The sequence below is a fragment of the Castor canadensis genome, chromosome 14, assembly GCF_047511655.1.
Source record: "Castor canadensis chromosome 14, mCasCan1.hap1v2, whole genome shotgun sequence".
Taxonomy (NCBI): domain Eukaryota; kingdom Metazoa; phylum Chordata; class Mammalia; order Rodentia; family Castoridae; genus Castor; species Castor canadensis.
This window is the reverse complement of record NC_133399.1, coordinates 32,780,626-32,852,714: the sequence shown is the minus strand read 5'-3', so window position 1 is coordinate 32,852,714 and position 72,089 is coordinate 32,780,626. Positions and strand designations below refer to the sequence as shown.

Below are 72,089 nucleotides of genomic sequence, written 5' to 3'. Positions count from 1 at the left end.
CTTACTTCTTTGAAGGTTTGATTGTGTGTACCTAAGTTGAGGTTACTCTCTACTTTCTTCCTTTTTTTTCCTATGGTTTGGTGCTGCCTGTCTTCCCATGGTTAAGTTGGGTTTCCCATTTTGTGTGGAGAATCCCTTGAAGAATCCTTAGTAGTGGTGGCTTTGAGGTCACATATTGTTTTAGTTTCTGCTTATCATGGAAGGCTTTTATTGCTCCATGTATTTTGAATGATAGTTTTGCTGGGTAGAGTATCCTGAGGTTGAAGTTATTTTGATTCAGTGCCCAGAAGATCTCACCCAATGCTCTTCTTGCTTTTAATGTTTCTGTTGAGAAGTCTGCTGTGATTTTGATGGGTTTACCTTTGTGTGTTACTTGTTTTTTCTCTCTTACAGCCTTCAATATTCTTTCCTTAGTTTCTGAACTTGTTGTTTTAATGATGATATGTCATGGGGTAGTTCTATTTTGATCTGGTCTGTTTGGTGTCCTGGAGTTCTCTTGCATATGGATGGGTTTATCATTCTCTGGATTTGGGAAATTTTCCGTTATTATTTTGTTAAATATATTACACATTCCTTTCGCTTGCACCTCTTCTCCTTCATCAATGCCCATGATTCTCAAGTTTGGTCTTTAGATGGAGTCGGTGAGTTCTTGCATTTTCTTTTCACAAGTCTTGAGTTTTTTAATTAATAGTTCTTCAGTTTTTTTCTTTAATTACCATTTCATCTTCAAGTTCTGAGATTCTTTCTTCTGTTTGTTTTACTCTGCTGGATTGGCCTTCTGTTTTGTTTTGCAGTTCTGTTTCATTCTTTTTTCTGAGGTTTTCCATATCCTGGCTGGTTTCCTCTTTAATGTTGTCTATTTTTGTCCTGAGTTCATTTATCTGTTTATTCATCATGTTCACTCTTTCACTTTGTTGTGTATACAGTGCTTCTATGGTTTCCTTGATTTCTTCTTTTGTTTTTTCAAATTCTCTATTTTTGTTGTCTTGGAATTTCTTGAGTGTCTCCTGTGCATTTTTGTTGACCCTATCCAGTATAATCTCTATAAAATTCTCATTGAGTACCTGTAGAATGTCTTCTTTTAAATTATTCTTGTAAAAATCATTAGCATTTCTATACACTACTAATGAGCAAACTGAAAAAGAATACATGAAAATAATTCCATTTACAATATCGTCAAAAAAAATTAAATACCTAGGTGTAAACCTAACAAAAGATGTGAAAGACCTCTACAAGGAAAACTATACACTTCTGAAGAAAGAGATTGAGGAAGACTATAGAAAGTGGAGAGATCTCCCATGCTCATGGATTGGTAAAATCAACATAATAAAAATGTTGATACTCCCTAAAGTAATCTACCTGTTTAATGCAATTCCCATCAAAATTCCAATGACTTCCATTAAAGAGATCAAAAAGTCTACCGTGAAATTTATATGGAAACACAGGAAGCCACGAATAACCAAGGCAATACTCAGTCAAAAGAGCAATGCAGGAGGTATCACAATACCTGACTTCAAACTATATTACAAAGCAGTAGCAATAAACACAGCATGGTACTGGCACAAAAACAGACATGAAGACCAGTGGAACAGAATAGAGGACCCAGATATGAAGCCACACAACTATAACCAACTTGTCTTTGACAAAGGGGCTAAAAGTATACGATGGAGAAATAGCAGCCTCTTCAACAAAAACTGCTGGGAAAACTGGTTAGCAGTCTGCAAAAAACTGAAGCTAGATCCATGTATATCACCCTATACCAAGATTAACTCAAAATGGATCAAGGATGTAATATCAGACCACAATCTCTAAAGTTGATACAGGAAAGAGTAGGAAATACTCTGGAATTAGAAGGTATAGGTAAGAACTTTCTCAACGAAACCCCAGCAGCACAGCAACTAAGAGATAGCATAGATAAATGGGACCTCATAAAACTAAAAAGCTTCTGTTCATCAAAAGAAATGGTCTCTAAACTGAAGAGAACACCCACAGAGTGGGAGAAAATATTTTCCAGCTACACGTCAGACAAAGGACTGATGACCAGAATATATAGGGAACTTAAAAAACTAAATTCTCCCAAAACTAATGAACCAATAAAGAAATGGGCAAGTGAACTAAACAGAACTTTCTCAAAAGAAGAAATTCAAATGGCCAAAAAACACATGAAAAAATGCTCACCATCTCTAGCAAAAAGGAAATGCAAATTAAAACCGCGCTAATATTCCACCTCACCCCTGTTAGAATAGCCATCATCAGCAACACCACCAATGACAGGTGTTGGCGAGGATGTGGGGAAAATGGAACCCTCTTACACTGTTGCTGGGAATGTAAACTAGTACAACCACTCTGGAAAAAAATTTCGAGGCTACTTAAAAAGCTAGACATTGATCTACCATTTGATCCAGCAATACCACTCTTGGGGATATACCCAAAAACTGTGGCACAGGTTACTCCAGAGCCACCTGCACACCCATGTTTATTGTGGCACTATTCACAATAGCCAAGTTATGGAAACAGCCAAGATGCCCCACCACTGACGAATGGATTAAGAAAATGTATCTATACACAATGGAATTTTATGCAGCCATGAAGAAGAACGAAATGTTATCATTCACTGGTAAATGGATGGAATTGGAGAACTTCATTCTGAGTGAGGTTAGCCTGGCCCAAAAGACCAAAAATCATATGTTCTCCCTCATATGTGAACATTAGATTTAGGGCAAACACAACAGTGGGATTGGAAATTGAGCACATGAAAAAAACGAGAGCACACAACGGAGGGGTGAGGATAGGTAAGACACCTATAAAACTAGTTAGCCTTTATTGCCCTTAACGCAGAGATCTAAAGCAGATACCTTAACAGCAACTGAGGCCAATAGGAAAAGGGGACCAGGAACTAGAGAAAAGGTTAGATCAAAAAGAATTAACCTAGGAGGTAACACACACTCACAGGAAATCAATGTGAGTCAATGCCCTGTATTGCTATCCTCATCTCAACCAGCAAAAACCCTTGTTCCTTCCTATTATTGTTTATACTCTCTCTACAACAAAATTAGAAATAAGGGCAAAATAGTTTCTGCTGGTTATTGAGGGGGTGGGGGAAGAGGGAGGGGGCGGAGTGGGTGGTAAAGGAGGGGGTGGGGGTGGGGGGGAGAAATGACCCAAGCCTTGTATGCACATATGAGTAATAAAGGAAAGAAAAATAACTTAGCTGATCAATCGGGGATGCCACAGGAGAAGAAAGGGAACAAAAAGTCTTTTACAATATAAAATACTACACTGACTACCCCAAAACCTGAATAATTTTAAGAGGATGACTTTTAGACAAAGTACACTAAGAAAACTTTATTAAAAAGATAAAACTGCAATGCAAAAACCCAGAGGTATAAAATAGGCCCTGCTTTTTCCTTCTGAAAAAGCAGTCAAGAGAAATAGATAGGTAAATTAGGTAGTTTTTTTCCTGAGAGATTTTCAGTATGAAGACATACAATCCTCCTGCCTCAGCCTTCTGAGTGCGGGGTTATAAAAGTGCTCCACTCATGGCTATATTAAATTCTTAATGGAACCAATTTTTCAAGGACATAAATCCTCCATCTATACCAAGAATAAATTCATTACTTGGGTTGGACATTGACTCTGTCTGAGCTTCATTTAGAATGCAAAAGTCAGGTTACAGATACAAATGTTTTATCAATAAGTATTGTCCAGTTTCATATTATTAATTCAAAAAATGTGGTTATTGATCAATTCATTGTACCTTTTCTCCATTCTTGGATTCAGATAGAACAACCAGCCAGGCCATAGACCCACAACTTGAAAGAGAGAAAGCAGCACCTGCCAAGAATATCAGCTCTGACCTCCTCCCTTACCACACTCCAAACTGTTATCCCCTTTCTTTTTAACAGGGATTGGATATGATCCAAGTCCTTGCATATCACTATCTATTCATCTATAAAACCTTGCCTTTCTACTTTTATCATAAGTTTTTGTCCAATGTTACTTTTTCCAAAGCATTCCTTCATATTTCAAAAAATGAGAAATAAGAATTTATATCACTGGAGAAACACTCTAAATTATAGAAATGTGAGGTAAATATAAACTCCCTAATGTTTTCTTCATTAGAAGAAACTGTAATGTAACAATCAAGATATTAACTGTGGAATCCCATTGCCTGAGTAAGCTCATCAGCTTAGTAGTGCTATGATTTTAGTCTTATGTCATACTCTTTCTGTGCTTGAATTTCCTCATCTGAAAACTCAGAAATAATATCTGCCTTGCTTTACTGCTAAAACTCTAAAGCTTTCAAGATATTGCCTGTCACATATTTAGCACCTTAGAGATGTTTTGTTGAGTATTGTTTTATACTCTTCAAAAGTTTTCACCACTTTACCTTAACTTTTTATCTTATCATTTCCTTTAATGTTTGTTTGCTTATTTATTTTGGTGATTCTGGGGCTTGAACTCAGGGCCTCATGCTAGTTAGGCATGTACTCTACCACTTGAGCAATACTTCCAGCCTTTTAATGTCCATTTTAATGCTGAAGACAATAACTAGTCATTGATAATAATTGCAATGCAAAGAGTAAAAATGAATTCACAGTAGGTCTGAAGGGAGAACTTAGCTTTTGGTTCTGAGTAGCTTGGACACCTTGGAAAGATTATGCTCGAGAATCTGACTCCTACCCTGACAGACCAGCAAAGAAATAATCTCATTGTGTGTGAAGAAAAATACCAGCTTTCAATAAACAATATAACTCGCATTTTAATTAGTTTGAACAACTTTAAAATAAATAAGTAGCTTGCCTCCAAATATTTATTTTACTGGCTGCAGGAAGATATAATTTCTCATAAAACCTAATATTTTGATGTATTTTCATTATAAGATAAGAAACCAATTAATCCATTTAATTCAGTAACATTCATTACAATAAAAATAGGAAATAGTATTCATGTAGTATCATCAAAAATCTTTGCTAAAAAGAAGTTATTATGACAATCTCAACTGGGAGTCAAAACAGTGAGACAAATGTTTCCAAAGTTAGAGATTATGTTCAGGGCATTATTTTAGGGAATTTTTTATTATGAGTGAAGAAGAATATAGAATTTTTAACACAAAGGAATGACCACTCTGACACTTAGGACAAAAACGGCTAAAGAGAAATATCCTTATATTAAATGAACATGTTGACCTCATTATGCCTTTAGTCAGTATAATCCTTAGCCATTAGCTGAGATATAGGTTTTTATACATGAGAGTATTGTTCTCCCTGTAAAAGAAATGCCTTTAGAAACATTTCAGAAAATTTATTATAAAAACTTTTGAGTGGAGCTGTGGGGTAGTTGTAAGAATGTGGAGGTACAGAGAATGCTATTTTTAAGACTGTAAAATGACTTTTTGATGCTCAGTATAAAATAGCCTGATTTGAACTTGAGATTTCCTGATGGAATTTTGTTGAATTCCTCTCTTGAGGAATTCTATATTTAAATTAAAAGATGTAAGGAGTTGTTAAGTGAGGTCAAGGTGCTGTGACATACAGCAGTAATGTTATTGTAGTGTGTGTGCATACATATGTACATGAGTATGTATTTATATCATGTGTGTACATGGACCATGGCAGTGTAGACATGTTGGAGGGAGCCATCCAGAGACACTTTTAATGACCCAGGTATACATTTTTGGTTGAACTGGGGTTTGAACTCAAGTTCTTGCACTTCCTAGGCTCTTGTTCTATGACCTGAATCTTGCCCAGCCCTTTTTGGCTTTAGTTATTTTTTGGATAGAGTCTCATATTTTTGTTGAGGGCCAGTCCTGCTACCTATGCCTCTAGCATATCTAGGATTACAGGTGTATGCCAGCACACCTGGCTAGTTTGTTGAGATGGGCTGTCACTAAATTTTTGCCAAGGCTAGCCTTAATCCATGATCTTCCCTATTTGTGCCTCCCAAGCTTCTGGGACTACAGGAATGAAACACCACACTTGGCTCAGTTACACATTTTGCCATATTTGAGAGATATAGTTTGCAGACTGCTTACTGCTCAGGTCTTTTTAGCAGGTGCCCCCAGGGAAAAATGATTCAGAAAAGTTTGTAGGCATTGTTGGGACAGCCTACACCAAGGACAAATCAAAGTGTCGGTGGAATGGCCAGATCCTTTTGTCCCAGCTCAGAACTCCAAAGGATGATATTAGCTCCAGAGCCCTGTGTTATGAGCTGAGGTCTTTCTTGCATCTATGCTGCTTTCTTGTTTTAGTAACTCTGGGGTTTTAACTCAGGGCCTCATGCTTAGGCAGGCACTCTTGATGCTTGAGCTACTCTGCCAGCCCTTTTCTTGTGATTTTTTTCTGAGATAGGGTCTCACTGTACTATTTGCCCAGTAATGGGACTGACTTCAAACCCATGATCCTCCTGCTGTCTGCTCCCTAAGTAGCTAGAATTACTGGGATGAGGCACTGGCACCAGCACAAGTTTATTATAATTTCTTCCTGTTCTGCTGGTGTCATTCTCAACAAAAGGCCCCAAGAAACTTCTTGAACACAAATTACCATCTCAGTCTGTTTCCTAATGAACCCAAATTAAGACATTACGCATTCTTATTATTGTCACTTTTAGCAAATGTTAATTTCTGGATGTATAATTGTTGAAGGGAGATGAAGATCAGACGGATTCCTGAATTTACTCAAACTAACCATGAGTAAGAACTAGGATGGTAAGATGATGGTTTATTATTTTGCTAGCCTGATACCTTGTGTGTCTTCTCAGTGCAGATTTCCAGACAATTGTTTAAAATAAACCTTTTCAATCCAATTATGCCAATTACCCTTCCAACCACCTACATTATCACTACCATTGCTTTTTAAAGACAGCAGTGAGGAAGCTGAATGATCCTCTGAGAGTGAAAGGGCTTCCATTTGGACCAGGAAGAAAATGCTTCATGGAGGGATAGTTGAGGTGACAAAAACTGTATCTTTCCAACATAGCATTAGAAAATTTGTGGTACTTTAGATAAACAGGATACAACAAAGAAATCCAGTAAGATGTCATTGGGACATGTCAACCTTTAAGTCCAAGCTAAGAACATGCATGACATACATATCAAAGCACATAGACAGTTGATACTAGACACATCTAGAAGCCACAGAACTGAGGGTCAGAGTTAAGCTCTGACATGGTGCACATGGGGACAACTTGCAGTCAAGCTTGGTGGAAGAATTAAGTATCTCAAAGGGAGTGACCACTTGGCTCTTTTCCAAGTTTCTCAGTGTTTTGAATTTCCACTATTTTCTCAATGTATTTTATATTAATAATTGCCTTTTTTTAAAAATGTTGACAAGTTATAATTTTTGCAGAATGTTCTTATGGGGAGAAATCTGCTTCTATAGATCCAGCTTCTCAGAAACTAAAATTTGGCCATAGTTTCACAGCTTGAAACTAAAATGGCCTTAAATTAAATTAAATTAAACTTAAATTAAAATGGCCTGGTTGCAAAACATAGGTGCAGATTTAAATGATGAAAACGAATAGCTCTTTAATCAAGTTATTTTGTGCAAAAACAGGGCTATTTGATTGCTTTCAGAACCTGGGGAAGGACTGAATCCACAGATGAGATCAGGAAATCCCAATTTTGGAAAAAGAAAGTATCTGAGAATGAACCAGGAAGAATAGCACATTAAGACAGGGGCAAGACCTAGGATAGTAAGAAACTGTCAAATATTTAGAGGTGCTATGGTCTGAATGGTTATGTCCACTTCAAATTCATATACTGAATCCAATTGCCAATCTGAATCTATTAGAAAGTGGACCTTCAGATATGATTAGAAATGGAATTAAAAGAGACCCAGAAAGCTACCTTCCTCCATCCCACCATGTGAGTACACAGTGAAAAAAGCTCTACATCTGTGAGCCAGAGAATAGGCCCTAACTCCACACTATATCTGTGAGAACCTTGATCTTGTACTTCTCAAACTCAGAAATGTAGAAAATAATTTTTTTGTTTATAACTACCCAGGCTATGGGGCTTTGTTAAAGCAGTTCAAATGAGTGAAGACAGAGGAAGAAAGGAAAGGAAGAAAAGCATCATTGCAAAATAATTTTGGAAAACCTCAGAAAAAAAGAAACCATGCATATAGGAGGAAATCAGAATGTATATATTCCACTTAATATTTGTGAAAAAGAAGTTTGCTCCTAAGCAAACATACTTAGGTATGCTCTCTTACACACAAACATTAAGATTTTCACTAAGATTTAGAGTATGTTCTCTACATTTATTCACAAGTCTAAAGGTATTTAAACTCAGTTTCTCCTCACTGTGGTTCTTATAAGACAAAAAAGTTCTATCCAATTTAATCTACTTTAGTCTACATATATTTAAAAAGTTGAAACTCAGAAGATGATGATGATAAAGCTTGATCATTTATAAATCACTATGGTAGGTACTGCTGTCATTATTTTATACACATGAAGATTTAAGGTGTAAGTAATATTATAAGTAGACACCTTGCCAGGATCTTTCAGAGTCAGGACAGAAACACTGGCTTCTAGACACCTAGATTAATTCTCATTACACAATTCCATGGAACTTTTCTAAATCTATAACAACACCAAGCCAGAATCAGATACCCTGTACCTACTTCATATATGTTACTTTAAGGAACATTCTGTGATTATCATATGTTTAACTGTGTCATGACATTTTCTGACACCTAGTGGTTTGCTAGACCTAAACATGTGTGGTTATTTTTTGAGGTTCCAAATCACAAAACACTGAACTCAGAACTCAGACTAGATATTTTCTAATATTCTTTCCAGGTAAAACATCTAACTGGTTTGCTCTCTAGTAAATGATGCATAAGCCTTTTCCATCTGTTAGCCTGTGGAGGTGTACAGGTGTGTGTGTGTGTGTGTGTGTGTGTGTGTGTGTGTGTGTTGGCATGAAAGATTTTCCATATTGATTACATCCAAAAATTTACTGTTCACATGAACTTTTCATCTTTTGAAGATGGTAAGATTTCCAGTAGGTTAAACAATGTCTATATTGTATTAATTCAATAGGACATATCTGTTGTTCATTAGGGAATATTTAATGATTCAAAAGTTACCTACATTGGAAGGTGTAGTTCTGCTTGCCTATAATCCCAACTACACAGGAGGCATAGGTAAGAGAATCATGGTCTCATAATCTAAATCCAGCCTTTGACCAAAAACACAACAGCATATCCAAAATATAACTAAAGCAAAAAAGAGCAAGGTATGTGATTCAAGCAGTAGAGCACAGATATTTCCCCCTCTATGAATTCTACTGTAAAGCTTAGGGACACACCTGTTAATATGATTTTCCAGTCCTTGTTAATTAAAGCTTATCTTATATGATTGTTAGCAGCACCCACTGATCAGTCGCCCACTGATACAAAGTATGAAACAGTTTAAGACAACTTTAATTAAAGCATATCTAGGTTTGTACTTACAAGTCAATTGTGTCATAAATGCAATTACTCAATTACAGTGATATATGTATAAACATAAATAAATGAAATATATTTGGATCATTTGCCTTTATACTTTTCAGCATTCACATACAACCACAGAACATTGAAGTGACCTTTAAGTCAAAACCACTTATTTATAAAACATTGATGTGACCTTTAAGTCAAACCCACTTATTTCTTTGCCTAGGCAATTGAGTGGCTCTGTCATAAATTCTTTCCTGTGTGTGTTACTAATACTGTTCATGAATTTTAGAAATACATCTACTACCGAAAAGTACAGCATTATGTTTTATAAAATCTAAAATTAGAGACCAATAAATGACCTTACTTATATGAAGTATTTAACATTCCAAATTAATTCAGCTCTATTTTCAGAGGAGACAATTTGTCCTCATTAAGAAGCAGATGTTCAGTGGGATTCATTTGGTCTTGTTACCTTTGGAGTATTTTGGTTGGCAATCATGAAATATTAGCTTTAGAGGAGATTTCAGAAAATACAGATTATGACAAACTAGATTGTGACAAACTAGCAACAATAGTTGCTGTTTCTTCTAATAAAAGTTTGTCCATCCCAAGAATACACTTAATGAAGTGAAGGATGAAAATGCTTCATGTGAGGAGGTAGTGGTAATTGTATGTGGGACTGAGTTCCAACTTAGTTGGAAATTAGTATTGACTATCAATCTACAAATTATTGCATATATGAGATGCAATCTACTAACATTCAAACTAACTTTTTAAAGTCATCATATTGTAACTAGGTGCCAAAAGCTCACTCCTGTAATTCTAGTTATCTGGCAAGCTGAAATTGGGAGGATTGAGGTTCAAGGCCAACCAAGGGGAACAGATCACAAGACCCCACTTCCAAAAATAACCAGAGCAAAATGGAGAGGAGGTGTGGCTCAAGCAGTAGAGTACCTGCTTTGCAAGTACAAAATCCTGAGTTCAAACTCCAGTCCCACCAAAAACCACGTTATTTTTATAGATTCCTTGATCTAATATGTTTACTTCTGAAGTCTTGGATATTTACAAAGAAAGTTTTTACTAAAAAGCAATGCCTTTATTCATGTTTAAATTTTGTACATTATATTTCTTTGATCATTTGAGTTTGCCAGTGAATTACTAGAATTCTACTTTAATTTGTGGTAATGCTGTTTAATCTGCTTCTATTACACTTTCCTCACTTCTATTGACTTTTCTTATGTTTATGTAATTGACATAGACAAAGGATATACAGTCCTCTCCCTGAAGTTTATCTAATTATATATAACAACAGGTAAAAAACATTCATTTATAAGCCCAAATGAAATTTTCCTATGGTCCATTTTATTAGGTATTAAAAATATGAAGAGAAATCTTTTAATAGCTTTCTGAAAACTAAAATTAATATACAATTTAATCATTCATTTATATAGACATCTGAACAAACCTAAAAATCTCATGAAATAATGAGACAGAAATGAATGTCTTAGGGGGGAAGAGGGAGGGACCAGGGTAGGTAAGGGAGGGGGTGGGGGGAAGGGAGGAGAAATGACCCAAACATTGTATGCACATATGAATAAAAGAAAAAAAAGAAATGAATGTCTTTTTTTGGAGTCACAAAGGTAGAATTATTTTACTGATTTATTTAGTCATCACTAGGATGAAATTCTCTATTATGTCATAAACTGGGACAAGTCACCATAATGGTATATCTATATAAGGATGAGTTGCCATCTCAAATTAATTCTCTTATAAAAAATGTCTCAGAAATTTATGGAAACCCTTGAAGAATCCAAACATTTAAAAAATAAAGAACAATTGAATAGAAATTTATTAATGCAAGCAATATAGAAGTTATAGATACTGATGTCAAGGTTTTCTATGAACTAAAATAGTTCAAAAGACTTTTTGGTTTCAGAAATCATGGCATTAGAACTCATAGCATTTATTTTTAAGTAGATAGTAGAATCGAGATTATGAGGAAGAAAATATGCTTTCCATATATTTTTTGAAAATGAACTGACAGATGGTTTCTGGGCAAATGAAGTTCCTAAGAATCTACAAGGCAAAGTTTTCTTCCTGTTCCAAAATTAATGCTTCTGAAAAATGTTTCACCATAAATCATATTTCTTGTCTATGTCAAAGTTGAGCAAACACAACAATATGTGATTTAAGCCAAATTAAGCCTTTAATTAAGTTTCCATGAACATATGAACACTAGAGCCTGTTAAAGAAAAGGAGTCACTGCTCCTTCTCAGCCATCAACCCTCTTCCCCATTTAATCTGGTTAGCTGGCAATGTGTATGTTTTCTTGATCAACTTCAGATCTCTAAGAGCTAGTACCTGATAATCAGAGTAGATGGGCCTAACTTTACATGGTAAAATGGCTCTTGACAGAATCATGGATTTGTAAGATGCTGTGGCTTATGCAAAGAACAAGGATATAATTTCTCATCAAGGATATTTTTGAGAGTGTAAATTGCTGAATATACATAATTACTGTATTAGTTAACTATTGCTACTGTAACAAGTTATGACAAACTTAGGTAAAACACAAATTTATTATCTTAATTTTCTAGGGACCAAAATCCAAAATCAGTCTCTCTGGGCTGAAGTCAACATGTCTGCTAGGCTGGCTCTTTCTGGAGGGGCTGAGTTAAGACTGTTCTCTTGCTTTTTTTACCTGCTAGTGACCATATACACATCTTGGCATATGGCCTCTTGTCATATCATTCCAGTCTCCTGTTTCCATTATCACATCTCTTAAAACTAACTCTGATCTTCTTGCCTTTTTTCATAAATATTCTGATTATATTCATAAATGTTGTGATTACACTGGACCCACTCAGATAATCCTGGATAATCTCAGTAGCTCAAGAACCTTAATTAATCACATCTGAAAACTCCCTTTTTACCATGTAAGGTAACAAATTTACAAGTTCCTAGGATTAAGATATAGATATCTTTAGGGGAAATTATTCAGCCTAACATAGCTTAGTATATATAAACTGGACAATCCCAAGAAGACCAGGGTATGGATCACTTTTTTTTTATTGTTGTGCTGGGTAGGAGTACATTGTGGTATTTACAAAAGTTTTTACAATGTACAAAACATATCATACTTGCATTCACTTCCTCCACTTCTCTCCTTTATCACCTTCCTCCATTCCTGGAATAGTTTCAATAGTATCATTTATGCATTTACATACATATGCACACAGTATTTGCACTATATTCACACTCTTACCCCCTTTCTCCACCATCTCCCCCCTCCCACTGGTACCAACTCTCCCCCTCTTGGCAGGACCTGTTCTGTCTTTCTATTCTCTGACTTTGTAGAAGAAAAAAAAAGAGATAATATCATTTTTGCTTATTTAAAATAAAGATAGCTACACAGGAAGTTTCCTTATGATATTTCCATGTATATATATGTATTAGAATCACAATTGGTTCATCTCTTCCACTTTTCTTCATTCAACCTTAGTTGCTTTCTTCACTCTTTCTATGACAGAAGTACATTGGCAAGAAGTTGAAATTGGATATCTCAGTTTTTGTTTCTCCTTACAAAAGGAACAATTAGACAGATAATCAAGAAGGACAATAGCTCTGGAAATACTCCAAGTTTATTTAAGAAGTGTAAGCAACACACTGAAGCCAAAAGCACAAGACAATATGGCACAAAATAAGTAAGAAAAAGGTTCATTTTACTTGTATCACACTATTCCCAGGCCCAACAATACTGCTGAGGGGACTCCCAGCCCATAAGTTCCCTTTGTAGGAAAAAGAGAAAAAAGGATGAACAACCAATTTCCCCAAACTTTCCGGGCAGTTTCTGAAGGACTAACTTGGGTTTTACTCCACTGAAATCATGAGTGAGTGTCACATAACTGAGATATCTGGAGATGGTTAGGAACAAAGAACAGTGGCTTCTATCAGTGTTAGCCCAGCCTTGGATGGCACTGCTATCCGCACCCTGATGATGACCCTGGTAATCAAAGAAGCTGTTGCAGACTCTTGTAGCTGGGACCACTGAGGACCAACAGTATTTCCTATCACAGACTTTAGCAGTCTGCTCCAAAGTGTACCCCAGTAACCTGTGTGGTGAGAGCAGTCATTTGCCTTCACATACTCCAGCTTCAGTCATGCATGTTCATTATGCCAGCCCCAGTCCAGAAGCCATATTTACACATGCAGCTTGCCCCTACTCCCATACATGTGACTGTAGTTGGCCCTGGTCCCTGTCTTGACTCTAGCCTTTGACATCCTGTAGTTGCCTGAAGTCAACCCTATTATCATGCACATATTTGTAGCTATCCCTTGCACCCAAATGTATGCAACAATGCTCTCCCTAGTCCCCACTGCTACATGTCCTGCTCCTTTACTATTAGATCTGGAGGTGCTGCTGAGGCTTCAAACAGCCTTTACAACCACTATGAATACTACACGGCTTTCCCTAAAAAAGACCACACAGTTGTTTATGTAATGAACCCCAGCTATCCAAACACACAAGAAAGCGTACACTCTGAACCTAGGGCTACCACATTCATTCACACATAGTGCCTGGAACACAAGATCAAATGCCAAAACATATTTCAGTGTTATCTTACCTCATAGGTGAAAGCCTTCCTTTACCGAAGACAGTCCATAAAGTCTAGAAGAAGTGACTGTTTCTTTAACAATTCAGACAACCATGAAAAGCTGTACAAGGATCATGGATGATCAGGAAAACATGACACCATCCAAGGAACTCAATAAAATTCCAGTAACCAATCTCAGAGAAATAGATGTCCAAAAACTTTATGATAAAAATTCACTTATTCTGTTTTGTCTGTAGAAAGTATGTGAAATAGTAAGGGCAATAGTGGAAGTCACAAAAAATTGTGTTTTTTGATGAACAACTAAACAAGGAAGTTTATATTGTAATAAAGAAAAATAGTACAGAGGATTCCAAGATGCCAGCTAGAGGGAGGAAGCAGAAAGTGAGCCTCCTATAGTGAAATCCTGGAGAGATGCCAGAGACACACATTGCAGGCATAATCACTGAGAAAAGGCATAATTTGACCCCTCAACCCCTCCAGCTGGTGCAAAGAATCTCCACTTCACTTTAAACGGAGAAACAAGGAGGGCCCCCGGGCCACCAGTGGTTGGTGCCCAGACAGCTTGGGAAGATGAGGACTAGGTGAGCTTCGCAGTACCGCGGTACTCCCACAGACAAGCCTGGGCCAGAGCAGCATAGCCCCCTGGACAGACTGACCTCCACCCAGGGAAAAAATAAAGAGAAACTGAGTAATAAGCAATAAGAACAAATAAGACACGCAGGAAAGAGGGTGGAGCGCACTGAGTGCTGACTATTCGGGGAAGTGAATCCTTCCCTGGACTGTAAATAAACAAGCCAGCCTGGCCAGAGAGCGAGTGGCAGGAGCAGGGGCATGCCCAGCAGCCAGGAGAGGGAAAGCTTGTGAGAGTGGTGGAGAGAGGAAAACTCCACAGGAGAGGAGGGAACACCCACTTCCCATGTGAGCTGTAAACAAACATGGTGGCTGGCAGGAGCAGCAGCACTGCCCAGTAATCAGGAGCAGGAAAGCTTGTGAAAGCAGAGGTGGGAGGAGAACTGCACAGGAGAGGGGGGGATGACCCACCTCCCACATGAACTGTAAATAAACAAGCAGGCCTGAAAACGCGGTTGCAGTGTCACCTTTCCCAGTGCTTGGAAAGGGGAAAGCTTGTAACAGAGGCTCATGCACAGGAGAAATCTGAGCAAACAAAGCCTGCAGAGCCAGGTGAGTGATAAGCTCACTCCAGAGATCTGCATAAATAATGCCTCCAGCAACAGCAGGCTGACAGCAGCAGGCAGGCAAGCCACAGTTGCAGATACCATTCTCAGAACTGTCTCCAGACTATTTTTTTTCTTTGTCTCCCTACTTTGATGAGAGAATAACCGAATTACACCTGCAAGCTGAAAAACTTACTGAAACTGTATTGCATTTGAACTTGGGACACTTGGTGGGTTATTTTTTGTGCATGTGTATGTAGTTTTGTTCTACTTTATGTGTCCCCTTTGATAAGACAACTACAGAACAACATCTGAGGAACCAACTCCAGGATTGGAAACTGAGAATTCACTGCATGTGAACTTGGATGTGTTTTACTTTTTTGGTTTTTTCATTTTTTAGTTTTTTTAAATTTCGTATTATTTCACTTTATTTTAATACATTTTTATAAACAGATTTTTCTTTCATTTACTTATTTTTTATTTTTATTCTTAACTTTTTTTTATTTTTGATTTTCAATCCTCTCTCTGTCTCTCTAATGTCTGTTCAGCTTACAGTCAATTAGTACACTAAAGCCCCCTGTTTATACCTTTGAAATCTTCTTGTCTGACACCTTGTTCTGTTTTCTTTGTCCAGTCTGTGTATTTGTTTTTCCCATTTCTTTAACCTCTTGCTTTCCATCTCAGCTCACCCTTCCATTCTAAATATTACCATTGTTATAATTACAAACTAGAAAATACTTAATTGTACACAGTACAGGGACAGTAAGAACACCAAAGACAATGATGGGAAGACAGAAAAAACAGGGAAACCAGTTTCCCCACGGCAAATAATTAGTACAGGATCCAGAGGGGAATGAAGAAAACAGATACTCAGATCCAGATTCCAACAAAATGAAGATAAACTATGTCAAAAGACCCAATGAAGCCCACAAGAATAATTTAAAAGAAGACATACTACAGGTACTCAATGAGAATTTTATAGTGATGATACTGGATAGGGTCAACCAAAATGCACAGGAGACACTCAGAAATTCCAAGACAACAAAAATAGAGAATTTGAAAAAACAAAAGAAGAAATAAAGGAAACCATTGAAGCACTGTATAAACACCAAAGTGAAAGAGTGAACATGATGAATAAACAGATAAATGAACTCAGGACAAAAATACACAACATTAAAGAGGAAACCAGCCAGGATATGGAAAACCTCAGAAAAAAGAATGAAACAGAACTGAAAAAAAAAACAGAAGGCCAATCCAGCAGAATAGAACAAACAGAAGAAAGAATCTCAGAACTTGAAGGTGAAATGGTAATTAAAGGAAAAACCAAAGAACAATTAATTAAACAACTCAAGACCTGTGAAAAGAAAATTCAAGAACTCACTGGCTCCATCAAAAGACAAACTTGAGAATCACGGGAATTTAAGAAGGAGAAGAGGTGCAAGTGAAGGGAATGCTTAATATATTTAACAAAATAATAATGGAAAATTTCCCAAACCTAGAGAATGATATACCCATACATATGCAAGAGGCCTCCAGGACACAAACAGACCAGATCAAAATAGAAATACCCCACAACATATCATCATTAAAACAACAAGTTCAGAAACTAAGGAAAGAGTGTTGAAGGCTGTAAGAGAGAAAAAACAAGTAACACACAAAGGTAAACCCATCAAAATCACAGCAGACTTCTCAACAGAAACATTAAAAGCAAGAAGAGCATGGGGTGAGATCTTCTGGGCAAAGAATGAAAATAACTTCAACCCCAGGATACTCTACCCAGCAAAACTATCTTCCAAAATACATGGAGCAATAAAAGTCTTCCATGATAAGCAGAAACTAAAACAATATGTGACCACAAAGCCACCACTACAAAGAATTCTTCAAGGGATTCTCCACACAGAATGAGAAACTCAACTTAACCATGAGAAAACAGGCAGCACCAAACCACAGGAAAAAAAGAGCAAGAAAGTAGAGAGTAACCTCAACTTAGGTACACACAACCGAACCTTCAAAGAAGTAAGACAACTAAATGACAGGAATCAACACATACCTATTAGTACTAATGCTTAATGTTAATGGACTTAATTCACCCAACAAAAGGCACCGCTTGATGAAATGAATTAAAAAGGAAGATCCAACAATTTGTTGGCTATAGGAGACCCATCTCACCAACAGAAATAAGCATAGGCTAAGGATGAAAGGCTGGAAGAAGATTTACCAAGCCAATGGCCCCCGAAAACAGGCAGGAATAGCAATACTTATTTCTGACAAAGTAGACTTCAAACCTACATTGATCAAATGAGATAAAGAAGGACATTCGACACTAATAAAAGGACAAATAGACCAAAGGAAATAATAACTATTCACCTGTATGCACCCAATGTCAATGCACCCAATTTCATCAAACATACACTGAAAGACCTAAAAGCATACATAAACGCCAACACAGTGGTTATGAGAGACTTTAGCACCCCATTATCATCAATAGATAGGTCATCCAAACAAAAAATCAATAAAGAAATCCAAGCTCTAAAATATGCAATAGATCAAATGGACCTACTTGATGTCTACAGAACATTTTATCCAACTTCTACACAATATACATTCTTCTCAGCAGCCCATGGACCCTTCTCCAAAATAGATCATATCCTAGGGCACAAAGCAAGTCTCAGCAAATATAAGAAAATAGAAATTATACCATGCATACTATCTGATCACAATGCAGTAAAAGTAGAACTCAACAACAAAAGTAAAGACAAAATATATGGAAACAGATAGAAACTAAATAACTCATTACTTAATGAAGAATGGATCATTGATGAAATAAAAGAGGAAATTAAAAAGTTCCTGGAAGTGAATGAAAATGAAAACACAACCTACCGGAACCTATGGGACACAGCTAAGGCAGTCATGAGAGGAAAGTTTATAGCCATGAGTGCATAAATAAAAAGACTGAAAGATCCCAAATCAATGACCTAATGACACATCTCAAACTCCTACAAAAACAAGAACAAGCAAATCCCAAAACAAATAGAAGGAGAGCAATAATAAAAATAAGAGCAAAATCAATGAAATAGAAACCAAAAAAACCATACAAAGAATTAATGAAACAAAAAGTTGGTTCTTTGAAAAAATAAACAACATCAATAGATCCCTGGCAAACTTGACTAAAATGAGGAGAGAAAAAACCCAAATTAGTACAATCAGGAATGCAAAAGGGGAGATAACAATGCCATGGAAGTCCAGGAAATCATCAGAGACTACTTTGAGAACCTATATTCAAATAAATTTGAAAATCTTAAAGAAATGGACAGATTTCTGGATACATATGATCATCCAAAACTGAACCAAGTGGAAATTAATCACCTGCATAGATCTATAACACAAAATGAAATTGAAGCATCAGTCAAGAGTCTCCCCGAAAAGAAAAGTCCAGGACCTGATGAATTCTCTGCTGAATTCCATCAGACATTTTAAGAAAAACTGATACGAACCCTCCTTAAACTGTTCCACGAAATAGAAAGGGAAGGAAAACTGCCAAACACATTTTATGAAGCCGGTATTACACTTATCCCTATACCAGGTAAAGACACCTCCAAAAAGGAGAACTATAGGCCAATCTCCTTAATGAACATTGATGCAAAAATCCTCAACAAAATAATGGCAGACCGAATTCAACAACACATCAAAAAGATTATTCACCACAACCAAGTAGGCTTCATCCCAGGGATGCAGGGGTGGGTCAACTTACGAAAATCAATAAACATAATAAACCATATTAACAGAAGCAAAGACAAAAACCACTTGATCATCTCAATAGATGCAGAAAAAGCCTTTGATAAGATCTGACACCATTTCATGATAAAAGCTCTAAGAAAACTAGGAATAGAAGGAAAGTACCTCAACATTATCAAAGCTATATATGACAAACCTACAGCCAGCATTATACTTAGCGGAGAAAAACTGAAACCATTCCCTCTAAAATCAGGAACCAGACAAGGATGCCCACTATCTCCACTCCTATTTGACATAGTACTGGAATTCCTAGCCAGAGCAATTAGGCAAGAAGAAGGAATAAAAGGAATACAAATAGGTAAAGAAACTGTAAAAATATCCCTATTTACAGACAACATGATCATGTACCTTAAAGACCCAAAAAACTCCACTCAGAAGTTTCTAGACATCATCAATAGCTATAGCAAGGTAGCAGGATATAAAATCAACATAGAAAAATCATTAGCATTTCTATACACTATTAATGAGCAAACTGAAAAAGAATACGTGAAAATAATTCCACTTACAAAAGCCCCCAAAAAATCAAATACCTAGGTGTAAACCTAACAAAAGATGTGAAAGACCTCTACAAGGAAAACTATACACTTCTGAAGAAAGAGATTGAGGAAGATTATAGAAAGTGGAGAGATCTCCCATGTTCATGGATTGGTAGAATCAACATAGTAAAAATGTCGATACTACCTAAAGTAATCTACATGTTTAATGAAATTCCCATCAAAATTCCAATGACATTCATTAAAGAGATCGAAAAGTCTACCATGAAATTTATATGGAAACACAAGAGGCCATGAATAGCCAAGGCAATACTCAGTCAAAAGAACAATGCAGGAGGTATCACAATACCTGACTTCAAACTATATTACAAAGCAGTAGCAATAAACACAGCATGGTACTGGCACAAAAACAGACATGAAGACCAGTGGAACAGAATAGAGGACCCAGATTTGAAGCCACAAAACTATAACCAACTTGTCTTTGACAAAGGAGCTAAAAATATACAATAGAGAAATAGCAGCCTCTTCAACAAAAACTGCTGGGAAAACTGGTTAGCAGTCTGCAAAAAACTGAAACTAGATCCATGTATTTCACCCTATACCAAGATTAACTCAAAATGGATCAAGGATCTTAATATCAGATCACAAACTAAAGGTGACACAAGAAAGAGTAGGGAATATTCTGGATTTAGTAGGTATAGGTAAGAACTTTCTCAACGAAACCCCAACAGCACAGCAACTAAGAGATAGCCTAGAAAAATGGGACCTCATAAAACTAAAAAGCTTCTGTTCATCAAAAGAAATGGTCTCTAAACTGAAGAGAACACCTACAGAGTGGGAGAAAATATTTGCCAGCAATACATCAGACAAAGGACTGATAACCAGAATATATAAGGAACTTAGAAAACTAAATTCTCCCAAACCTAATGAACCAATAAAGAAATGGGCAAGTGAACTAAACAGAACTTTCTCAAAGAAGAAATTCAAATGGCCAAAAAACACATGAAAAAATGCTCACTATCTCTAGCAAAAAAGGAAATGCAAATTAACACCACACTAAGATTCCACCTCACCCCCGTTAGAATAGCCATCATCAGCAATACCACCAACAACAGGTGTTGGCAAGGATGCAGGGGGAAAAAAGAACCCTCTTACACTGTTCCTGGGAATGCAAACTAGTACAACCACTCTGGAAAAAATTTGGAGGCTACTTAAAAAGCTAGTCATTGATCTACAATTTGATCCAGCAATACCACTCTTGGGGATATACCCAAAAGACTGTGACACAGGTTACTCCAGAGGCACCTGCACACCCATGTTTATTGTGGCACTATTCATGATAGCCAAGTTATGGAAACAGCCAAGATGCCCCACCACTGACGAATGGATTAAGAAAATGTATCTATACACAATGGAATTTTATGCAGCCATGAAGAAGAACAAAATGTTATCATTCGCTGGTAAATGGATGGAATTGGAGAACATCATTCTGAGTGAGGTTAGCCTTGCCCAAAAGACCAAAAATCGTGTGTTCTCCCTCATATGTGAACATTAGATCAAGGGCAAACGCAACAATGGGATTGGACTTTGAGCACATGATAAATGTGAGAACACACAAGGGAGGGGTGAGAATAGGTAAGACACCTAAAAAGTTAGCTAGCATTTGTTGCCCTTAACACAGAGAAACTAAAGCAGATACCTTAAAAGCAACTGAGGCCAATAGGAATAGGGGACCAGGAACTAGAGAAAAGGTTAGATCAAAAAGAATTAACCTAGAAGGTAACACACAAGCAGAGGAAATCAAAGTGAGTTAATGCCCTGTATAGCTATCCTTATCTCAACCAGCAAAAACCCTGTTCCTTCCTATTATTGCTTATACTCTTTCTACAACAAAATTAGAATTAAGGGCAAAATAGTTTCTGCTTGGTATTGAGGGGGTGGGGGGCAGAGGGAGGGGGCGGAGTGGGTGGTAAGGGAGGGGGTGGGGGCAGGGGGAAGAAATGACCCAAGCCTTGTATGCACATATGAATAATAAAAGGAAAAAAAATCCAAAAGAAAAATAGTACAGATCTTCATTACATTTTGTCTTCCTGATGGATTTTTATTGGCATAAATTAAATTGTACATAGTAAATGGTTTCATCAAGACATTTCCACAGATACATATAATATACTTTGATCATATGATATCCATGTTTTATACTTTACCCCATACATTTTTAGCCAGACATTACTGTATCTATAACTGGGAAAGCAATGGACATTGCTTTCAAAAACAATAGACAAAGCAACAGACTTGTTAGGAAAGGACCATGGCATTTATTCAAACCAATTTTTTCTTCCATTAATAGTCATTCCTCAGTTGCACAGATGGAACGACCCCAAATAGCCACTAAAACAGCCCTATTGTGATGTAGCTGTCTCTGGTGCATGATGTCAAGCACACAGTTGGAACTGCAAATGCAGAGAGTAAGAAGAGTTTATATTCAAACAGTAATCCTACTAATTACCACTTTTTCAGGAAATGCACTGCACTTTGTGTATTCAAAGCATCATGTCATCATTAATTAATTAGCTGTAAGCACTATTGCAGTAGCACACAAAATTATGTGCAGGATAGAAAAGAAATCATTTCATGTAGAGTACACTTAAAAAGACATTTATTTTTCTGTTCTTGTTTTTAGTTGGTTTTTTTTGTTTTTCCATTGAACAGGATATATCATGCTCTTTCTTGCTTTTCTGTCTGAGCTTATGTCATTCCTTTTATCTAGAGTACTTCGCAGAGAACACCTATCCATCTGTTAGATATCATCATAAACATCACTTTCTCCTAGAGAAAGTTCTCCATCCCTGCTGCACCATTTCAGGGGCTCCTGCAGGCCCCTTTCATACAACTTTTCACCCTCTGTCAAATATTCTGTTAATTCTCTAATACCCATGATACACTTCAGGTTATTGAGGGTTGACATCATGTAGGACTTGGTTACAATTGCATTGCTACCACAATGCCTGTAAAAAAGGTATTATCCAAAAAGTGTTTCTTAAATGAATAAAAATAAAATCTCTCATTAGCTCTGTCTCAGAGAAAGCTAATGAAAGTCAATTATTTCTAACTGGAGTTCTCACTCTGGAATAATTAATCTTCTCTGAACTCTGAATGGTTTATCTCCTTTAATGCTCACCATGTTCCTTTAAGGAAGGAACATGTTCCCCTATTGCATATAAACAAACTTGCAGAACATCAACATCAAGTGAGGACATTCTGAAACCATTATGAAGTAAGACAGAACAAGGTTACTTTATTGTTTTGTCTAAGTGCTAAGCAATATAAAGTCATTGTGGAAACTCCAAAAGAAACAAAACACCCTCCTCTCCTGGCTAACAGGAACTCCTCCTGCCTCTTTACTTATGTAGTTTTATGCTTGTTCTCATTTTCCATCTCTATAAATTTATTGAGAAACTGCCTTCAATTCTTATAGTAATCACATACAGCAAATTTTGTTTCCTTGGATCCTTCTCAAAATCACCCAGCCAAAGCTCAAATCCGTTAGTAAGTCTTTTTAAACATTTTCTTACTGAAACCCATCACAGTGATCCTTTGAAGAAGGAGAAACACAACTTGTTCAACTGGAAGCATGATCCTCATCATTTCTGGTAGATGGCATTAACATTGAATTACATTAAATAATGCATTGGACTGGAGAATGAAAATATGAGATTTTTTAGTTATGAATACTTTGTTTAAAAGATTAAGAAAAGTAATTTTAACCAGCATTTAGTGTACCACACAAACATGACTCCGTGCCCTTATTCCTCCCTCCGTGAGGTAGCTACATGGAACCCAAAATAACTAGAAGGTCACAAAAGGACACATGTTGCATTATTTCATTTATGTAAGATATCTATAGTGGTTAAAATCATGGAAACAGAAAAGTAAATGGTGATTTCCTGGGGTTGAGGAGAGGGGGAAATAGGAAGTTTTTAGATGGATATGAAGTTTCCTTTTTATAAGAAGAAAAAGTTCTAGAGAACTTTTTACTATATATATATAAATATAGTTAATACCACTGAACTATAGTGTAAAACTTACATTAGGTTCTTTTTTTACCACAGTTTAAAAAGCCCCTCAAGACAAGAATGGGAGTCTACCAGAGAGGATTTGTCAGGGAAGCTGTAGTATATAGCTCTCTCCTGGATAGTGCAACATACTGTAGCTGACTTGTGCCCAGCAACAAAGTTTGTACTTTATGCATTTAATCAGTGATAGCATACATGGTAACTGAATTTGAACCATGTTTTGGGATACTGATGTTAATTACTTAAACCATAGTAATTAAATTCATTTAAGGGTTTTTGTCTTTCTTATCTGTGTTTCTCTCAAAGAATCTAGTAGTATGTACTATATTCAAGAAAAACTGATGAGAAAGACAAAGTCCCTCACTTCAACATGTTTATAGTTTAATGGAAGTCAATAAATTCTGTAATCTGACCAAGTCAAGGAAACAAAAAAAAAATAAAGATACTGTAGTTAATGGTATAGAAGTCAAACATTTTCAAATTGATTCCAATGGCTTGTGGCTTTCTACCAAAAAGATAAAAACATTGTTTGATTTTTCGTATTTTCCAAATATCATCTGTTTTTGATGTTATAAGAATGTTATGATGGATAACTTTGCAATTAGAATAAATTTGAAGTGGAATAATTAGATAAGATAGCATGAAGAATTTTAAAGGTGTTAGTACTTATTGGTGTCCTTAAGATGTTTGCCTTCAATGCCATTAACTTCATGAGATCTGTTCTTGATCACTCAACAAAAGGTAATTTCACTCATCTATGAACTTTTATAGTATCTTTGAACATTTTGTTCATTAGGTTATATTATCCTATGCACGAAAGTATGGAAATAATGCCTCCAAAATTTTAGCATTTTATTTTTCTGGGGAACCAAAGTGAAGAAAATACCACATATTGCTTGCTGAATGTCAATAGTAAAAGTTGTCACAGGAAATAAGAGTTTCAAAAACATTGTTTTCTCAGCTTTCTGGAATGAAAATCCATGTAAAATAATTTACATTGGTGAAATATTTAGTAGCTCAGGGAAATTTTGTTATCTCAACAGTTGAATAAATCTTTAGAGTACTTCAAAGAAAGAAAATAAAAAAGAAATATGATCAACTTGTGTCTATCATCTTTATTCTACCACCAAATTTGGTTCCACACTACTAATAGAAATGGTGCTAGTAGAGTACAAATAAGCTAAGGGTTTATTTTTGATGTTGGCATTTTGATTATGTTTTAGGTTGTGTCTACAGTCACATCTTACAATAACTTCAAAACTGTGATGATCTGAATTGTGTTCCCTAAAATGAATGTATTGGGGAGTTTAACATGCAACACAACAGTGTTGGAAGTTTGAGTCTTTGGGGAGGTGTTTAGGTCATGAGGGCTCTACATTAACACCAGCACACAAGGGCTTCAGGAGGGAGTCTTGTTCCCTTTTTGCTCTTCTATCTTCTGCTGTTCTGGGTTAGGATGCAGCATTCAACCCTTTGGGAGAATACAGGATCAAGGTGCCATCTTGGAAGCAGACAGCAGCCCTAATTAGACAACCAAACATGCTGGCCCCTCAAACTTTCTACCTTCCAGACTGTGAAAAATAAATTTCTGTTCTTCATATACTACTCAGGCTGTAGTATTATGTTTTATCAGCATGATTAGATAAAAGCAAAATCTGCATGTAAATAGTAAGCTATTTAAAAAAATTCCAATTTTGTACACCTCAGGATTTATATACTAACACAGCTATAGAATAACTCTATGTGTTTTTTTTTATTCTTATTCTACTGTATCTCAGAGAAATGTCAAGATTATACCACATTAACATTTTTCTAAAGAAATCTTCCAAATCACTGCACAAAAACTAAAGGAATATATGGATATTGTTTTAATTTCCCTTTACATCTGTGATCAAAAAGTGAAGAATTGGAGACTTTTAATTTCTGATCTGTTGTATAAACAACTTATAAGTTAACACTTTTCAAAATAACAAATAAAACGTTTACCAAACTGAAAGATCAAGAACACTTTTGAGAACTTTCAGAGAAATGAGGTCTCAGGGCAAACAACTGCCCCCCAAATTAGGACATGTAAACAGACAAACACAGCAAGTCAGAATTTACCAAATCAGAACCCACAGTAGAGGTATAAGTAAGCCTATACCTAAACCATTATCTGTGTAGGAAAACCTGAATTATTGAAGGCACAGCAAGAACAAGTCTGAGAGTTAAAAACTCCAAAGGGACCAGTCACGGGGGAGCCCCATATTTTTGTGAGTTGTATCTCCAAGAACTCTACCAGCTTCTTATGGTGAATATTGAAGAAAAATCTCCTCATGTGTCCAGAAAGAGGGAGGGAAAGGAGTCAATTACTCTACTTTACAAATGTTGCCCTCAGGAAAAACTATCTTACCAGAACCTTACCTCTGGTTTTTATCAGAGCCTACCCTACTTACAGGAAGGGAAATACCCAACAACAGCTCTGTTTAGCCATCTTGCACAACCTGATGGGGGAAAATAAAACTGAGAAGCACCATGAACTTCACAGTCAAAAGGCTTAGGTTCAGCAAAACACAGAGACTTCATCATAGGATTATAGAGTACTTCCTGTTATCCACACCTTACCTCCACAGCACATTCTGCACACCAAATACAGATTTCAACAAAACTGATAAAAAAAATCAGGTTGACAATATGGTTCAGGCTTGAAATCCCAGAACTCAAGAGTTTGAGGTAGGAGGATTACAAGGTAATATGTTAATTACTGATAACACTCAGGTTTTGTTTATGTCATCATATTTACCAAACATGTGGCATGTTTTGCTTGTCTGTTAACACTACCAGAAAGAATTAACAGTTACTCACCAATTAAAGATGGCAGCTGACAACCGCAAGACACATAATTCTCATTCTTGTCTCTTTAAATTTGCTACTTTACAGTAAATTCTGAATTTAATAATGTATTTTTTCTCTCTCTCCAGAGCTACCGTATTTTTCTCTCCAGTACATGAGGAACTAATACACTACTTTAATCTCCTGAGTCCTTATCCTAGGTAACCATTGGTCAGCAAGCAGGCAGCATATATCCCTCTAGGCATATAATTCAAACTAAGAAGTAGGAAAGTTTTGCTGACACTTTATGATCAAAAAATGAAACCTTCATAGAACTCTTAGAGATCTGGTATAGTAATTCAGTTTGTCACTGCTTTAGTCACTGAAATACTGCCACCTTCAGGAAGAAATAAATGGATCTGCAATTGTATTCTGAGTGAGACCTCTTATATCCAAACTGTACACTACCTGTCCTTTCACTAAGCATATCTGTGAAATAATCTAAATTACCTCTCCCATATATCTAAATGTTAGTAATCCATTACTGCAGATATTTTTACTTAACAGATTCTCTTTTGAAACAACTAAAGATTATAGTGAAAAACTTTCCAGAAATAGTAAATGGAAAAAAAATCACTATCACCAACTGAAAACTACTTTAGTTAACCAGGTATTAAATTATAAAGCAAGAAAAACAAGCTCCAAATTATTTTATGTGCTCAAATGATGAGTTACATATAGAAAATTTAAGTACATTATTCTTTTAATAATTCAAAACCAATTTATACATTTTATAAGAAAAATTTTATATTATAATATATGTTATAAATTAAATCGAGGCTTCTACAATAAGAGCTTTTCTCCCTTTTGATTCTTGGCTGTTACTTTATGGACTAACACAAAAATTAAAAGTAGCTTTATGTCAGCTTTCTGATGCTTAAGTAGAGTATTTCAGTTTGCATCAATAATGCTCTCTCTCTTGCTCTCGCTCTCTTCACTTTGAGGCCCTTTTGTTTTTCTTATTTCCATACTTAGCTCTCCTTTTCATAATCTGCTTTTAATCTTATTTATTGTTTTTCTATTTGCTTATTCTTTCTCCCCTCTTTTCCCCCATCTTCCTCCTGTCTTCATTGTTTTATTTTTTCTTCATTTAAGAAGTTCATTTCTGAATTGACAATCCAGCAATTATTTTATGCCCTGTAGGATATAATGTATGTAGCACCCTCTCTCTGCTTGATCTTTATTAAAAACCCATTCTGTACTATCTACAATACAAACATGTACTTTTCAAAAGCAAAAGTTTTATGAAATGTACATTTTATGAATTTTTTTTGAAATGCATATTTTATAAAACACTCAATATACAGTATGGCTGGAAAAGATACATACATAAAACCATCACTTATTTTAATCATCTAAAGCAATTTGACAGTTACAGTGATGTCAGATCTCTCCAGATTAATTTTAAGTTTGTATAAATCATGTTTCCATTGTGGTAAATTAGGAAGGAAGGAAAAACTTTTTAATAACTTTGACCTTTACATAAAGGAAACTACTAGAGAAAATAACTACTACAAATCAAGATTTTTGTAGAAAAGGATATTATTAAATGGTAATGTATGATATGAGATATTAAAATATGTAATAAAATAATAACTAAAATGACATGGAAATGATGTCTGAAAAGATGTCAGGAAGAGACCTAATACAGATAAGAATTTAGTGTGTGTTAACGTTACTCTTTTTTAAGAAGGGGTAACTATTTGAAGAAAACAATAAAATTAGAACATTTACTTTAAATACATCAAAATAAATCCCAGAAAAATCAGAGTAACATATTTTTAAATAAGATCTATTTAAAATCAAGTGACTATTTATTATATTAGAATTAGATAAAGAGGAATCAATAAATTAAAAGGATATTATTTATGTTAACAAAAAACTTAAAAGAATTTCCATTTAAATGATCATAAGCATATTTAAAAGGCAAATTGTAAATCTGGAAACAATGTTTTCAGCATGGACGGTAGGTACAGATTTAACACCCTTATCTCTAAAGATATCATAGAAATATTAAAATAGATACCTATACAACAGAATTGAGCAAAGGTCATGGACAGATTATTCAAAAGAAATTATTCTCTAATATAGGTTTTAAATGTTACACCTCATTAATAATAAAAATGAACGTTTTGGTTCTAAGATTGGTGTTTTTTAAAATCACGATACACAGTTTCAGAAAGTTGTTGCAAAAATGACAGCCACAATCTTTTTGAATAACACTTTGACATTGTACATACAGGGTCTTAATGACTTATCTCCGTGATTTCTTAGGACACCATTCTGCGTGTTCAACACTAAGGAAAATCACTGAACTATAAAAAGAATTTATGCACAAGAATCATCAGATTGCAAACTGGTAAAACAAATGGAATTTATAATGAGATACTATTCAGTTATTTATTCAGTTTAAAAATGAATTAGTTATTGCATGTATTCAAGTATTTATTAAGTTATTCAAAAGTAGCTAAACTACATTTCATCACATAAGTACATGTGTACTTATATACACAGAAAGAAGAGTTGATTTTTTCCCTGACTGGTTAGACCATGGTTAATTTCTGTATTTTTTTTAAAAACTGCTTTTTTTAAATCAAATTTTCTATAATAATGACATTTTAGGCATAAAAATACTTGTGTTTATATCATTGAAAACTCTTATTTTAATTCCAGGTGACCCATAAATAGCTCTGTCCAACAGAAATATAAAAACATATATAATTTTAAATTATCTAGTAAGAAAAGACAAAGGAAGTAAGTAAAATTAAACTTAGTATATTTAATTTAGTATATCTGAATATTATTTTAGCATTTAATCAGTATTAATCAAATGTATTGATATAGTTTATCTTTCTTACCATGTTAAGTCATTACAATATGTTAGGGGTCTTACATGGGTAACACATCTCAATTTGGTTCCAAAATTTGCATTCAAAATTTTATCAGTATTTAGATTTTGCAAAACTTACTGTTGCTAAAGTAGGATAACATTCCAAGTTTTTTCAACTTAAGTTTTCCGGTAACTGACTTGAGAATCTATTTTGAAGTTTAAATTGAAATGAATTAATATTAAGCAAAAATTTAAAAATCAAAATTTTTATGCTGAGGGTGTAGCTCAGTGGAAAAGAATTTGCCAAGCATGCTTAGGACCCTAAAATTGGTCTCCAGCACCACACACACACACACACACACACACACACACACACACGCAATCACAATTCAAACTTTCACTACCCACATTTTGTGTGTGTGGCTAGATGGCAAGTTACTGGTCATATCTCCTCTTGGAGGCGATTAGTAGTGAAATATTGGTACTGGGACTGCTACTTCATGGGGAACATGCCTAAATACACCTACTACTCATTAAGCTCAAATCTAAATTACAATCATGCTAAGAGAATTTTGTGTGCGCATACCTACTTCCCTGGCTTCCATTTACTATCACTGAATCATATGTGCCTTAGATTATTCCCAACATATGTGAGTATAAAAAAAGAAGCAATATTCCATGCTGGAAATGAGGTATTGCTCTTTGAAATTCACTGGCTGCATGTTTTTACATTCCTTTGCTGGTTTAAGAAAAGATTCTGCCAGTATACAATTTCTAATAGTAAACACTTAACAGTGAGATAAGTTAAAAACACAGGCATATTGCTTTTTATAATAGATGCATTTAGGGTCTCACAGGTAATAGAACTTTCTCAAATATTTAAGGAGTCTTACATGGTCTAAAGGAATGGAACTAATGAACTGTCCAAAGCCTAGCTGCACTTTCCAGCTCTTCATACAAACTGCAAAATCCCTTTTCTGCCTGAAGCCATTTCTTTGGAGCACTAATATTGAAGTATTTTAAAGTCATTACAAACTAGACTCAAATTCTTACAAACTGGTGTGAGAAACTGTGACCTGAATACTAGCAATGGCATAGATAAACGAGAAGGCACACGTTAATTTGTCTGGCAATGGTATCAGCTGTTTGGAAAAATTATATCAGGAAGAATGTTTTCTCTCCTTCCTTTGAAAAAAATGTATTCTCACAAAGACCACTGTCCTCACATTGAAACATAAATAAAAAGTTAAACCTACTAGAATGTGTTATGTGATAACATAAGAGTATGCAAGAACCACTAATTACAATGTTTCAGTCAATCAACCACCAGCTTTAATTGTATCTGGTATCAGGCACTTCAGCAGTTGTCAGGAGAAAACAACCTAAGTGATAAAGTTTCTAATAAGAGGGATTAGGTTTATAGACAGCAAAAGATAACCAACCACATAAGGCAGCATGTGGTTAAATCACAACACCCAGTTCTAGTTCTAAGCTAGAAAAGTGATTTCTCCAATTGGGGTCAAGGGTTCTGTGAGATTAAAATGATTTTCGTGAAAAACCTAAGGTATCATTTGACTTTTCATAGTGTCACGTTTTCACTGATGGTGGGTAAAACAGCAGCTGCTTCAGCAAAAGCAAGGCAGTGGCATCAAACTGTAGTAGTTCAACAGTCTTGTTCACAGAATAAATGTCTCAAGACCCCCAACTGGATGTCTGAAATGTGCATAGTACCAAACACTATATATGCCATATTTTCCAGATTGACAGCAATAACTGATAATAATATAGAGTAGTTATAACAATATACTATAATAAAATTATTTGAGTTGAGGATGGTGGCTCATAACTATAATCCCAATTATTTGGGAGTTAGAGGTTGGGAAGGTCACAGTTTGAGGCCAATTCCAGCAAAAATGTTAGCAAGACTCCATCTCAACCAGCAAGCTATTTGGGAAGCTTAGGTAGGAGCATCAAGGTCTCAGTCTGGGCCTAGAGAAAAACAAGAAACCCTATCTGAAAAACAACTAAACAAAAAGGGCTGGAGGTGTAACTCAAGTGGTAGAGCGATTGATTAGTAAGTGTGAGGCCCTTAGTTCAAACGCCAGCACTAACAACAAAGAAAAAAGAAAGTCAGATGAACTTGCTCTCTCTCTAGTATCTTATTATACTCATTTGTCTTGTGATATATGAGATGATAAAATCCCTGTACAATGAGATGGAGTGAGGTGAATGATGTAAGCATACAATACTTGCATACCAGCAGTTCAATTCTGCAACAGCCAATCTGGCGGCCAAAATGACTGCCAAAAGACTAAATGTTAGCAACTTATACAGCATGGGCACACTGAATGTAAGCAGACTGTCCTGGGTAGGATGGAACAGGAGAGCACAAATTCTTCATGCATCTCAGAAGGTCACACATTTTAAAACTTATGAATTGTTTGTTTCTGGAGTTTACCATTTACTGTTTTCAGGCCACAGTTAACCTCAGTTAACTGAAACCACAGAAAGCAAAACTTCAGGAAATGAAACCACAGATAAGAGAACACTATATAGTCGCTGTGTTTTTCATAACCACACATTTACACTACTAACAACAAAAAGCCTGCTTCACTCAATAATGTGATCAATAAAGCATTAAAATTACTAATTTCATTAAATCCTGACTGCTCAGCACAGGTCTTTTTAATACTCTGTGAGGCAAAATGGGGAGGCTACCATAACCTCCTTCTGTCACACACAGAAATATGATAGTTGTCTAGGAAAAGCACGAGTACAATTGTGTTTCAAGTTGAACTAGTTGCTTTTTTAAATGTATTAAACCGCATTTTATTTAAAAGCACTGACTGACAGATAAACTATGGTTATTCAGCCTGGAATATTTGGCAGATATTTTCTCAAAAATCGACAAGACAAGCCTATCACTTCAAGCAAAACAACTGACAATATTTTAATGATAAGGATTTACTTATAAGCCAAATTAGAATATTGGAAAGAGTGTATCTTAATGTGCAAATTTTTCCTGGTGAAATAAAGCTAATGAAAATATTTTTGAGAATGTGTGGTGAAACAGACATTTGGAGGATCTTCATAATTCATTAAATCAGTATATCCCAAATAACCAGTGAATGCTGTTACAAATGATCTGCAGCTAAAAGAGCCTTCAATAGACCATCGGATCTTAATTGTAGAGTACAAAAAGTATGCCAATGTGGATTTAAATTCTATGCTGCAACTAACTTTTTAGAACTACCCATTGGAAGATTTGGTGGTATTATCAAAGACTATCCATGGTTAACCAAAACACATGTGATACAGAGCAAATATGAGAATCTATCTGCCATGTTAAAGCCAGATAATAAAGAGCTTGCAAAATGTAAAACATTTTTTCAGTTTGGTGGGGGAAGAAATGTGATTAATTTTCATTAAAAATATATCATTATTTTAATATGTAAAGGCTTATCATTATTACAAATTAAGTGACAAAAAATATTTCAAACATTTCTCCAACTCTAACTTCTAATATAGAGAAAATTGATAGATGTAATACACATAAATCCACATAAACAAAAGGGATTCTTTGCAGGATCTTAAAATGAAAATGTATGAGAATAGCAGAACTAGAGAAAATGGAGCAATCAGGAAAAACTAGGGATACTGTTCTCTGAGACGCACTATTGCATAATCTCCAGCACACCTCTTCTACCCTTCCCTTCATTACCCAAAATTGTGCTGGTAATTATATATGATGGATTTATACTAAAGTTCTTCATGTAAGAATGTATTCTAGAAATGCATTATAAAATCTCCAAGTGCAGCACAACTCCTTTATAATCAGAGATTTTTCATTAAGTGGCTGAACTCAACACATGGAATAAAAATGTTGTATGAGAATTTACCATGTATCCATAGCTCCTTTCTATGTCCAAAGTCTCCTTTTTAATATTTACAGTCATTTTTATAACTCTTCCATGAACCTGTTGTAATTAAATCTATTGTCCAGCAAACAAACTACATTCATTAAGTAATAGTCAATTCATTTTCCTATTTTAGATTTACTCTAGAGGTCTTTATCTATATACTCCCAGGCAAAGCAAAAACAATGGATCTTAAGTAATCTAAGTAATCATACAGTTTTGAAATTTTAAAATTGTCATCTCCTTCTTACCCATTTTGGGGATTTATTTATTTATTTCGATTATTCTGGGCTTTGAACTCATGGCCTTATATTTGTGCGGCAAACATTCTACCAGTTGAGCCATGACTCCGGTCCTTTTTACATTAGTTATTTTTCAGATAGTGACTTATGAGATCCAGCCTGGACTGAGATCCTCCTACCTATGCCTCCTGCCTATCAGAATCACACAGGCATGGACCATAATTACCAGCTCATTAATTGATTGAAATGGCATCTCCCTAATTTTCTGCTCAAGCTGGCCTGGAATCACCCAGACCCTCCTGATTTCTTCTTCCTGGGTATCTGGGATTACAGATCTGAGACAACACACCTGTCACTTTAGCCTGTCGTTAACTCCATGAACTTCTTGGGATACAAAAATTCAAGGTTGGGATCCTTTTGTGGCAAGTAGGGTTTAATTTTGTTCTCTTATTTAATTTAATTTTTGGTCACTCTAATGGTGACCCTATAAAACATGGGCCCATGATCAATGTGCAATTGCTTACACATATTGTGTTGGTCCAGGTTTATCTTTAAACACATAGAACAAACTATGTTCTCAGATTTCATTCAGAACCTTACCCTGTGGTTCCATAGATGTGAGGCTTTCCATGAAGGAGCTGAACTTTTGATTTTTCTTAGGATTTTGAGCTTAATTTGAAAATTCTACCACCTTGATTTATTTATCCCTTCACCACATGGACCACAGTTTAATCTTAACCTCTTCATCTAATTCCTCCTTAACCCTCTCAAATTCAAATGTAATATTTTTCTACAATTTCTATGCTATCTTAATTGATATTCATTATAATTTGGGGGAAGAGTATATTCTGACATGATGATATGACATGATTCCCCATTAAGTTTACAGAATAAAATTTGACTCATTAACAAGGAAAAAAAGGGCTCAGGATATAGTTCAGTAGTCGAATGCTTGCCTGGAAGTTCCATCTCCAGGACTGCAATAATAATAATAATAGATAAAAACTTAAAAACCAAGGAAAACAGAATTTCATGATATTACCCCTGACCACTTCTCACTACTCACAGCTCTTTCATTGAAACTTTGAGCACTATTAAACTGCAGTCCTCTGAATATATGACATCGTCTTTAGTTTGTTTTGCTTACACAATACCTATGCTCTACCAGGAATTTCTTTCCAACCTGTCCCTGTCAGCAAGTGCTTATTTATTGTCCCCAAACTCTGGTAGGACAGACTACATATGTGAATTATTTCCTGAACCTCTGCTATATTCCTCAAAATGATATTCCCTCACAAGTGTAGAAGGCCACTTCTGCTTCTCAAAATGTCTCTACTATGGCTCACAGTCTGTGTGATCATTTTTTCCATTTCTTCTTCTGTTAGACTAGAGTTCCTTCAGAGCCTGAATATATACTTTGTTTAGTGTGTCTGAAAAGTTAGGAAACTTTGGATAAACTTATTTTTAAATAGAATGTTAGTTACATTTTTAAATAACATGGTCAGTATGTTTAAAGGAACAAGTTCATTGTTAAACACTACACAATGTTCTCTCAAAATTTCTCTAATGGAGGAAATAGTGTATTAACTATCCTTTTTCACATTTCCCAATTATTTTAATTGTAAAGGCATTTAACCTGAAAAGTTTTCCCCAGACTGAAGAAAAACATACTGAACATATGATTTGGAAATGCAACTAAAAATCTGTTGAAAGAGAACTATCCTGTTTCCTAATTTTCAGAAAGGCATTCAACAGTCTTACCACCTAGCATTGTGTCCCAGTTTCTGCTGAGTATAAACTGAACTGAGCAAACAGAGGCTTTGAGATCTAGCTCACCATTGCTGCAGCTTCTTTGTCTCTTTGGTGAGCTCTCACCAACCTGAGTCACTTTGTCAATCACACCCCTCTATTTGCTTTTTCCCTCTCCATTTGTATTAATGCTAAATTATAATTACATGCTGTTGACGTTTATTAGGAAGATTGTCCCCAAATTTCCCCCCATTGTTATCATAACAATTTACTGAGGAATAGAGATAATTAGTGGAGCAGATAAGGCCTCAAATCTGCTAGTGGAACATTCATTCATTTACCTAACAAATATTTTTTATCATTCATAATATGTCAGGCTTGTGCCAGGCAATGGTTTCCCAGACCTGTGGAGGAGCTCTGTTTCATCCAACATCTTCAATTGTACATGTTGCAGAATTTCTGACTGCCAGATGCTTATGAGTGGGAAAATGTATTCCATACCATCTGCAGCCATGAGGGCAGGCCACAGCCATTCAATTAAAGGAAATGTTTGGCATGGGTAAAATTTCCATATCAGGCTAACTCTTTAGTGAGAAGGCAATTTGTGTGTGTTTATATAAAACTCAAAAAGTAATTGAAAAATATTTGATAGCATAAATAGATATGCCTATAGACCACTTTACTGAGAAGATGATCTCACATTAACAAACTCATCTGAAATGTGAGAGGTCTATATCTCAGGAAGGGCTCACCTAGCCTTTAATGTAATAACAATACTGTGACCACCATATATTTGCTTATTTAGATTGATTAGTAATGATCACATACTCACCACAGGTAAATTAATTATAGAAAATGTCTGGGAAACAGTAGGTACCGTATCATTTTTGACATCTTTATAGTGTATCTTGAATATCACTAGGGAGGTGAAACTAGAATTGTACTTTCTTTTCAGTGTTAAGGAAAGCAATATTAAATACAACAGGCTATGAAGAATTAATGAAATCTGTATTTTAGAGGAGAGATTGTATTCTGCAATAAGAACACTTTGGGAGCTCTTGACTCAAGAAATATTTCCTAGGTTACAGACTGAGACGTAAGGGTTATAAAATTCCCATTTTTAAAGAAATGTTAGTGGTGAGACTTTTTTTTCCCTGCCCTGTCAGGGAAATCATGTCTTAATTTGCACAGCAATAAAAATATCCATTCAATTGTCTGAGTAATTTAGGTAGTCAAATAAGAGGTCTTCACTTGAATTACCTTAGCAGTTACTACCACTATCATTACATCAGCATGAACTATGAGAGGTAAAGCATCATACTGGATATATTTGGAGGCAGATATTTTGGATTTAGATCTGACATCTCTCTTTATCAGCTGTGACTTACCATTGCTTCTCTCTTTCTCCTCTATCTTTTCCCCTCCCCCACCTCTCTGTGTGGTACAGATTGAACCCAGGGCCATACACATTCCAGACAAACTAGACAAGCATTCTATCACTTGAGTTATATCTCTGGCACCCTCCACCATTACTTCTTTCCTCCTTTGTCAACTCCTTTGTAAGACAGGTGTATTGGAAGTTACCACTTGCCATTAGGGAGATATTGTGTGAATCAAGCAAAGTACTGACTGTGAAACTGCTCTGTGAAGTGCAAAGCATTTCAAATACAGATTTCTGAGGTAGATTATAACATTTTCAAATTAAAAACATTCCTTAAAATATAATAAAGAAAAATCCAAATTGACTCTTGGAGTCATTCACAGAATAGAATTTTCTGAATTAGATACCAATAAACCATTTTTCTCAAATATTTGTCCATTTTGTTTTACTTTGCACTTGATGAGCAAAATGAGTTCTGATACTACTACAACTACTGAAATATTTTTACTCTGATCCTAAATTAGTGAATTAGACACCAGTGCAGAGGCAAAAACACCACATATTTCTCTTGACATTTTGCATAATTTATTTTACTGTGAGTTCACATAATTCATTTTTGCTAATTTATTTTACTGAAGTCATTATTAGCATTTTATACTATAGACTTGAACAAAACATTTCTGGGGGAAATAGAGAGATGAAGGTCAAAGGGTACAAAGTTTCAGTTATGTAGGAAGAATAGGTCTAGAAATTTAATGGACAGCATGAAGTTAACAATTTTAGTCGATAATATTGTGTTGTACACTAGATGTTTGCTAAGAGAGTAGATTGCAGGCAATTTTACCCACACACACAAATTTAATTCTGTGAGCTGATAAATATGTCAATTTGTCAGACTGCAGAAATCATTTTACTATATATATATATTATATACATATTATATGTATAATATATATATATATAAATAAATCATGGTTGCATCACTTAAATATACTCAATAAGGAAATTTATACATTTTGTAATCATTTGTCCAAACATTTGTGAATTATATGCAAGGCAGGTGAGAAAAGCAAGGAACAAAGAGTTTTCTTTTCTTACATCTTCCTATTTGATTATGAAACCATTTTTCCCTAAACAAAAACCTGGCAATTCTAAACTAGTCCTATTCAATTATTCAAACTGGAAGTTCAAAGAAAATGTGTGTATATATATTTATATATATTTATATATATCCTCTTTCATATACATATATGAATTAAGCAAGAAGATGCATAGCTGAAAACAACACATATCTCTTCTTGTTAAATATACTTTTTTATTGTTTTTATTGTTTTATTATACATATGTGCCTACAAGGCTTGGGTCATTTCTCCCTTCTGTCCCCACCCCCTCCCTTACCACCCACTCCGCCCCCTCCCTCTCCCCCCACCCCCTCAATACCCAGCAGAAACTATTTTGCCCTTATCTCTAATTTTGTTGAAGAAAGAGTATAAGAAATAATAGGAAGGAACAAGTGTTTTTGCTGGTTGAGATATGGATAGCTATACAGGGAGTTGACTCACATTAATTTCCTGTGCATGTGTGTTACCTTCTAGGTTAGTTCTTTTTGATCTAACCTTTTCTCTAGTTCCTGGTCCCCTATTCCTATTGGCCTCAGTTGCTTTTAAGGCATCTGCTTTAGTTTCTCTGCATTAAGGGCAATAAATGCTAGCTAATTTTTTAGATGTCTTACCCTCACCCCTCCCTTGTGTGCTCTCGCTTTTATCATGTGCTCAAAGTCCATTCCTCTTGTTGTGTTTGCCCTTGTTGTTAAATATTCTTAAGACATGTTTGCTTCATTTTACACTTCTGCCTTCACCTATAAATTTGGTGATTATTAAGAGATATATCCTTTTCATAATAACTGCATTAACATGTCGCCCCCTTCATCTCACCTATTGCAGTAAACAGGAAAAATATAGCAAAATTAAAATAGTTTTAAAACTAAGGGGTCTTTCATGGAAGTACTTTTGGGTTTGAACTGAAGGCTTTGTGTTTGCTGGGCAGGCACTCTACTGCTTGAGCCATGCCTCCAGCTCTATTTCCTCTGATAATTTTGGAGATGAGGGTCTCACTTTTTGCCCAATTGGCCTAGACAATGATCCTCTTATTTTAGGCTTCCTGCCATAGCTGGGATTACAGGCATGATCTACCATGCATTTTTCCTTTGAGATGGTGTCTTATAAACTTTTTGCCTGGGCTGGACTCAAACCAGACCTTCTACACTGATCCCAGCCTCCTAAGAAACTAGGATTACTGGCATAATTCAATGTTGCCTGGCTAGTTTTTGTTTTACTTCAGGTACAAAAAGGAAATATTTAAGCTTTATAGCTTTTTTAAAAGTACATGAGTTGTGTGTAAAATGAAGTTCCTTGTTTTTTTAAACTCTATGAGGTCATAATTATACTGAGTGAGTTATTGAACTAAGCTCCTTTGTAGAAGATGAAGAAACAGGTTTGATTCTGGATATCTGCAGTGAGGAGGACAGTACCTGACAACTCTCATCTCCTTGCAAATAGGAAGTGATATTCTCTGGAGGTTTCCCTGGAAAGGCCTAAGAGTGAGTAATGTTCAGTTACTGGTTTGCAAAGGTGTGCAGGTGTTTATAATATGAGTTTCTGTCTGTGTGGGCATGTTAAAGAGATTCCTCATTGGCTAATGTTCAAGAACACTAGAAAACAGCCACTAGAATTATTAATGCCTCCCCAATTTTATAATTGTATTTTCCTGATTAACTTTGTAAGTTAAATTGTTCTTAAGTGGACAGAATAAAGGATAAGCACATGTCTACACAAGAGTATTATAGATGACAAAAGAAGGGGTTTCATGACACACTGTGCCAATTAGTGAACTTCATGAGGTGAATCAGTTGAAATATCACAGGAAACAAAGGATGCTGAATAAGCAAACGCTTACAGCAATGCCACAGTTCCAGTTCATTTATAAGTTAATTCTATTTCCAATCTTACTTGAAGAATAGAGGGCCTGATTTCTTGCTTTTCTTTAGTTCAGTTCCCATTGATATTTGGAGATTTGGGTTTGCCAGCAAGAATTGGTCTTAAGTGGAAATAGGGAATGTCACCTGAGAAAATGGGCTTGATTATGTGTCTCGCTTGGAACACGGTGTCCCTTGCTCAGTGATGTGGCATAATACTTCTGTTCCAAACTTGGGCATATAAATCTCATTTAGCATTTATGCTTCCAGTATTTTGACAGTATTTTTGACAGTATTTTGAGAGTACAATATTCTCACTTTACTTACTCTCTATAATAGTTCTAACTCAGGGCTGTGATTAGCTGGCTGCTCTCTTCCTGGAGACTTTCTCTACCACATATGAATGAGCATTTAGTAAAATTTAATAGCAAAACTTTTTTAGCAATTAAAAATTTATAAATGTTTTTTGCCTTTTTTCCAGTGAGGAATTCATTTCACAAATAATGCCTGAGCACTTACTGCCCTGCAGTCACAGCAGTGAGCAAACTGACAAATACCGTAGAGGTAAAATCTACAGTGCATATGTTTGATATAAGTGCTGGGGATAGAAATAGCAGGGAGAAAGGGAAGGGGGTAGTGGATATGACTTGTTAAAGAAGGCTCCTAGAGAGAATAACCTTTAATCAATGACCTGGAGGAGATAAAGGGCCAGCTGTGTGCAGCATAGAACAAGAACAGGGCCTGTATGGAGATACTGCTTGTGAAGCAAGTACATGTCTAGCACCTGCAGAACAGCAGGGAGATTAGGGTGGCTGAGAGAGAGGGGGAAGGGAGGGCAGCAGGAGATGGGGTCAGAGGTAGTGTTGGACAGTGTGGAGGTGTTTTGTACCTCCAGGCCACTTAAAAGGGTTTCTCCTTTTTTCTGAGTGAGGGATGAGGGTTCTGAGAATAGACATGGCATGAGTTGGCTATGATTTGTCAGGATCACTCTGTCTGGTGTGTTAGACAAGAAGAAATGAACAGGATAGGTGCAGGATGACAGGAGCTACTTCAGTGATCAAAGTGAGAGGTGGCAGCAATGAATAAGAAATGGCCTATGTATTTTGAAGGCAGAATGAACAGTATTTGCTAAAGCATGGATGTGGGGTGTGAAAGAATGAGAGGAATTTAAACAAACAAAAAGTCCATAAGACTTGAGGCCTGAGCAGCTGCAAGGATAAGAGTTATCACAACTTGAGTTGGAGAAGACTATATGGGGAACAAGCTTAGAAGGGAAAGTTCAAAATACTCCAATATATTGAAATAGAGATAGTTGACAGACAACTTGAAATACAAGTTAGGGAAAAAGTCTGAACTGGAGACACACATTTACTACATTTAAAACCCTATATTTGAGTTCAAATTGCTATCCAAACTATTTAACAGCCAGTATAATAATAGTATTGACCCATTTAGCAAACACAGTTCTAGAGTATGAAGTGTCAAACTTCTAGAGTAAGGTTGTGGGTATATCTGAAGGTCCCAGAGAAAGGCCAAGAGTATGTAGTAGGAGAGGACACTAGAAGGTGTGGAAAAGAGCTTTTACAACCTGAGTAGAAGCACTTTCATATTTCATTCAACAGCATAGCACACCAGTGTGCAGCAGTTGGAAATTAAGCTTAGTTTCCCTAGATGAACAAAGACTATTTGACCCAGTTTGCCTGAAATAGTCCGTGTTGAACTTTACATCACTGTGATAAAATACGTGATAAAGAATTTCAGGGGAAAAAGGTTTTTTTTGATCATAGTTTCAGAGGATTCAGCCCAACGTGGTGAGGAGGGCATCGTGAAGAGAAGCTCAATCATGGCAGCCAGAAAGCAGGGAGGGAGAATGCCTGTGCTATTGGGCTCTCTCTTATTTTCCCTTTTATTCCATTCAGGCCACTCAACCAGGGCAAGTCTTCCACTAGAAAAATCTTTACAAACATGCCCAGAGGTATGGTTTTCTAATCTTCTAGTATGTTTTTTAATCTTCAGTCCAATTAGGTTTACAGTCAAAATTAACCATCACAAACCAGGATGCTGGCACATGTCTGTAATTACACCACTTGAAAAGTGGAGACAGGAGGAATGTGAGTTTGAGGCCAGACTGGACTACATAGCCAGATCCCATGTCAAAAAAGAAAAAAAAAAGTTGACTCCTGTTTCTCACAATAATCAGTAGTAGTATCTATCTTTCACTCTGGAATATGTCATTATTGTAGTGACTAATTATGTAGTCTCCAAGTAAAGCCAAGTGAAAAAAATGGCTTAAGTTGAAGGAGTGATCAAGTATTTACAATGCCGCTGCTGGGTGGGGAAAGTGGAGGACTGAGAACTAGCCAGTGGAGTTAGAGTTATGGATGTTATTGGGAACTCATCCAAGAAATTTCGGAGCCACAACATCATGAAAACCTGAGGGCAAAGGGAATGGAAGAAGAATTGATGACAATAAACATAGACAAATAAATCTAGAAGTATTGTTATAAAAATAACAGAAAATTAATTGGGGGTGGGTGATTGGAAGGAAAGGCAAATTAAGACAGGATTTAAGTTAAATGGTAAAGTACAGTAAGCTTGTTGATTGGGGATGACCTACAGGAAAGAGGGGAAAGTGGTGCTGAAGGAGAAAAAAGGAAGCAGTGTCATCAGTGCTGCATTGTGATAGACATGATCCAGGGTACTTTGCAATCACAGGCCTCTTCCTTGACAAAAAAGTAAATAAGTAAGAATATGTTCTATGACTATAACATACAAAAATGAACATTAATATTACATATTAAAATATTTTCTTTTTTCATATTTCTGATTTTAAGGAAACACTTATACATATAGTAGGCCCTAAGTACTGTGCCTACTGTGCCTAGGGCTCCAAATGTCCTGCGTGTTGTTAAGCACCGAGCATAGGATTGGTTAGAGCACAAATTGTGGGCTAGCCTGAGATGGAAACTGGCTGTTCATCCATGGAAATGGAAGGAGAGTGGTGGATGGGGGCACATGTAAGTGTGTCGGTAAAAAACAGCTATAAAGTTTTAAGGTGTTGTAGGGTTTTTTTTCCATTCCACTTCTAATTTATCAATGAAATAGTAACCATAGTCATTTCTGAGTGTGAGGATGGCGGAGGAAGTATGGAGGTTTCAGGAGAGAGGAAAATGTGAAACAGTCACCTAGGTGTGTGGGAGAGTGAATGGACTTGGAAAAATAGTAGGATTCCAGGGTAGAACTAAAAACCCACCTGGTATGAGGTCAGGAATTTAAAATGAGACGTCAGCATGAGTTGTGGTTTTTCTCCAGCTACACTCAGCTATGTAGCTACAGGAGCAAAGAGAATTGGCCTCAAGTTTGCCAAGTAAAAATGACAGACTAAGAGGTAGCAGGGCAGTAAAGGTATATTCAAAATGGTTATAAAGAAAGACATGTGATTTAAGGATGGAAGTGGGATTTAATTAGAAACATGGTCAATTTGAATGTGCAAATGATATGCCTGAAATCAAGATGATGAAGCAATGTGCAGTTATTATTAACAAAGAAGCCCACATGTAACAAATGAATCTTTTATTTGCATTGGAAATTCAAATAATACTCTTATGCTTCATACATTCACTAAAGCTAATCATTGTTAAGAAATTTATGCTTACAATGGTGGAGAAGACTCAAAACAGCCAGAAGATTGCTCCTGGAGCAGTTGTATGTGTGGAAAGTGAAATCAGAGGAGATGTAACTATATGACCTAGGTCAGTGATCCACACGAAAGCACGAATTATTGCAGAGGCTGGATCAATAATTATTGGTGAAGGTAAACTAATAGAAGAGAGGCCCTTATCATAAATGCTTACCCAAATAATATCACCCCTGACACTGAAGATCCAGATCCCAAACCTATGATCATTGACACCAATACTGTGTTTGAAGTTGGCTGTTATTCCCAAGCCATGAAAATGGGAGATCAATGTCATTGAATCAAAAGCATATGTAGGCAGGAATGTAATACTGACGAGGGGCATTATTGGGGCTTGTGGCTACCTAAACACTTGAGAAGTCAACCCTGAGAATACAGTGATGTATGGTGCAGACTGCCTTCGTCGGGTGCAGACTAAAAGACCACAGCCCCAGACACTACAGCTTGATTTCTTAATGAAAATCTTGCCAAATTACCACTACCTAAAGAAGACAATGAAAGGAAGCTCAACTCCAGTTAGGAACTAAGAACTGTAGTATGTCAAGATAACATCTCATCTTTGACTGCGGTCTTTTGAAAGGGCCACCATGTTGTGTGTTTTTAGCAGTTTGTGAAAATAGTACATGTTGACTTTACTTTGCAAAACTAAGTTAAAGAAGAAAGTAATGGACTTTTATTGTTCCTGTCCTTTGTAATTTATATAAAATGTGTTATTATCCTGTATCCTTGCTCCTGTTCCTGATAATTTATAATTTCAGTTTTTCTTGTGTTACATATAAAAGGTTAGCCACAAGTTTGATATATAGCAGACTATCTGTGATAAGAAAGGGCATATTATTACGTATTGATAGTCTGGCTTACACTAAATTACATGAATTGCTGGTGAAAGGACTTTTAATGACCATACTTTAATCAGTTTGGCTGTTTACATTGAGCTTGCTTAGCTGTCTTAATTTTTATTACTAATTTTTATGTTGTATTAAAGCTGATGTGCTTACCTTTAAAAAAAAGAAATTTATGCTTATCAATATGTGTGTATGTCACACACACACACATACACACAAACACACATTGCTTCAGTTTTGAGTTATTTGGGTTTTTACATAAATGCGATGATGTCATACATATTATCCATGCCTTTTTAAAATTTAACAATATATTCTGGAATTTTCAATATTGTTTGTATAGATCTACCTCTTTTTTAATGGCTTAATGTAAGCAAACTTCCACTTGCACTATCCATTGAATATTCTACACACAGTAAATGCAATGTGAAACTAACAAAGTTCACACTCTGGACCCATGTGAGCTGTGTGAAGGAAGAAACTCTGAAGCATCAAAAGACCACTTTTCTCTCAGAAGGTACATCTCAGGCCTCTGGCATGTCCTGTAATCAAGAGAACTGCCTACTCTCACTACTTTTAAGCTTCCTCTCTGACTTTGTGGAGTTTTGTATACATCTAACCCTATGCAAGCTGCCTTCCATTTATGGAGAAGTTGGTCCACCTCACCTTTGCATGCAACATGCTAAACACAGGGCCCCAGAAATATCCCCATTCCCATTCAGGAGATTTTGCTTGCAAAGTTCTGATCAGGACCAGAAAGAGATGTTCTTTTCTATCCTGACAAAAATATTCCAGAATTCAAAATAGTGTGTACAATTTATTCACAGAGCATCTCCTAAAAACTCTGTTCCTCCATCCTAATTCTACATAGGAGCTTCTCTGAACTTATTTCTACCCGATGACTAATCAGGCAGAATATTAAAGCTTGGCTGATTTTTCTGTGTCTATGACTGACTTGTTCAATGTGTGGTTCATTTTTGTGTAATCCAACACTAAGGACAATTACAAAATTACAGAATGCTTATTTAAGCATTGAATAAGCAAATGTATATGTTAAGGACTGGTCATGCAGAAGTACAATAGACCCAATTCAAAATGAATGACTGGCTTATTCATCTTGACACAAGTTCTGAACACAGTCAAGAAAGGCATGGGTCAAATACTTTCTCCTGTCCTCATCCCTTGGTAAAGAAGCTTTAGGGAACAAAAAAATCTGAGCATCTGAGTATGCTTCAAACTGCACAGTCCCACCTGTGGCCTGATCAAAGGTGTACATGAGGCAAATGTCTTCTTTATGCAATTAATGGCCTTCCAATACAATACTCTCTGTGGGAGAAGCAGATTCAATCAGCCCCCTGTTGATGTCCTCCACTACCAGTGAATTCTGCCCTTTTTGGATGAAAATTCCACAGCAGAACAGTGGCCTAAGCAATAAGAGATCATTTTCCCTGACTCCTGTCACTGTTGTAGCCAAGGATGTGACAAATTGCCATTAGACTATGCTATGCTGCCCTGAAGACAGCTAAGTCTCCCCAGTGTTGCCCATTTTATAAAACTTTGCAGGTCCAAACACATGCCAAAGCTAAGAGACTGCACCAAAAGGCATTCAGTCACCACCTAAGCACAGAACAGAGGATGAAGTCAAGAAAATATGTTGTGTGAACTCACTTGCTGGTTATATGACCCTGGTGTTCGACCAACTGCTAACAGGGTGTGATATGGATGACATGAGTAGGACAGTGTGAAGTGCTGAGCAACACAGGCAGAAACACTGTGTGGATGGCAGCTGAGTGCAAGCTCCAATACAGGGAAACACATTGTGGTCACTTGCAATTGTCCCCTTGGACTAAAAGCACCAGGCTGTCACTTTTACTTTAGGTCCCTCTGTTCTGAAAACTTTTCTGTTCTCCATTGGTACAAAACAGTCTATTCAGAAACTTCAGTTTCCAAGAAGGCTTATTTCAGGAATTTTTGATGTTTTAGCTATCTGGTTAAACAACCTAGATTTGTAACTTGAAGGCTAATCAAATATCTTCTTAATTTAATATTTTGAGTTGAATTAGGAATGAATCAAGTTTTAGTTGCTATATACAGCTGCATTTATATTTAGCTGCTAATAATTTGTTAATTGTATCTCAAAATTGAAAGAATTATAGGAATAGCCCTTCCATTTTCCATAACATTTCATCTCACTCCTCATCATTTCCTGGCCATGAAGGCCCAGGGTTCCTGCTCTCTCAGGAGGGAAGGCCGATTTCCAGGACCATGTGAGTGCTCCTAGAATTTGATGCTACCCTGCAGTCCATCCACCTGATTCAATAATTTCTATCTAGACAGACACCATGCAAAAGTGAAGTCTCACTTTAAAATGACAGTGACAGTATGCTGTTTCCCATAGCTAGCTACCTATCATGCTACAAAATATTTACATGCAAAAGTATCCATTGCAATGTTATTTGTACTATGAGTAAAGTAGAAACCACCTAACGCACCAGCAATAAAAGAGCTGAAGCCAGACATGGTGGCACACTGTAATCCAAACTACCCAAGAGGCAGAGGTTGGAGGACAACAGTGTGAAGCCAGTTCAGGCAAAGGCACAAGACCCTATCTAAAAAGAAAGCAAAAGAACTGTGGCAGTAGATGAGGCCTTGATTTCAAAGACTAGTGCTGCAAAACATAAGAGACAGAGACAGAGAGAGATAGAGAAAGACAGAAAGAGAGTTAGAAAAGCATCAACTATACTCGTGAAGGAAAATTATGCAGCTAGTGAAATGGCAGTTTCAAGGTTAGATAAACTGCTTATATTATAAAGTGAACATGTATAATAGAAAAATGGAAAGAAAGTATAACATATAAAAGTGAAAAATGGGAAATTTAAAATTATAATGCGATTTCCATTTTAGTATCATCTCCATTAAAACTGTGACTATAGGGGTATATATAAGTAGAAGGAAAAGCCAGAATTTTAACAGTGTGCCAGCAACAAAATAGGCTGCATATTAAACAACAGAATGCAGGCCCATATGTAGGTTAGAATGGCATCATTGTAATTTTCTTTGTAAATTATCAGAATTATTTTTAATAATCATTTTATGAATAGGAAAAGGTTTTAATAAGAGGATGTGATAGCAAAATCTTAATAGGAGCCTCAGTATGAAACAGTCTGGCTTGAGGGTATGAATGTAGCCCTGGGAGAGACAACACCCACCACTCTTCTGGAACTGGTCCAACTCCTTACTGTTCAGCTGCTTGATGGACATCATTGGAGATTCGAAGCTCTCTTCAGGTGCTTCCCAAGGACCATGTGATCTGCTTCTGCTCTTAGTCAAATACCATACTTGTTTTTATCAGTAGGCAGTGTCAGTTTTCTAACATTTAATCCCTAAGGTCAGTTCCAGAGACAAAACAAAAATGTGAGAAATGGAAAGTTTAATCCACACAAAAACATGTACATGAACATCCACAGCAGCACTCTTCCTGATAGACCCAATGTCTATCCACTGTGAATGGGTAAATGAGATTTGGGATATCCAAGCAATGGAATATCACTTAGCAACACGAAGGAATTACACACTAGGACATGCTACAACATGATGAACTGTGAAAACACTGTACTAAGTGAAATAAGCCAGACACACAGGTTGCAAATTTTATGATTCCATTTAGATGAAGTGCCCATAGTTAAGTAAATCCAGAGGAAGAAGATGGATGGATGGTTGTGAGAGAAGGATCAAATTTATGGGGAAAATACAATTTAAAATTGGATAGATACTGGCCTTCTTTATAGGATGACAAAAATGGTCTGAAATGGTGGTGATGGCTGTACAACTCTACAAATGCAGTTTAAAAACACTGAATTATATGGTATGAAGGAAACACCTCTTATCAAGGCAGATCTGAAAGAGGGCTCCAGAAATATGACTTCTGAATTGCACAAGCCATTTCAGAGCACCATGATCAACTATCAGTCAACCAGAAGACTCAGCGAATTTCATACCCCTTTTTGCTAGTCACAGAGTTCCCACACAGCAGGGAATAGTGATGACATACTAGGACATATGAAAATGGGGTACCACAAGTGTAGATTGAGACATAACAAGGGAGCATCTAGTTTTGTCATTATATTTAACCATTAATTAATCCCATTATAAGAGATCAGATATTTTATTTTTTAAGTTCTGTTTCTAATATAATAAAAAATTCTATTTCTATACATGTGTACAGGCAATCATTTTAGAATGCATAATCCAATTTTTGCTGGCTTCTAGTGTTTGTATAAAATCTTCAAGTAATTCAAATCCAAATACAGAAGTTATCATTTTCTACAATTATGTATTTAAATACCTGTGAAAAAAATAAAAATGAAATGAAAAACATTTGTTTGAGAAGACAACTGACACTACAGTTTAAACTTCTGAACCTCACCCTCTACTTCTCAAATCTATTCAAAATCCATAGGAGACTATTTAAACAAATTATGAAGTAGTCAGGAAATGAACACTAACCAGATGACCAAAAGATGTACTAAAATGAAATAGCAAGTTAAAACCTGCCTGCATGTGGAAAGAAACAGGAATGTGAAGGAAAGTATATGTATGTGCACATGATGGGAAACAAGACCCCAGAGACATACAGGGTGAGAAGACCCTTACATCAGGCACATGCTAAGCTAGGTGTCATCATTATAGTATGTGGCCACTTGTTACTTGCATCATTTGAAGGTACAAAGATTTTTTTGTTCATTACCAAAAAGTACTTTGGGGAAAAGAAGTGGATAAGCGTAATAAATGAAAGGTAAAGAAATTCACTGAACATGAATTGTTTTTGGTGGTACTAGTACTTGAAGTAAGAGCCTCACACTTGCTAAAAAGGCACTCTACCACTTGAGCCACCCCAACAGCCCAATGGAAGGAATTTTTTTAAAAAGAATTACAACAATATTTTGAAAACTCAAGATTATTTCAAAGAATAAAATTTCATTGGTTATTTTATATATATATATATGCGTATGTACAAGAAAAAGAACTTTATTGAGGAATATTTATCAAAATAATCTCAAAGAAAAAGTCTGGGCCCAAAACAGATTTACATTACCTCAATTACATTTACATCATTTACATTACTTCAGTGATTTACTTCTCCAAAGATGTAATATCTTTACGAGCTTCTGGGTCTTGATGACAATCACAATTTCTTTCAAAGGATAATAGGAGGAAAAGGGAGGAGAAAATTCACTTAAGCAACCAACTCTGCAAACCACAGAAAAATTTAATGCCCAATGTTTACCTGATGCGCAAGCCCCGGAGTATTTACACTAAACTAGTACCGAGTCATTCATAACCTTACTACAGAAAGGAAAAAAATGCCATTACTGGAAGTTTTGTGTGTTAAAAGAGCATTCCAAAGACATAATGATTTAGATCTGTGCTTTGAAACATCTAAATAAAACATCAAATTTTTACTGGAATATTTTTGCAATCTCAGATCATTTGCCCAAGCTCAATCAACAGACTGCATTCCAGAAACAGCACTCTGGGTTTTCTTTTCAATAAGTTCCTCTCTGATTGGCAGAGGTAGGAATAGGAAAGAGATGAAATTTAAAAGGTAAAAATCCAAACAATAGTTATGCTTAAGTGATGAAGAGATGGCATCTTGAGAAGGACATCACTCAGGCCCTGCCTTGAGGGGCATGCAGTGCGCTCACCTGCCACAGAGCTTCAAATGGGATCCTCACTCAGCATGCCTCCTACCACCTAACAAGACAGGCCCCATCTGGAGACTGAGGTGAAGCTACACCAGCTTAGTTGGGGTAAGGGTCACACACAGCTGAGGCAGGAACTGCTTGCTCTCCCCATTCCTTCCCTGGGAGCTTGGGTCTCCACATGCAACTTCCCTGCCTTCCCACATCCTAGGAGAGGCTTTTCTCTAGGTGATTCCTACCAAACACAGAGCAGCATGAGGTAGTGGATGCTGAGTTGTCCTTGTCCTGGACAGCAGCAGGATCAATCAGGAGCTTTAGATTCTGGTACATCAATTCAGTGAGAAATGATGTGAGGGGGCCTGTGTGAGGACCAAAGACATCATGTCATTCATATGGAGCCATTCTCAGCTGATCTCACACCGAGACATGGTAACTAACCACTTTAGAGAACGTCATAGTAATATGCACAAGCATGGGCATTGAATTACTAAACATTTATGAAAGAGAAATGACCTCATAATTATGAAGCACAGTAGCAGGACTATAGTTAGAGGACCCAAAATATTTAGACTTTTGGATGTCCCAAAAATAGGAGCCCCTGACCAAACACCAGACAAGTCAGTATTTGTAGAGGACCAAACATCTGAAACTCCAGAAACCTCATCTGTAAACTGGGGAAAATACCACCTGCCTCACAGGATACAGGTGAATGAAGTCAGATGTGGAAGGCAACAAGCACATGACCTTACACCAGGCAGATTCTCCTTCTGCGAATGCTATGGAAGAAATTGTTTTGTAACATATTGGAGCACAACAGGATACAGGAAATTAAAGTTGCAGCATTCTCATTTGTGCATTATTTCATTAATAATTTAACTAATAGAAACTTATTTCAAACAATTCCTTTACATTTTTCTTTCACTGATAAGTTGTGAATGTTACAACATACTCCTTCAGTTAAATATGAGTTCAGGAACCTCCTGGTCACTCACAATTATGGAATCCACATTGAGATAAAGTATGTCTTACCTCTTTAACTGTAGATCCTTATCTAACTGGAATAATCCTGCCATGTACTGTACTATAACAACTAAGAATGTGTTATTTATTAGCCCTTACTTGACATATATGAGCTAATAAAATTTCTGCAAAGAAACTAGAGATATAAGCCTTTTTTGTGGGACTGGGGTTTGAAATCAGAGCTTTGCACTTGCAAAGCAAGTGCTAAACTCCTTGAGGAATACCTCCAGCCCATTTTGTTCTGGTTATTTTGGACATGGGGTCTTGTGAACTATTTGCCTGTGTTGGCCTTGAACACAATCCTCTTGATTTCAGCCTCCCAAGTATCTAGGATGACAGCTCTGAACCCCTGGTGACTGGCTACAAACTGTCTTAATACTTTTAAACAGAATTTCAGAAATTTTATACAGAGTTTTAGAAAGGTGCCAAGCATCTCACCATCAGTCTGCACAGAGAAAGCAGGACACTAAACAAGGTCTCCAGGGCCATGACAAAATCCTCCATCCTGTTTTCATCCTAGTGAATAAAAAAGAAACAAATATTAAACATAATAAATTGCTAAAGGAAAAAAGGGGGTATTGGAGGCATGTATGAAGTGGTAGATCACCTACCTAGAAAGCATGAGGTCCTGAGTTCAAACCCCAGTACCACAAAAAACTGAAACCAAACAAAGGAACTGCTAAAAGTATGTGTGTATTATAAAAATAAATAAAATGTTTAAAATGTTTAATTTTAAGAAGGCAACCTACGAAGAGTATGCAAGGCAGACAGAGTAAACAGAAATGTCCGCAACCACCAGCTAACTGGGGTCATGCCATCATGGCTATGCAGGGCAGTGAGGAAGGCCAGAAGGTGACACTTGTCTGCTGTCCTCTGACTGTCTCTCTCATGTGTGTCAGTAGATAGGGAGGGGTTTCCTAACTGGAATGTGAAGACTGACTATAGATCTGAAGGCTGAGAATAGAATGGATTCACATGCAATATACAGAAATAGTTGTTGACAGAAAATTTGAAAATACCTTTAGGTGAAATTTCTAAAAGTACATATACGGTGTGCTTAATTCATTAAAGAAAAAAAATATAATGATAACAAAAAAGAAGAGAAAATAAAAGCCAACCACAGTTAACTTACCCAGAGAGAACTACTATAAACATCTTGGCATATGCCCTTCTAGATACATATATATAATAAATATAAGTGTACTTAACATACATTAGTCAATATGAAACTATAGTTTTGCTGCATATTTTTATCAATAACACATTGTAAAACAGGACTAATGGGTGGTGGGAATCCTCAACTGGCCTGTAGTGAGGACGTTATCACTCCCTTTCTTGACCCACTATAACAGGGCTCATGCTATGCACGACCTAAACTTTCAACAGCTAAGGAAGAGTTTGGCAGACAGCAGACACTTGATAAATAACTGTCTCTAGGGGGCAAAAGCAAGATTACAGCCAAACCTGACAATATCTGCTGAACTCTAAGAAGTCTGCTCAGTTAATACTGCATGGGCCTGGACACTTTCTCCCCAGTATGACTTGTCTACAATTGTGTTGTGAAAATACACAAGAAAGAGTTCTAGAACTTATAGGTCCCTGTCTATCAAATGAAAACCAACAGTTAATATATAGGGAAAAGAAAAAAGAGCTTCAACAATAGCTGTTAACAATGTTGCTGTTTTTCGTTTAGGCTGCTCTCTTTCCTTCATGCATTTCTCCTCTCAAACTTCATACATTCTTTGATTTTCCCACCACCATGTTCTTACCTTTAACCTTCTATAGTTCATTCAATATAGTGGTAGGTCAGAATATCTACAATTTTGACAAGTTAAGGAATCACAGTATAAAACCTATAAAGCCTACAAAAATGAAAGAATCAGTCAAGCAGCCTGTGCCAGGCATTGGGGTGGAAGGAGGGCTGCATACAATAAAGAACGAGCAGTTGCTTCTATGTAGATGATCTATTCAGTAAGGTGATAATGAGAATCAGAATGAAATAGTCACAGACGACTCACTTATTGTGAATGCACTACATAGCAGCCAAGGTGTTTAGGGGATTACACAAAATGAGAGAGCCATATGCAAGCCCACAAGGTCTGTGTGTCTCAAAGTCTGACCCACACAACTATGGGAAGCATAGCACATGTGGAACTGTGCAACATGAGTGTACCACAAAGCGCAGATTCTCTCCACTGTACTACCTTGTTCCTCAACAAAACAACAGAAAGCTTAAATCAGATGCTAAGAGGCAGAGCCCGGGCTAGTAAGGCTAAACCAGGAACCATTTTGCTCAGAAGAAATCTGGCAATGCCTAAGGAGACATTTTCGATTATCTCAATTTATGGGGTGGGAAGGAATGCTACTAGCAATTACAGAGGGGAGCCAATGATGCTTTTTGACATTTTACAACATACAGCACAAATCCTACCAAAAAGAATGATCTGGCCTGATCTGTTGATAGTGCCACTGTTGAGAAACTGGTATAGGCTATTACCAAACTAGAACAGATTTTATAGAGGGCTAAAATAAACAAGGACAGAAATCTAAAATTGCCAGTGGAAACAGAAAGGTATTTTGATGTGTTAGAAGGATTTGAAAGCCAAGGCAGATAGTTCACAAAACCTTATCCACTCACAGAGGGGCTGCTTAAGTGGTAGAGCACCTGCCTTGCAAGCACAAGGCCCTGAGTTCAAGTCCCAGAACCACAAGAATGATTAGAAGTCAGGAACTCAGAGAGCATGATCCAATCTTATTTGAGGCAAGGCTTATTTTAAGAATGTTCTCTTTCTCCTTGCCTTTAGTTAAAACTCTGTTGCACAACACCAAAAATAAAAAGAACAAGACCACTGGGCACTAATGGCTCACATCTGTAATCCTAGCTACTCAGGAGGCAGAGATCAGGAGGATTGCAATTTGAAACCAGCCCAGGCAAATAGTTCACAAGACCCTATCTCAAAAAACCCTATCACAAAAATTAGGCTGGTGGAGTGGCTTAAAGTGAAGGACCTGAGTTCAAGCTCCAGTACAGAAAAAGAAAAAAAAAGGAACAAGACCAAAATTTATAAATAAACCTAATTTATATTAGTGAGAAGTGTTCAATGAATGTTAATGAGGCTCCTGGTCTAAGTTAATGAGGAGAGAAGTTGCAAGCTACAGGGAGGATCTGTGCTGCAGTTCACCAAGTCCAGAACTCAGGGCCAGAGTCACTAGCTGGATACACACTCCTCGACAGATGATTGTAATGATTGAGGTCAGTCTAAATTATTTCTGTGGTTCACCATACTGTTTGCTTTCTGGGAAGCTTGTGTTTCCTACATTCAGGATTCAACTCTTTGTGAGTAAATAAAGCTCAAATGTCATGAGCCTGCAGAACATGGGGGCAACAGCAGGTACTGCTGAGGCCACTAATGTACCCACATATTCCCAAAAGATGCCATCACCACTCTGTGAGGTAAGGCATTTCATGCGCTTGCTGATGAGGATGCTGCAGGCATGGAAGGGCAGGCCAGCAATGCTGAGTAATGAGCTGAGTAGTCTGGGTCAGGAGTTCCTCTCCACATGGTTGTGCCTGGTCTCCTGCACATGACCCTTACCATGTGGCTCGTGATTTCTAATTCTTAGGCCCACTGGCTCTGGTTTAATAGGAAGTAATTGTGGGTCCAGCTAAATGGGAAGTCATGCAGCGGCCCAGGACAACAATCCTGTTTCCCACCTACTTGCGTAATAGCTTGAGTCCGAGAAAAAGTGGCACACTCCCATCAATGATGTTCCCTGGCAGAAGACAGCCTTGCATTTGTTCTCATCTTCATTTTGTCAATCTGAGCAAGAGTCTCACTGTCATGTTCCTTATGCATGTTTAACAGTGTGGTAGTGTCCTTCAAATGATTGATTTACTTCAATTGTCAAGTATAGTGGCATCAACTGCTCAAGGGAGAGCTGAGTACAGGTGACCAGGCTGAACTCAATTGCCCCTGACAAATAGGATGCAAAGAAGGCAGGTTACCCTCCTCTGAGAATACACGAAGATCTGTCTCCACCTCTTGCATTCAGTGTGATGAAGGCATTTGCCTGCCCATTTCACCAGATTGTCTGAGGTATTTAAGACAGTTTCTTACCAGGATTTATGATTGGGTCTGTTACAAACCTTGAGGAAGCCAACATAATCTACTTTCCTAACCAAACTCACTGTTGTCAGGTAACAAAAATATGGGGAAAAGTCTATTAAATTATACTTTTCTGAATTTTCTAGTTTATTTTTTAATGGACAGGAACTATTTGTTTAATAATGAAAATAGACCTAACAAGAAATAAAAAATGCATTAGCAAGCACTACTTATTGAGCCCCTATTTCTATGAGTTGCTTATGTACATCATCTCTAGGCCTTACAGTAATCCTACCAGGCATTTTGCAGATAGGAAGCTGAGGCTCATAAACCTGAGGTAACAATCTCGGTAGGAATGGAGTGGTAGAGCTGCATTTTGAATACGTGGTTGTCTAGTGCTAAAGCCCGTACTCATTCGCAGAGGGATGAGGCAGCTTGGGCATTCCTCACCCAGGGTTCCTGGAGCATTGAAACAAATACCTTTTCTCTTCTTTATTTAAAAACACTAGTGGAGTTTGAACTCAGGGCCTTGCTCTTGCTAGGCAAGTACTATAACTTGAGCCACTCCTCAGATCATTTTTGCTTTAGTTATTTTTTTGGTAAGGCTAGGCTGTACTCTAATCCTTTTACTGATACCTTCTGGGTAGCTAGGACAACAGGCACATGCCAGGAACTATGGCCAGGTTTATTGGTTGAGATGGGGCCTCACGAACTTTTTGCCTGGGCTATCCATGAAAAGCAATCCTTCTGATTTATGTCTCCTGAGTAGATGGGATTAAAAGGGTGCAACACTGTTCCGAGTCAAAACAAACACCTTTCTATAACAACAAGCCTTAACAAATTTATATTTGGATAGTAAAGGAAACAATTATTTATCTGTTGTTCTCCTATCTTCTAAGTTTCTACTATGCTTATAAAGATAAGTGGTTAAAAATACCAAAAGAAAAATCACAAAGAAAATAAACCATCCTTATCCTTAGGAGGACAGTCCAAGAGTGACTCGCCTGCCATTTTGGTATCAAGGAACACCATGAGTGGCTGCATGAGAGACAGGATCCACGAGTTTGTGAAATTAGGACTTTCTCTAATTGTGTTCTTGTTGGAAAGTAATTCTATTTCTTCCTCTTATAAAGAGATGATTAATGAAAAGTTAATTGCATGGTGGGAAAGTTTGTTTCCATGAGAGAAACAATCTCTTACATCATTAAATATGAAAGAAACAGCAAAAACATGAAAACAACCCAAAACATATTGGTAGTCTAAGTTTCTGATATTCAGCAGTACTTTTAAGATTAGCACTAGGTTGGGACATTAAGTCTTCAGTTACTTATGGTTTTTCAGTGAAATGAAGAAAACTTAGTTGGAAAAAACAAAAATAAAAACAAAAGAATACTTCTCTCCCTTAAAGATTTGACTGTGAAGTGAGAGTTATTTGAAAATCTTGTGTAGGGTTTAATAACTTTAAGTCAGAGGAAGGAAGGACAGAGTTGTTCACAATTGAAAACAAGAACTGAGAATTAGTTTCCGTGCTTCAGCATATATTTTACCTATGATACTTTATCCTTCCTTCTTTTGCTTTGCAAAAATCCTCCTTGATCCTAAATGCCCATTTACCTGTCTCTGCCCTGAAAACCAAACTCACCAAACACCCTGTTTTGCAGGCAGCACCAAAAACAGGCTGACAGAGCAGTGGTAATGTGACTTCTTCCTTAAGGTTAAGCACCTCTTGGTGGGTACAGTCCACATCTTTTTTATGTCCAGATGGGCTTCTGTGTGAACAGTTGTGACTCAGCCTATATTGCTGAATTCTACATCATCAGAGATGTGTAGAGTTCAGCTGCCAATGTAGTGGTTTCCCTACCTGGCAAAACAACATGCAGAATAGGTGGCAGGATTACAAAGAAAGGAATCCTGGGAGACTGGAACATGCTTGTCTTCCTCAATTACCAATCCAATTTACTACACATATGTTCATTAGTAGATGAAACTGAACCCAAACAGAGACAGCAGAAGTGAGTGGCAGACTGCTGGACTCTAATTTATTTCTGGGACTGGTCTGGTAGGAATCATACCATACACTCACTCAAAAAGAAGTTACTGGTAGTTCTGTTGATAGATGCTGGGATAAGAAGATGAACAGGACTGGGGCTCTGACACCACCTGGGACTTCTTTTGTTTGGCAGCACTGAGGTTTGAACTTAGGGTCTCAGGCTTGCTAAGCAGGCACTCTTATTGCTTGAGCCACTCTGCCAGCTGTTTTTTGTAATGGGTTTTTACCAGACAGTGGGTCTTAGGAACTGTTTGCCTGTGACTGGCTTCAAACTGTAATCCTCCTGATTTCTGCCTCATTAATAGCTAGGATTATAGGTGTGAACAACTGTCAGATGACCCCACCTAGGTCTTAAAAGCACATACAGGAACATGTGCTGGTGATGAAGGTGATGAACCCTGACACTAGCCAGCTGGAGGCAGGGGAGGTAGCCCCAGACAAAGGACAGCTCAGGGTGGGCTTCCTGGGTGGTGAGGTAACAACTCTGAAGGACACATTCACATCATTACTGGTATCATTTATTCTAACAACCACTCCAGAGCTGCTGTCATAGCCCAATGCCATCCCACAGAATGACCTTCCCTGACCATGCTCAGCAGTGGCTGGACCTGTCCCCAAGGCTCTGCCCTTTCCCTTCACAAGGTGCTCTCTCTGACTCTTGTCTCCCCCAGTTCTATGCTCCATCAGTTCCATGACAGTAGGGTCATCTCATTCAACAAGGGATTTCTGGAACAAAGACCTGGCTGATGAAAAAGTGCATGATACAACTCTTCTACAAATGAGGCCCATGTCCCACATAGGACTCCAGATACCTGTTGCACACTCATTTATGTCCTTCTGTGGCTCTGGGTCCTCCACCCCCATCAAATATTGGATGGAGGAAGAACATGGCCTTTAAGTCCTGCCAGAGCTCCACCTCATAGCTTAGCACACACACAACCCACTCCAGTACATACCTTGTGGAGTCTGAAGACATTCTGGATGAAGAAGGGGTATGCATTGTACCAGGGAAGCATCATGTCCTTAGGGACATCCCACACACCTTCCTCCTAAAAGAGGAGGTTCTCTGCCCTCACCACAGGGGAATTGATCAGATATCATAGCCTATGAGACAGAAAATTTACACAGAAAAGTGATATAGATAGCAAAGCAAATGTTATTACTTTACATATTAAGAGAGGAAGATTAAACTCCATATTGTCCTACAAAATGGGAAAATTGTATGTATTCTGAATGACCAATTAAAAATAAACAGAACGCTTACTTTGTTTATGACATCTAATAAATTGTAAAGAGGCATACTTGATGTAAACCCAAACTAAAATATGATACTGCACCAAGAAAAAGAGCACCTGGGTTGGCTTTGTCCTCACCAAGAGCCACTTTCTCTCTCCCATGGACACCATCCACAACCCATCCAAGGTGGACTTGGTCTCAGAAGGAGTGGCCATCAGAGTGCATTCTAGAATCTAGGTGGCAGAGGCCAGGAATGCTACTAAACATTCTGCAGGACAGCCCTCACCACGGAAAAGTACTAGACAAGTAGACAACAGCACCAAGGGCAAGTCAATAGATCACTGAGTCAAGGCACCGCTCCTCTATCTGCCCCTGGGCCACACCATGCTGCTAAAAGTTGTGTGGCCATAGGCCTGGGTGAGTGTTGGCTATGACATAGGATGCTGAACAACACTTCTACACTCCTTTCAACTTGAACACTGTGATTTCATGATCAGATTATTTTAAGCAGTGACTCAAATTTCTCTAAGACCTCTTTAATATTAATTTATTTGCTCTTGCATAAATATACTTTCTATGGCTCTGTAAATAGAAAATTAAAATAAATGATGAGATTATTTTAATACAAACAAGACAGGGGACCTAGAAATGCAAAACACGTTCTCTTCCACAAAAAGACTTCTAGGTTAGAAATGTCTTATCATTTACAAAACTATACTTAGGGGTTAAAATCAACAACCATGCCAATGTAACTCTCCATTTAATAGAAATCCATGTTTCAAAGCTTAGTTATGAGCCAGAGTTAAGAATTGCAATGAATCAAATGGGAGATACTTTCAATTAATACACACAAGGCAAAACGCCATTTTGTACCTGGATCAGGATAATTCTTTGTTTCTTTGCTCATTTTTTGGCCACCACTTGTAAAACAAAAGACAGACACCAATTAAGTAAGTTAGCAACACATTTGATCTTTGTATACAGATGCAGATTATCTACAGACAGGAACACATAAATACAAATGGAAAGAAGTAACGAATTTAGATGCAAGGCAGTGTTAAGGTACAACAATAAGGCTGTACTGCTGACATTTATAAACTCTTTTTAAATACTGTGCTAAGTATATAGGAAGCTTCAGGGCAGAATACAGCAGGAAGATGTCCTGGAATATATTGCAGAGAAGTGAAAGCTTACAGTCATATAAAAAAATAATAAATGCTCACAACATCTTTATTTAGAATTCCCATACAACAGAAACACTCTAGATGCCCTTTGCTGCACCAAAAAATGGAGGTGGAAAGTTAAATGAACTGTGGTATACTCATGATATGAACCCTCCTCAGCGATGAAAAGAAATGATCTTTTGTTGTGTACAAACAACCTAAGACCTCTAAGCAATTATGCTGAATAAAAAAAGCCAATCCTCCCAAATTAGAGTATTACTGTTATTCCATTTACATAATATTATTGAAATGCAGAAATGAAGAACAGATTAGTGGTTGCAGAGATTGGGAATGGGTGTGGAATGGTGAGAGGGGTAAGTATGGTTATCAACACAGTAGGAGAGATGTTTATGGTGTTGAAATCAGTCAAACTTTCAACAGTGCTGATGGATACAGAAATTTACACCTGAGGAAGTTATTTATGAGTACATACAACCAAATGAGTGCATATAAAACTCAAGAAATGTGAATAATATCAGTGGACTCAGTAGCATGCTGTTTGTGGTATTATACTATAGTTTATAAATGTGACCACTTGGAGAAACTGGGTAAAGTGTACAAGCCTTTCCTATTATTTTACACAACTACATGCAAATCTACAATGATGTAAATAGTTCAATTAAAAAATTGAACAGTAGGTTGGGTGTTGTAGGTCAGCAGTATAGCATGTCTGTAACATGGATAAGGCCCTGGCTTCAATCCCAGCATCAAAATATAGAAAAGAAAGGTTTGAGGCCTGGAGAAAATATAAAATAGCAAGACCCTTATTGCAGAAAAAGCCAAAATCAAAACCAAACTAAAACAAAACAAATACAGATTATAGAGGCAGATCACCTGGATTCAAAACTTGAATTTACCATTCATGCACAATGTGACCTTCAGCAAATTATGGTCACTTTCTGTGCTTTGTGTTTCTCCATCTCAGTTTTGAGGATTAAATGAGGCTGGACATGTCCTTGTGCAAGATGAGGATGAACCAAATGTTAGGGGTCATCCCCTTCCTCCAAACACTGCATATAAAGCAGAATGTCTATGTGGGTAAATGTTGTTTTATTTTAAATTTACTTGTGCAGCGGGGGCTCCAACTCTGGTCTTGGCTGCTTGAATGGCTAATAACGACAGGAACATGGGGTTGTGCCAAGCAGCAATGTGGTAGTTTATTTTCTGAAGAGTGTATTTAAGCAGTGCAGAAAAGCAGGAAGGAGTACGTTGCAGTCCCCAGGTTTCCCTTGACCTCTGTACTGAGATTAACTGTCATGGTGCTATGACTATGAGCCCAAGTGTGGAACATCATGTTCTCCGGACCAGGTTTTCCCAGTCCCACACAAAGAGAGAACAGGGGAGTGCAGTAACTATCCTTTTGGAGTGTGGCAATCTCTCTTAGGGCTGTTGCACAAAAGCTACAGTGACTTCACTCCTTTCAAAGAGGATTTGGGGTCCTGAGGGTTTCCCACAGGTAAATGTTTTATTTAAAATTTACTTGTGTTTATTTTTATTCTCAATGACTACAGGTAATGGAAGCAAGAAAAAGCATAACTCCCCTATAGTACTAAAAAGTAGGGAAAAATTCTCAGTGGGAGGCAATCTCTGGGTAGAGCACTTGTGTGGCTCTCACTACCTCTGATCCTAGCACTCATGGTCTCTGGATCCCAGACCTTCGTCATGCATTATAAAGGAAACAACAACAACAAAATCAACATTGCAGGACTGATGCACAGATTGAGTAAGACTATAAGCAATATGCTAACTTTAACTATTTTGCTGCTAGGGTTATCACCAGGAGTGCTGTTTGGCAATCTTCCCCTGCTTTAACTCCATGAGGCCTGGCCCTTTATGTTCACAGTCCTTCTTAGAAAACTGTGTACTATACAGTTACAAAACTAAGATTGGAGTCAGGCACAGAAGTATTAACGAGGAGTTACGGGGTGGCCATAGTGGCCCAGGCTTGTAATCCCAGCACTTGGGAGGGTGGGGCAGAAGGACCTCAACTTAAGGCCAGCATGGACTACAAAAAACAAATAAAGAAATGGAGCAGCAAAGTCTGAGAGCAGAAGGAGGAAAAAGAGGACAAGAGCTGGAATTTAGTGTTGTTAAACCCCTCTATTCAGAGAGAAAATGTAGTTGAGGTCCAACCAAATCATGATTGCTCTAGCTGGGTGCCAGTGGCTCACTACTGTAATCTTAGCAACACAGGAGGCAGAGATCAGGAAGATCAAAGATTGAAGCCTGCCAGGGAAAATAGTTTTCCAGATTCTATGTCAAAAACCCCAACACTTAAAATATCTGTCATGTGGCTCAAGTGGTAGAGCACCTGCTTAGCAAGCATGAGGCTCTGAGTTCAAACCCCCGTACTGCATAACATAAACAACAAAAAACAAGGTTGCTATGAAAAGCAACAACTTGCAGGGTGAAAAATGAACAGGGGAATGGGAACTAGTCACCATGGAGAGGAGTGCACCTACTTTCCCAGGACAAACCCATTCACAATCCACATTCTTGAAAGGTGTTTGTCCAAATAGGGCTGTGGCAAGCACCAACAGGGTGTAAAACCTGAAAAACAGTAATTCAGTAAGCACAGAGAACAAGTACAAGCACGGGAAAAAATACTGACTTATGGACTGAACCTCTGTACTTGATAATCACATACAGGGATGATTGTAGTTATTAATCAGAACCATGTGAGGAGCCCTAAAAGATACAGATGCATGGAACCAACTGCAGATCAATCAAATTAGAGCCTTTGGTTTCTAAATCCAAATTTTTTAAAAAATTGACTAAATAAAGTCCTGCAGTGATGTGGTGACCCTCTTTCTCCTACCAGGACCCCAAGTGGAGGATCTTCACTATCTTCTTGAGAGTCAATGTAAAGAGCCATAGGCTGCACGTGGGGGTCCCTTAGGACCACCAGAAATGCATGTTGAGAATGAGCATTTCACCTATCCTGTGGGATACTGATGACAAAAGGTGCAGAAAAGCACTCATGCAAAAGTCAACAGGTGGACTATAGGAACATAGAAAATGCCTTTATTCTATCAGGTATCATGCTTGTCATTTACACATAGCTCACACCAAACATTTTCCAGGGGTGGTGCACTTGTTACCCTGACATGCTCCTGTTGTCCCTGGAGTTATTTACTTATGTCATCCTGACCTGATCCTGCACTACAAGAGCATTGAGGAACATGAACTCATGAGGACACCAGACAACAACAATTCTAAAATAAATACCCTCCTTCAGTTCCAACAAAGAGTGTCCCTGGTGCCCAGGAGGTAGCCCAGGCCTGAGGGAATGGGAAGCAGAGAGTGAGGATATGGGATCCACAGTAGAACATTAACAACTGCCAGACTTCACCTCTCTTTAGAAAAATAAGATTACTGTTCATTTAGCCCTCTCTAAAAACACAAACTCCATGTTTTTGTTCCTAGAAGCTGTTTCTACAGGAAAATGGATTGTAATGTGAAAATGGCACATTGCATAACATTAAGGCTTGAATTTAGGAACACAAACTGATAACGTAGAAACTGACATCAAAGCAGTTCTTTAAACACATCCCTGCATAAGGAACAGCAAACCAGCAAAACCCATCCACAAAAAGAAGGAAACTAAACCTTTTTTTCCAGTTAGGATAAACAGGGCCCAAATCTCTCTCTCTCTCCCTCTCTCTCTCTCTCACATACACACACACACACACACACACACACACACACACACACACACACATTCACACTCCTCTAATCTGGATTTTCTGTAATTTGAATTTGTAAGCCTATAAACTCAACATTTGAACAGATTTCCAACTTCCTTCCACATTTCCATCACCTACTCTATTATCTTGTTGCAAACATTCATTAAACATTTAAGTAAATGGGGCCAGGCACTGGTGGCTCTTGATGTAATCCTAGCTACTTAGGAGACAGAACTCAGGAGGATTATGTTTCAAAACTAAGATGTAGGCCCTGAATTCAAGTCACAGTACCACAAAATTTAAAAAAGGAAACAAAAACATTTAAGTAAATGATTTCAAGCAAACAAGCAGGTACTCAGTAAAATACCTGATCAATAAAATAAAATCAACAAAAATGCAAGAAGGGGTATACCATCCTCTGACTTAGTCAATGACTTTGGTGATGAAGTCTGAAGGAAAAACATCCTCAAATTCCCTCTTGTTTTCAAACGAATAATGAAGCTAAGCATAGGGCTTGCTGACACTCTCGAACCAGCAGAACCAGCAGTCAAACACTTCGGAGATCCTCCACAAAGATCCTTTCCCACAGTGTGATGGAATGGTCAGGTGGTCAATGCTATCAAACAGAAAGGTGGTCACTTCTATTACTTTAATCACAGGAGAACTTGCAGTTTAACTGCCAATAGGAAACACAAAGCCCTGACGAGATAATGCACTCATGTGTCATAAAGGTTTGGTAAACAAGGAACTTCTGTGCAAAGGTGGTTCCATAAGATTACAATGGAGCTGAAAAACTTCTATCACTTTGTGACTTTATACTGATCAAGAGGGTATAGCACAATGCACTACTTGTGTGTTTGTGGTGATGGTTATGAAAAAAACCTACTGTGCTATGAGATGTATGAAGTGTTGAAATAAATGACCATATCATTGGTTTACATGTTTGCTATACTTCTCATTCTTTCCTACTCCAATTTTAAAATAATTTGCTATGTTATACCACCAGCATCCACTTACATGTTATTAACAAGTTAGTGCTGTATGAGTGCAGATCTGAAATTTACTGCAGATTGTGTTTTAACAAGAAGATGTTAGGATTGAAGTGAATCAAACATTCAGAAACTGACCTTTCTCTATGGGAGATCTGAGACCTTTGCTCCTGACAGTTCTTCAAGCTCTGCCACTGACCCAATGCAAACTACCTGTCATAAACAAAGTTCAAAGCAGAAGCGCTTTAGGAACAAAGAGATCATGCTGAGTTAATGTGAATGCAGGCATGTTTCATTTTAGAAATCTCTGATATCTTTGAAAAGCTCATTAAAGTGCCAATCTGGGCTGTAGGACAGTTATCACCAATACAGATGGCTTACTTCATAAAATGCCACAAGTTTGTCTCTGAAAAAGAAAGTACTGACTTTTCTACTATTTCAACCATCTCTACCATCAGAGGGTCCCTACATTGAGAGGATTTTAAATATTTATAGAAATCATTTCAACAGTTATCTTTTGGAGGCTATACTGTACACAAATCTTTGCCAGAAACAACCAGCATAAGTAAAATACAATATGGTTCTAAGGCATCTTAGTTCCTCCCTGGCACCTAAATCTGGATCACTTACTAGAATCCTTCCCAAAAGAAGGATTTTGTTATGCTTAAATCGTACCAAAATAATCAGCCTAAATCACAAGATGTTGGAATTATGTGTGGGTAAACTGTTGACAGAAGGAGCCAGATAGAATGGGATAATCATCTCACAGGGGCTACACCACTAGCAGCAACTATGAGCTGTCACTCTGGGAACAGGCTTTTGGTACCTACTGGTACCCACAGCCTCTCTCTGCTCCTTGTGTTCAGAACTGAAAGGGCTTCTGACTCAGATGCTTCACTTTTGCCTTACAGGTCTTTACAGGAATTCTACTAATCCCCAGGTGCCATTGATCATCAGTGCTGCAAAGTTCTCAGCACCAGACAGAAGCTCCCACTGCATAAATATGTCATCTGTCTACCTAAATCTTTACACATGCAATTGTAGAAGGTCTGCAATGCTTGGGTTAACTTTTTGTATTTGAAGTTTCCCATTTTAATTATCTACAATGTCAGTTTAACCTTAAGCTAATGCTATAACTAAATGTGGCGATGTTGGGAGGAGAGCAGGCAACACAAGAAGGAAACATATTTTTGCAGATGTCACTTGGAAAAATACAAAATATATTCTTTGCTTAACAGAGGAAACTTTTAAAGCTGTATTTAGGCAATTTATGCCATATTCACATGGCATAAACAAACTCAAGACAAGGACTAATGATCCCATCTCACCTCCTCAAAGTCTTCACTGACTATAGTGAAATATCTGTTTCTGGAGGTTGTGCAGTCATATGCATTCTTTAGCCAATTTCCAAACTGCTTTTCTCACACAAATTCTGGGACCCTGCCACAAACACATCACCAATCATGTAAGTACGTTAGTAAGATATAATTATAAGTTATAACCAAGTAACTTTTGTATAATGTTTTGTGAACCAAACTCTGTGAAAACACTGAGCTCACTGCCAGGACATTATGTTCTGAATGGACTGCAACAGCACATGCAAATCTGGGTGCCACCAGTGATCCACAGCTACTCTACAGTCTCATCTATTGTATTCCCTGACCTCACATTTCATGCTCCAGAAATGAAGCAATTTGCTCAGCATCTAGTTCCTCACTAAATTACCTCTGCTGCCAGGCAGACCTCCATCTCTCACCTATCACTCCCATTGCTCCTTATCCCTGGAGGTTCAGCTGCAGCAGAAATCTGTCCCAGTGCCAGGCTAAATCAGGGTAATTTTCCATCTTCCCCCCCTCCAGCTCCCAGGTATCCTCTTCTTCTCCTGGCACCACACCTACCATCCTTCCTTATGCAGCTCAATTCCTATGTGCTCAACCTAACCATGCTATCTTACTAACATTCTATTCCCCTCAGTAACTAACACTTGTGGGGAACTATTGAGCTTGATATCTTTAGAAATGAAAAAGTTGCCAGGCACCAGTGGCTCATGCCTGTAATCCTAGCTACTCAGCAGGCAGAGAACAGGAGAATTGCAGTTTGAAGCCAGATCAGGCAAATAGTTCGTGAGACCCTATCTCAAAAATACCTATCATAAATATAGGACTGGTGAAGGGGCTCAAGTTGTAGGCCCTGAATTCAAACACCAGTACAGAAAAAAAAAAGCAAAAGCTGTATTTTGAGAAATGAAGATGACTTTGCTAGGAAACATTAGAAAGCTACAGTTTATAAGCATTTCCTTTACTGCCCCAAGGTTCTCCTGATTTTCTCAAAATCAAATGCAGTGTTTTAGTCTAATTGTGTCTTACAGAAGAACAGCGCAAACTCTAAACTCTCAGTGAAAACCATTCTTCTGAAATAAATTTGAGCCTTGTTTCATTTTGTACACAAGTTGAAAGGATTATCCTAAGTCTGTTCTTTGGCTTCTCTATAATGCTGAGGGCAGGAAACTGCAGGAATTGAAGCACCCAAGGTGGTTAAGTGTAAATGGCTGTGGCAGATACAACCCCAAATAATGTTTATTCTGAAAATGATTATTTAAGGTTACTAGATTTGGAGCACAAGTAGATTTTTCCTAAAGTTATTCCATACTTTCACTTAGTTATTTAACCTTCTAGAATTAATTTTTATGAGTAATATGTCATATCTAATCTGTTTTATTCCAATTAAAAATTTAAAATTAAGTTGTATATTTAAAAAGTCATTCCATCCTGTAAATCATATTAGTGGCAGTTGCTTATTTCCATTAGGTATTAAATAACACAATTTAATACCTAATGCTTCCTTATATGCTATATCATAAGAAAGATATTACTAGCTGGGTGCCAGTATTGTATGTCTGTAATTGTAGCTACTCAGGAAACACGGATTAGGTGGATTGTGGTTTGAAGCCACCTCAGTCAAATAGTTCCTGAAAGCCTATCTCAAAAATACACAACACAACACAGGGCTGGTGGAATGATTCAGGGCTTGCCTAGCAAGCATGAGGCCCCAGTACCATGAAAAAAATATATTACTTCTGTTGTATAAGATTAAATGCTATATTCTATTCCTTAACATACAGAAGAGATAGCTATTACAGTAAACAGTAAGAGGTGGCTATTACTTTGGATGGAGTATAAACTATATTTACTACCTGCAAAGGAAAGTGTGAAGAAATACAACTCATGCTCACCAGTAACACAGATCACTGTTCTTCAGAAGATGGTCCACTATGTGCTCCACATACACAAACCAGCTGGCACTTCTTTGTAAATGAGGACATGGGGAGGCAGAAAGGCAGATACAGCTGGTCAGAAGAACATATGCATGTGCCCATGCAAGACTGAATTTTATCCTCTTATTAACATTACCACAATTACTGCTCAGCCTACAGACACCGAAGTCTACAAAATTGACCATATCTCTCCAATCTAAAATAAATCTTCTCAGGGATCAGCCTTTGGACATGAGTCCACTGGATCTGTGCTGGCACAATAAATGTTACTTCCTGCTAATCTGCCTCAGAGACTCCTATCTCAGCTCATAATTTCCCAAAACATTACTTGGGGGCTTGCTGGTCTTACAGAAGATGGTGAGTTACAACCTCCCTTGTCACCTGAGTGCATACCCCCAACTACTGGGAAGAGCTCTCACCAGGTGCCAAAGGACAGCTTGATCCAGAAGGCGGATTCATCCTCCCAGCGAGTCAGGGCAAGGGCCTTGAGTGCACAAAGGAACCCACTGAGGTGCAGGATCCAACTTAGAAGCACCACTCTTTGTACTGGTAAGAACCTGGGTTTGAATTCAGGCCTACATCAGGAGGCAGAAGGGGAGTCTGATCACCTCCCAGAGACTGCTAGTAACTGCCTCTTGGGGTGAAGCCATGTCTCTCTGGTTTAAGGAGTGGGATGGAAGTATTGTGCCATGTGAGAGTGTATAAATTTGCCAGCCTGAGACAAACACCAGCTGTGATATGACTAAGGAGTCTTCATCCTCAGGTCCGTGGTGAATTCATAAGGTCAAGGGTAAGCCCAAACAGGGCCTCTGGTCTCATTAGGGCCAAAGAGTCCCCTAAGTCCCCAGAAGGGAAGTGGCAGAAGACAGATGAAGTGAGTACTTTTCCAAAATCCTTCTTCCTCTGTGTCTATCTTGCCATCTGTTAATGGGAGGAGATGGGTGGAAATCAAAGTAAGAATACTCACTTGGAGTGTGTGATTAATAACTTTAAAAAGGGATTTAATGGAGACTGTAGAGTTAAGTCCTAACAAGATAAACATCCTTTGTAAAGTAGATTGCCCTGCTTTTGGTGTAGGATGGCCCCTGGAGGGGTCACAAGATAGAGCTATGATTAATAAAGTTTACAGAGCAATAAAAACTAAACCCTATCACCCAGGAGAATGAGAAAAAGTAAGAGGCTAAAACTGGTCTTCAAAAACCAGTCTCTGTTGTTTATTTAAATTCAGGTACCAACTTATTGGACTAACTAAGGAAAAATCAGTCTTGATGGATAGCTTTGTGCCCCACTTTGCACATCTTCACCCAAAATGGGCATCCTGAAGGAGGAGAGAGGCTCAGCACTAACTGAGCTCTTACAAACATTAACACATGAAGGATGGACTTACACTGATACATAAGCTCTGGTCTGCCTTGAAAGAAAAGGAATGTTGTGAAAGGGTTGTGGATGTAGAGAAGGGAAAATGGAGGAATGGAAACAAAATTGGATAAGGTCTTTATGGATAAAGGAGAAGAGAGAGAGAGAGGAGGAAAAAACAATGAAAAGAGAGAAAAAAATGAAATGTCATAAAATATTTGAAAACAAAAAAGGATGAAAGGTTTAATACATTCCTTCAGTTGAATTTTTATGTCTTAAAAATAAAAAGTAAATAGAAACCAATTAGGACTATTAAAATATGCCAGAAATACTGAACTTGTTGGCACCTTTACTTCTAGGGAGCATAAACAGGAAAAACCTAACTAAAAGGGCAAAAAAAGAGCAACTTTGACTGTTGCTAGTAAAAAGAAAAGGACTGTTCCAAAAGTTTGGTGCAGTAAGCTTGGTCTGTTACTGAGACAGTCATGAGATGCTTATGTTTCCCTTGCTAATGGCTGGTCAGATTATGCATCCATCTAATGGTATGCACACAGTGTGTGTGTATATATATAAACATCTTGAAAATAGTTCTTATTATACAATAAATGTAAAAATTATTACTCTGTTCTATTACTACATTAAAAAAAGTTTATTACATATGCACAGGGAATCAATGTGAGTCAAATCCCTGTATAGCTATCCTTATCTTAACTAGCAAAAACCATTGATCCTTCCTATTATTGCTTATACTCTCTCTTCAACAAAATTAGAGATAAGGGAAAATTGTTTCTGCTGGGTAGTGAGGGGGTGAGTGGGAGAGGGAGGGGGTGGGGAAGTAAGGGAGGGAGGTCAGAGAAGGGGGAAGAAATGACCCAAACATTGTATGCACATATGAATAAAAAAAATAAATAAAATGTTAAAAAACAGCTTATTAAACTTATTTCAATCAGGTCTCATTATGATTCAGGCATTCATGGGTTAACACTCCAGCTCAGACCAGAGAGAGAGAATCAAAAAAACAAAGTAAAAATGGGGCCACAGCCTGGAACAAAAAAGTCTTGGAATTTGGGTAGTTAAAGAAATGAACTTTGCATGTTTCATTCTGCCATAAAAACAATCTGGAATTAAATTCTCTCTTATTATGCATGGGTCTATTAACAAATGAGCTTTCTATAAACTGCTTTTAAACAAAACTTGTTTCAAGGTTGATTTCTTTTTTGTTTTCTCATGCAAATGTAAGGCTCTTAAGTTAAAAAGGTTTATGAGTTATTTTCAACAAATAACAAAAAATATATAAAAGAATATTAAAGGTATTTTTTTTAAAAGAAGGTAAAAAATAATAACACTGTTAGAAAAATAAAGGATAATGACAAGCTCCCCCAGAGGGTACATATTAATTTGTCACAAATGTATAGATGTGTAAGTGATTAAGTTAACTAAAATCTAAGAGTTACATTAAAGGATTGGAAATGTCAACATTTAGCGTACTGATGTTAAACTAAAACTTGGCTATCTTTAAATTATTGTATTATTTCTATACACTAATAATTAACAAACTGAGAAAGAATATGTGAAAACAATTCCATTTACAATAGCCTCAAAAAAATCAAATACCTAGGTGTAAACTTAACAAAGGATGTGAATGACCTCTACAAGGAAAAATATAAACTTTTGAAGAAAGAGATTGAGGAAGACTATAGAAAGTGGACAGATCTCCCATGTTCATGGATTGGTAGAATCAACAGAGTAAAAATGTCTATACTCCCAAAAACAATCTACATGTTTAATGCAATTCCCATCAAAATTCCAATAACATTCATCAAAGAGATTGAAAAATCGAGTGTTAAATTTATTTGGAAAAACAAGAGGCCACAAATAGCCAAGGCAATACTCAGTAAAAAGAACAACGCTGGAGATATCACAATATCCAACTTCAAACTATACTACAAAGCCATAACAATTAAATCAGCATGCTACTAGAACAAAAACAGACATGAAGACCAGTGGAACAGAAGAGAGGACCCAGATATGAAGCCACAAAACTATAACCAATTTATCTTTGACAAGGCGCTAAAAATATACGATGGAGAAAAGACAGCCTCTTCAACAAAAACTGCTGGGAAAACTGGTTAGCAGTCTGCAAAAAACTGAAACTAGATCCATGTTTATCACCCTATAGCAATATTGACTCAAAATGGATCAAGGATCTTAATATCAGACCACAAACTCTAAAGTTGGTACAAGAAAGTGTAGGAAATGCTTAGGAACTAATAAGTATAGGGAAGTAAATTCTCAATTGAACTCCAGCAGCACAGCAACTAAGAGATAGCATAGATAAATGGGACTTCATAAAACTAAAAAGCTTCTGCTCAACAAAAATGTCTCTAAACTGAAGAGACCACCCACAGAGTGGGAGAAAACATTTGCCAGCTGTACATCAGACAAAGGACTGATAACCAGAATATATGGGGAACTCAAACTAAATTCTCCCAAAATTAATGAACCAATAAAGAAATGGGCAGGTGAACTAAACAGAATTTTCTCAAAAGAAGAAATTCAAATGGTCAAAAAAACACATGAGAAAATGCTCACCATCTCTAGCAATAAAGGAAATGCAAATTAAAACCACACTAAGATTCCACTTGACCCCTGTTAGAATAGCCATCATTAGCAACACCAACAACAACAGGTGTTGAGAGGATGCAGGGAACAAGGAACCTTTTTACACTGCTGGTGGGAATGCAAACTAGTACAACCAGTCTGGAAAAAAATTTGGAGGCTTATTAAAAATCTAAACATAGATCTGCCATATGATCCAGCAATACCACTCTTGGGGATATACCCAAAAGAATATGACACAGGTTACTCCAGAGGCACTTGCACACCCATGTTTATTGCAGCACTATTCACAATAGCCAAGTTATGGAAACAGCCAAGATGCCCTACTACTGACGAATGGATTAAGAAAATATAGTGTCATACACAATGGAATTTTATGCAGCCATGAAGAAGAATGAAATCTTATCATTCTCAAGTAAATGGATGGAACTGTAGAACATCATTCTGAGTGAGGTTAGCCTGGCCCAAAAGACCAAAAATCATATGTTCTCCCTCATTTGCGGACATTAGGTCAAGGATAAACACTACAAGGGGACTGGACTCTGATCACATAATAAAGCAACAGCACACTAGGGAGGTATGAGGATAGGTAAAATACCCACAAAACTAGATAGCATTTGTTGCCCTCAATGCAGAGAAAATAAAGCAGATTCTTTAAAGTGACAGAGGCCAATAGGAGAAAGGTACCAGGAACTAGAGAAAAGATCAGTTCGAGAAGAA

General features: G+C 37.1%; 2 pseudogenes; one reads left to right on the top strand and one right to left on the bottom strand.

The window, feature by feature from the left end:
• Window positions 1-43,223: 43,223 nt before the first annotated feature.
• On the top strand, window positions 43,224-44,253 carry LOC109678573 (dynactin subunit 6 pseudogene; annotated as a pseudogene).
• Window positions 44,254-45,216: 963 nt separating this feature from the next.
• Window positions 45,217-67,579, bottom strand: LOC141416224 (isoleucine--tRNA ligase, cytoplasmic-like; annotated as a pseudogene).
• Between the last annotated feature and the right edge of the window lie 4,510 nt (window positions 67,580-72,089).